The sequence below is a fragment of the Gymnoscopelus microlampas genome (assembly GCF_963454915.1).
Source record: "Gymnoscopelus microlampas genome assembly, chromosome: 8".
In the NCBI taxonomy this organism is placed as follows: domain Eukaryota; kingdom Metazoa; phylum Chordata; class Actinopteri; order Myctophiformes; family Myctophidae; genus Gymnoscopelus; species Gymnoscopelus microlampas.
This window is the reverse complement of record NC_139945.1, coordinates 11,199,004-11,271,092: the sequence shown is the minus strand read 5'-3', so window position 1 is coordinate 11,271,092 and position 72,089 is coordinate 11,199,004. Positions and strand designations below refer to the sequence as shown.

The 72,089-nt window shown below is 42.0% G+C and overlaps 4 protein-coding genes across 6 annotated transcripts in view; 1 reads left to right on the top strand and 3 right to left on the bottom strand.

Moving 5' to 3' along the window:
• Positions 1-2,961, top strand: part of meis3 (myeloid ecotropic viral integration site 3) — a 14,655-nt gene extending 11,694 nt beyond the window's left edge. The window contains exons 9-12 of the mRNA XM_084065277.1: positions 314-390; positions 1,448-1,506; positions 2,107-2,196; positions 2,764-2,961. Coding sequence (XP_083921403.1) covers positions 314-390; positions 1,448-1,506; positions 2,107-2,196; positions 2,764-2,960 — 423 coding nt within the window. The 3' untranslated portion in view covers position 2,961. The remainder of the gene's footprint in view (positions 1-313; positions 391-1,447; positions 1,507-2,106; positions 2,197-2,763) is intronic.
• Positions 2,962-14,482: 11,521 nt separating this feature from the next.
• On the bottom strand, positions 14,483-39,640 carry rinl (Ras and Rab interactor-like). 3 transcript variants are annotated; one of them, XM_084064127.1, is made up of 13 exons: positions 39,605-39,640; positions 38,770-38,828; positions 37,052-37,226; positions 29,436-29,541; positions 28,509-28,581; positions 25,823-25,911; positions 23,681-23,763; positions 22,723-22,957; positions 21,917-22,172; positions 20,054-20,538; positions 18,757-19,074; positions 18,020-18,151; positions 14,483-17,096 (listed from the first exon to the last, which is right to left on the bottom strand). In XM_084064127.1, the coding sequence occupies exons 2-13, from the start codon at positions 38,808-38,810 to the stop codon at positions 16,498-16,500; spliced, it is 2,592 nt and encodes an 863-aa protein (XP_083920253.1). In that variant the 5' UTR covers positions 38,811-38,828; positions 39,605-39,640; the 3' UTR covers positions 14,483-16,497. The 3 variants fall into 3 exon arrangements, with proteins under 3 accessions (XP_083920253.1, XP_083920254.1, XP_083920252.1); XM_084064128.1 differs by lacking the exon at positions 39,605-39,640 and adding an exon at positions 39,007-39,281; XM_084064126.1 differs by lacking the exon at positions 39,605-39,640 and adding an exon at positions 39,007-39,281 and having other exon boundaries at positions 38,770-38,819.
• A 90-nt stretch (positions 39,641-39,730) lies between these two features.
• On the bottom strand, positions 39,731-51,621 carry sirt2 (sirtuin 2 (silent mating type information regulation 2, homolog) 2). Its single transcript, XM_084064129.1, has 16 exons — positions 51,475-51,621; positions 50,484-50,530; positions 49,413-49,467; positions 48,714-48,824; positions 48,530-48,571; positions 48,191-48,297; positions 47,954-48,010; positions 46,262-46,330; positions 45,891-46,020; positions 44,728-44,787; positions 44,027-44,082; positions 43,871-43,947; positions 43,622-43,673; positions 43,442-43,509; positions 42,498-42,564; positions 39,731-41,803 (listed from the first exon to the last, which is right to left on the bottom strand). The coding sequence occupies exons 1-16, from the start codon at positions 51,497-51,499 to the stop codon at positions 41,663-41,665; spliced, it is 1,164 nt and encodes a 387-aa protein (XP_083920255.1). The 5' UTR covers positions 51,500-51,621; the 3' UTR covers positions 39,731-41,662.
• Positions 51,622-54,048: 2,427 nt separating this feature from the next.
• On the bottom strand, positions 54,049-61,084 carry dmac2 (distal membrane arm assembly component 2). The gene is made up of 6 exons (XM_084064288.1): positions 61,054-61,084; positions 59,187-59,368; positions 57,778-57,858; positions 56,444-56,583; positions 55,654-55,816; positions 54,049-54,951 (listed from the first exon to the last, which is right to left on the bottom strand). Exons 1-6 carry the CDS (start codon positions 61,069-61,071, stop codon positions 54,741-54,743), a joined length of 795 nt encoding a protein of 264 aa, XP_083920414.1. The 5' UTR covers positions 61,072-61,084; the 3' UTR covers positions 54,049-54,740.
• Positions 61,085-72,089: the final 11,005 nt, after the last annotated feature.

Here is a 72,089-nt window from a genome sequence, read left to right as displayed (position 1 = left end):
TTGAAATATGAATTCAGATGTAGAGTCATCTGTATTCAACCCTACATGCTCATTGCTTTCACATAAGATATTTCATCCTTTATTGGAGCTGGATGGGGGCCTTTATTAAGTTCACTGTAATCTCAATCTGCTCTTGCTTCTTTTATAAGCTTTTATTCCCATGCACGTTTGAATGAAGGCACCGAAGACATTAAGCGCAATATAATGATAAACTCCATGACATTTTCATTATTTATGAGCGTGCAACGTCCCAAGCCCTGGGTTTGTGTTTGGATGTGTGCGTGACACTGTCCTGTGTGTGCCCGTTGTGCAGCACCCGTATCCGTCCGAGGAGCAGAAGAAACAGCTGGCGCAGGACACGGGACTGACCATCTTACAGGTCAACAACTGGTCAGTATACGCCTCTAATCAATATACCGACACGCAGCGTGTCAATAATCAATTAAGCCTCCTTGTTTAAATGTACAGCTCCACCTTTCATGTTGACATGTCATTTGCCAGGTCAGCTGCATATCGTTGCGGTTGTCTGGTGTTAAAAAGACTAATGTCCAATTATTTTTTATATATTTAGCTTTTTTTACGGCATGGCTCTGTAGGAAGCTGGCTATAAGAGTGTCAGTGTGTCTGTGTGTCCGGAGATAATCTCTGGACCAATCACAGCCATATTTTTGTGCACACTGCCAGTATGCTAACTAAGTACCCCCACTAATTATTTTTCCACATAGACATTTTGTTTTTAAGTTTTAAGTATAATTTTATGATTCAATTTAATAGTACTGAAATTGGGCTGAAACCTTGCCCAAAAGAGTGGCAATATCATTTAATTGACACAAATAAAATACAGATAAAGGGTGCCTCAAACGAATTCAAGCACTAGAACAAAATTCTGTACAGTATGTCTAATGTATTTAACGGTTTTTGATATCCTTTTTTCAAAGTCCCTCTAAGCACTCGTTGCTGAACCACGCGGCATCATAAAAAACTCAGTTGTTCCATGTTCATAAAACACAATAGCAAATCAATGTCCCATAATAAATAATATGTAACATTCCTGTTCCCCCACAACCATGAATGAGGGCACTGAAGCACGCACGCACGCACGCACGCACGCACACACACACACACACACACACACACACACACACACACACACACACACACACACACACACACACACACACACACACACACACACACACACACACACACACACACACACACACACACACACACACACACACACAGTGACATAATCAATGCAGATCAATTAATTATCGCAGTGCGATCAATACCTGTTCTACCCTAACGTTGATTTACTTTGCCCTCTGAAAGGGTTAAGTGGTCGTAAAAAGGAAAAGGTTAATAGTGTCTCTGTGAGTATTTCTCTCCATTAACCACTGTATATTTCTGTCTTTCATATTTCTTTCTCTCACTCTCTCTGATGCAGGTTCATCAATGCCAGGAGGAGAATAGTTCAGCCTATGATTGACCAGTCTAATCGCTCAGGTAAATGTCAATCAGCCAGGAGCCACTTTGAGTGGTAGTTGGGATAAACGCAGTCAGTGGAGCAAACGCAGTCCGCACCAATAATATTTACGATTCTGTCCCTATCGGTACATAACTCGGACGGCGCTGAGTCGACTAGCAGCCCATCGGCTGGTCGACGCGGGCACTCGCGCCTGGAGGCGCTCGGGCGCGTCTCCTCAGCCTCAAGGTCTGCTGAGTCGGCGCGCCTCCGTCATGGCCCATAACTTATAATTATAAATTATAGGGAAAACACATCCTTAAATGGAATTAAGAAATGGTTTTACCTTTAGTCTAGGTAAACTTAATTATTTGCAAAACATGACATCCCTTATTCAAAACAGATGGCGAATGCATTCTTCTCTTTATAGGGCCTACACAGGTAATAAAATTGCCTGTGAGACCTTCATGAATTGAACCTCACAGTCAGCAGTCAGTCAGTCAGTCAGTCAGTCAGTCAGTCAGTCAGTCATTCATTCATTCATTCATTCATTCATTCATTCATTCATTCATTCATTCATTCAGTCAGTCATTCAGCCATCCAGTCAGTCAGAGTGACAGTGTGTGTGTTGTGTGTTTCAGGTCAAGGTGGTCCATACAGTCCAGAGGGGGCAGCTCTAGCAGGCTACAGCCTGGACGGACAGGCCCACCTGCAGGGGCTCAGAGCAGCAGGTACGCCTAGAGATACCACTGTATTCATTATAAATTCTAGTATGCTCATGCTGTACATGAAAGTGTTTTCCCCCAGCCATTGAGTTTTACTATGTGACAGCATACAGTACATCATAACCCCCATTCCCAATCAGTGGCCTTTACAACACGTTATGAATTATTATTATAAACAGCTTTGTCGAATACTCAAATTCCGTTTCGACAGTCAAGGTATTCTAGGGTCAGACATTTCTGAACTGCAGTCCGCCGCTCTTCCTCTATTTATGGCGCTAAGAAAGCAGATGCCTGTAATCTAAGAAAAATCATTTAAAGTCAATAGTTCCTGTCAAAGTATTGATGTCATTCAGAAGTAGCCGTATAACAAGTGAGATCATGTACAGCGAGGTTGTCATTTTATTTCGCGACACCCTGTTGCGGTTCATTTTCCAATAATGACCGCCTCACTTTACATTATCCCTTACTTATCATATTCATCTTTCTATTATTAGATGTTATTAAAATGCATCCCCTCTCTCTCTCTCTGTCTCTCTTTCTCTCTCTCTCTCTCTCTCTCTTTCTGTCCTCCAGGGCTACAGGGCATGTCCTCTCTACCAGGTGACTACCCGGGCGCCCTGCTGTCCCAGCCTGGCTACCCGCCCCACCCGGGACCCTCTCTGCACCCATACCCCCCACACCCCCACCCTGCCATGCTGCTCCACGCCCCACCCCACACACACCCCGCAGAACCCCTCCTGGCACAGGGACTCGACATCCACGCACATTAGCTGCTGGGAGTGTGTGTGTGCGTGTGCGTGTGCGTGTGCGTGTGTGTGTGTGTGTGTGCGTGTGTGTGTGGGTGTGTGTGTGTGTGTGTGTGTGTGTGTGTGTGTGTGTGTGTGAAGGCAAAATATATGTGTGTGTGGGAATACTTATGTATGTGAGGATTTGTATGCGTTGAAGAATGTGTGCGTGCTCGACTGCGTGTGCGACTACGTGCGCGACTACGTGCGCGACTACGTGCGCGTGCGTGTGTGCTTGACTGTGTACATACTGTATGTGTTATGATGCACACGGCACACAGTTTAGAAGAAAAAAAAGACACAGTGCTTTGAAAGTTTACATTCCCTGAAAGACACTGACCTCTATGTAGCTGCTCACATCCTCCACTCGCCGACACACACACACACACACACACACACACACACACAAACATGCACACGCACGCACACGCACACAAACACACGCACCCACACAGTCAGAAACTGTAGGTTTTAAGCCATATCTTTTTCACAGTAGAAGTGCTTCCTCTCTTTCCCAAACCCTCCATTGCATTCTATGGGTGTGAACACTGCAGGACCGATGCTTTAAACTACACGTCACACACAGACAGACAGACAGACAGACACATGGATGGACATTGGTGCTCTCATGACTTGACCTGGAATATATCGTCGCCGTCTGTCGGGCAAAAAGCTTGTATCTTCGTGTTTCAACTTTCTATGTTTCTTTTGGTTGTTGTTGTAAATTAATCCCCTACGTCGTCATACTACAGTGTCACGCAAAAGTAACAAAACATAGTCAACCTACAAGCTCACAACGCCTCGCATCGCAAATTCACAACGCATTGTGAAAGCGACAGTGATGAAAGCGAAAGTGGTGAAAGAGAAAGTGGTTAAGTCTGTCATAGGTTTTATATTGTATATAATTGAAACAATGAAATGTATTAGCAAGAGCTTGTGACTAACTCATAACTACATTGGATCCATTGGAACACAGGTTCCTTTTTTCCATTTCCTGAAATGTAACTGTTTTGGAAATACGAGGTTTCCACCCGACAGCGACGATATACAGTCAAAGACAGAGGGGGAGGTGGGGGGGGGGTGAACAGACAAACAAATATTGTAATATTTATATATAAATATCCAGCTGTGTCTTCCTTGCTGCAACTTGTAAAAAAGACCACACCCACCAATACCAGCTCCGCCCAACGAATGACCTCACACTGCAGCCCAGGGATGCGATTGGACGGGACTTTTGCGGCGACGCCCTCTGACCACGCCCACTCAATGCCTGTGGCTCAAAGCTACTCCCGTCTTCCTGACCTGCACATGTGGCTGTCGAAGAAACACACACACACACACACACACACACACAAAACACAGTATTTAATTTGTTTTGTTTTTTGATTTTTAATCTATTTTTGTATTTATGCGTGCCACTCCAAGCGGATGCAGCTTCACATGCGCTTGTTGAATAGTAGCGTTGTTGTTTTCTCCGCAGCATGAAGCTTCAGACTATGAATGAGCTCCAGTCTGCCTCGCTGTCTCACCACTGACCTCCTTAAGACACCCACGGGTGTCATTTACCTATGGACCTTGAGATCTCATGCACACACATACACACACACACTAGAGCCCGACCAATGGCAGAATCCGAGACATTTTGACCGATGTTGACCGAATAAGTGCAACGTTTTCTAATCGATTTGAAAAACTTCAATTTGATTAAAGTGTCTATTTGAGAACATTTAACTAGAACGTATTTGATTTAAACACTTAAGCCCTATTGAACTTCTTTTCAAAAATAGCCGAAAACTTTTGAACATTTTCACCAAGAATGACACCCCCAAGATATAGGTTATATATCCCCAAGATATAGGTTGTATATCCCCAAGATATAGGTTGTATATCCCCAAGATATAGGGACGGAAAGGTTGAAAGTGGTTACAAATCGGGACTCATCGGCTACATAACTGCCGACATCGATCTCGTCAAAAAAGTCAAATAAGAACCGATATGTCAGACAGACCGATATAACGTTGGTGTCTAGCTCACACACATGCACACACGCACACATGCTCACACGCGCACACACCTCGGAACTTCTTTAAGCATTTGTAGTACATGTTTGTGTGATGGTGGAGTGCACTGTAAAAAGAAAAACGAGTGTTAAATTTAACCCTGTGGGTCTACTGGATTTGTGCACTTTCAGAGTCAGATAAAACACTCCGTTTTTTTCTCAGTGTGTGAGGAGCCGCAGCCAAAGGACTTGTGTAAACATTGTGCTCCTTCAGGTCTACAGTATACTGGGTCAGACTGAATGATGATGGGAAATATAATAATGATGACTATAATGTTATGATTATAGCATTAAAACTTCTCCTTTTGTATAACTGTCGTGTTGTGCCGTCATCTGTTCCACTGCTTTTGTTTGTGCATTGAAGTTGGTGTCTCATAAAAAGAGGTTAAAGTTAGCTGTATACACATCTTGCATTGTCACGACAACATCTGTGCAACATCTTTTTCTTTTGGTTATGTATATTCCCAACTAAAGTGCTAACAGGTTGAAATTTGGGGGAATTTCCCCCAAAATGTTACCTCTTAAGAGCCCTCAAAGCTGAAATCCATAACTTACATGTCCTACACGGGATTCGAACCCTGGTTTAGAGAGACCACATGTCTACCACTAGGCCAAGAGGACATCCCCTGCCGCTTTAAGAAAGTTAAGAACTTTGATCCTTTATACCAGTGGTTCTCAACCTGTGGGCCTGGGCCGTGAGGATATTGCAAGTGGGTCCCAGAATAATTGACAAAACACTTAACATTTTAACGATAACATTAATATAACAATATGTTAAAAACTATTTCATGGTATTTTTTTATTTAAAACCTTGAAAGAAAAAAAAAACACATTTTCTTTGTGATACCGATAAATAGGAAAAGTGTACTATGTTAGTTCCATTGACCCAAGCCGAATTGATTGATCATTAAAATAAACATCCTCTGAAATTGCACGGCTGCCGTGTTAAGTGGTCAGATGGGTGAGCCGTGAATGCTTGTGAGATTTTCACAGTGGGCCCTGATCCAGAAAATGTTGAGAACCACTGCTTTATAACCACTGCTTCTTTCTTCTTAGCAAAATATTCATTCCCATCTGATTTGGCTGGCCTTTCGAAGAGATTGTTCTCAGAACTCCTGCATTATTTTATCTTGTAATTTCCATATAGGCCTAATTATATATATGTAAACAAACACTGAGTCATTAAATGTAAATTAATTTGTCCCTTATCTGTTGCCATACCATTAACAACAAATCTAAAAATAGACACCATGTGTTCTCTCTCTGTTTGGAGAGAGGAGATCAGTGTCAGAGAACTGAAAATCATTCAGAATTTGAATTGGCTAGCAGCCATTCTTCCAGATCTCCTGCATTCTTTCATCCTTCTTCTGTCAGAGTTAATGGGGACGTGAGTCATATTTCTATAGTTACAATAAGTGAAATAGCTCTATATGCTGATAGGAATCATTGTTAGTGTTTGTTCAGCCTCCCCGCCTCTCCAATTCTTTAGTAAACACAAAATACATTTTCAGATTGGGATACTAATTTTATCCAGCCGAGAGATAGAACTCATACAGGCAAAAAAAAAGTCAAATTGGAAGTGATGAAAAACGAAAAAAACGAAAAAAGGAGACACTATTCAAACAAATACAATTCCTACAAGATTACTGCTATCATGAAACGGGGGGGGGGGGGGGGGGGGGGGGGGGATCCTCATAGATCATTATCTTTCCAGTGAGAAATAGGAATATTTTCCACCAGTCCTTTCAAGGACTTCTCTCTCACCTCTCCCCCAGATTCTTCTGTTCCCATCCTATCTCCATCCATCAGTCTGGCTCTGACAGGCTGTCGTGGCCTGACACCCAGCTGCAGACCAAAACACTTCTTCAATTCCATTCTGCTACCTACACAGCGGCCTTTTCACAACTTTTCATTTAAAGTCATTTCCATATAATTATATTTAAAAAGCAACTGATATTGTCATACCCCTTGCATTAAAATGGGTGACAAGTTGGGATGGGGGGGGGTAGGGGGGGGGGCAGTGGTGTAAAGTAACTAACTACATTTAATTAGGTACAATTGTGAGATATTTGTACTTTACTTGAGTATTTCCAATTTCCAATACTTTTACTTCTACTCCACTACATCTCAGGTAGGTAAATATTGTACTTTTCCTCCACTACAATTATTTGAAAACTTTAGTTACTAGTTACTTTTCAGATATAAATTATTATATTATAAAACATACATCAACCACTTTAGCCCTATTTTATACATAGCCTATTTGAAAATAGCCAATCTACAAGCTCACAACGCGTCGCAGCGCGACGCGTTGTGAGCTTGTAGATCTGCTATTTTCAAATATTTAGTACTTTTACTTTTGATACTTTAAGTACATTTTGATGCCAATACTTTTGTACTTTTACTCAAGTAAATTTTGAATTCTGGACTTTTACTTGTATCAGAGTATTTTTTATATTGCAGTATTGGTACTTTTACTTAAGTAAAGAATTCGAGTACTTTTTCCACCACTGGGTGGGGGGTCCCCAGATGATAAGCTTAATGTGCAACATTGTTTTCTCACTCAACAGCAAACAGTAAACAAACCAACATACAGTGATACAGGGTATCTGCACATTTCTAAAAGTGGCAATTTAAGGACTTCTTTCATTGCGTCAAAAGTAATCAACAAACTATACTATAAAAAATTGAAATAAAGTGGCAAACATTTTGAAAATAGCGTTGTGAGGCGTTGTGAGCATGTAGATCAGCTATTTTCAATGTGGTTTATCTGTGGAACCGAGTTAAGAAAAATGGAATGCCTAAACTCCTGCAAAGTGCTTGTCAGGGTGGGGGGTTCCCAGTTCACATAATGATTATTTTGGGAGGTTGTGGCCTGAAAAGGTTGAGAACCAATGGATTAGACCATGCATCAGACGTGTGACACGGATGGGGGATCCCGTCACATCAGGCGTTGGGGCAGATGTTGCTGTTATAGATGTTATAGTGACAACTTGTTACTAGAGTATACGACTTGAGAGCAGTGGTGGAAAGTAACTAAGTACATTCACTTAAGTACTGTACTTAAGTATAATTTTGAGGTATTTGTACTTTACTTGAGTGTATTTCCAATTTCCAATACTTTTACCACTACTCAACTACATCTCAGAGGCAAATGTTGTACTTTTACTTCACTACAATTATTTGAAAACTTTAGTTACTAGTTACTTTGCAGATATAAATTATGATATTATAAAACATACATTTACCCCTTCAGCCCTATTTTATACCTAGGCTATTTGAAAATAGCAGATCTACAAGCTCAGTTGTGAGCTTGTAGATGTGCTATTTTCAAGCATTGCAGTACTTTTACTTTTGGTACTTTAGGTACATTTTGATACCATTACTTTTGTACTTTTCAATTCTGGACTTTTACTACCACTGCTTGAGAGTGAGAATGCGTTGCCCTTACCGTTAACAACCAATACAAAAACAGATGCCATGTGTTCTCTCCCTGCATGTCTTCAGAGCGATGCTAAGAGAGGAGATCAGTGTCAGGGTGAAAATGATTCAGAGCTATATGGTGATGCTGTCCAGAGGTGGTAGCAGCTCAACTCTAGTAGCCCTGGGGGAGGGGGGGGGGGTCAATAATAGGCCAGTTGTTTTCACAAGTCATAAAGAGGTCCCTTTAATGTCAAGTTTCGTCCCTGGCCCTCATGGGAACATCCACTGCAACCCCACCTGTGTCACTGCTACTCTGTGGTGCCTCATTGTATAGACTAGAGCAGTGGTTTTCAACCTTTCTCATGCCAAGGACCCCTACATTGATATACATTTGGTCACGGACCCCCATCTGAAAAAGTTTTGTGCCAGGGACCCCCAGAAGCAAAGATTTGAGTTAAAAATGTATGTAATGCATTGTCAATATATTCAAAGATTTGCGCACATTTTCAAAAATAGCAGATCTAGAAGTTCATAGCGCGACACTCGGTGGCGCGCTACTAACTTGTATATCTGCTATTTTTTAATAGCCAAAACTAAGTGGTTAAAATGATTCTGACGCTATGTTAACTAATTTTGCTGGGGAACCCCTGGTACTCCCCCAAGGACCACTGGTGGTCCCCGGACCACTGGTTGAAAACCACTGGACTAGAGTATAGACAGCTTGCACCAGTATATGTGACAAGTTATTGTTATTTTTGTTATTTGTTAGCATTAAACCACTTAAACCCTATATACTTTGTTGTATAAAATAGCAAAACTAGCTTGTAGATAGGCTGTATTCACCATGATCGTATAGGCATAGGATATCTTTGAGAACTTTTGACTACTTATGATATCAAGTCCAAAGTAGAGATGTTGATGTGGTTAATCTGAGGCCCAAAGTTTATGACTTTAATTCCTTCCACTATTCTTTCCATTAATTCATTCATACCGTATCTCTGATCAGTTTTCAAATGTATAAAAATCTTTTGAAAATAGCAGATCTACAAGCTCACAATGCGTCGCATGAGCTTGTAGATCGTCTATTTTCAAATGGCTAAAATGTATATAGGGTTAAAGTGGGTAGTGTATGTTTTGTAATAATAATCAAAAAATAATTGTAGTGGAGTAAAAATACAATATTTGCCTCTGAGATGTAGTGGAGTAGAAGTAAAAGTATTGAAAATACTCCAGTAAAGTAAAAAATACCTCAACATTGTACTTAAGTACAGTACTCGAGTACATGTACTTAGTTACTTTACACCACTGCAAGGTTTAAAACCATCAGCTCACAAGAATAACCCCTTCCAAACATTCCACCATAACCTTTCTCACCCCCTTGTGTACGAGTCACATCCATAACGTCCACCTCTTCCCCTCATTACGTGTTCACATCTTCACCCTCTGCACCCCAAAAACACAACCTACCCCACCCCGCCACGCTACGCTACGCCCCCACTGGGCCTGAAGCAGCAGGGGTCAGGGGGCAGAGATCATCCAGAGGTCAACAGGAAATGGTTGTTCTCTCTGGAACTCAGGTCCTGACCCGAGCGCCCCACCACTTTTCATTTCTCTCTCTTTTCGTTCCCCCTGAAAATGCACGCGCCCGCACATACACATACACACACACGAACACGCACACGCACACGCACACTCCTTCCCCTTGTCTGTCAGGATGGACCCTTCTCTCACCCTCTCTTCTCCTGCCTTCTTTCTCACACGGAAAGAAAAGTTAAAAATGTTACTCTGAGAGCATAGAAATGCACCCGTAAGAGTCAGGAATTTAGCTGTGTATTGTGTTTTGGAACAGTGGCTTGTGAGGGCGTTCCATGACTCAGAAAAACACACCAAACCCAAAACAAACACAGTATCCAAATGACACAAACTCAAATATATCTTTTAAGATAACTGTACATCATATTGCAGTTGTACAGTACAGTATATGAATCCTGAATACGTTCCCTCTGGCATGCTAAACAAAAATTAAGCATTGACAAACTACATTTTAGAGAAAAGAAAAGCTTGTTTTTCTTAAACCAGCAAATCAACTGAAATGTATGTTTTGTACAGCGTTTTAATGTGCTGAGCAGATTTTGCTTATATTTCAGTTATTTTTAATTCTCACACATGGCAGGCACATTCTGCCCTTTTGCTTGTGTGTACAACTGAGCCTGCAGAGAACAAGAATGCTAAGTGCACTGTCTGCCAGTATAGAATGACGATCCTTTAAAAAAAATCTGTTCAACTCTGTTTCTTACAGTAAATGGACAGTCTTACAGCGTCAACACTCAACACACAAGGCAACAGTCTGGGGTTGAAGCAGAGAAGACTGAGAGGTCATTCATTCATACAGATCAGGTTAGGGGTTGTGTCTGTTGGTTCTACCGTGCTGCCAGGCCATTCTCTCTCTCACCAACACACACTTCATTACACAGTGAGAATGCATTATATACAATGTATAAGATCTGCTACGGCAGCTACGCGTAGGTTCAGAAGAGAATGGGAGCGGGAGGGGGGATGCATTTTGTGTATTGCAGTAATGTGAGTGTGAGTGTGTGTGTGTGTGTGTGTGTGTGTGTGTGTGTGTGTGTGTGTGTGTGTGTGTGTGTGTGTGTGTGTGTGTGTGTGTGTGTGTGTGTGTGTGTGTGTGTGTGTGTGTGTGTGTGTGTGTGTGTGTGTGTGTGTGTGTGCGCGTGCGTGCGTGCGTGCGTGCGTGCGTGCGTGCGTGCGTGCGTGCGTGCGTGCGTGCGTGCGTGCGTGCGCGCCTGTATGTGTGTGTGAGTCGGGGAGCATTTACATGCTCTGCTTCTATGGGCCGACTGCTTGGAATAAACTCCCAATATACCTAAGATAGGCCCCCTCTGTAGATAGCTTTAAAGCACAGCTCAAGACTTACTTCTTCACTCTTGCTTTTAGTTGATCTTTTTCCTATGTCGCTTTGTTGTTGTTTATGTCTTCGCTGTTTGCTTGATTCACTGCCTTTTTGTTTTGGCCATTATTTTAATTATTATTAATTACCTGCCTTTATTTTTATGCCATTGTTTTAAACTGCTTCGATGTTGTTTTTTCTGCTTTGTTGTTGAATTGTGTTGCTTTTTCTGTAAAGCACTTTCGCTTTATTTTATTTTCTGTATTTCACCCTGTAAAGCACTTTGAGCTGCATTTATGTCATGAAAGGTGCTATATATAAATAAAGTTTATTATTATTATTATTATATGTACATTTGAGGAAGAGTGAGACTCATGTTTATATGTTTTAGTTATTGTTATTGTATTGTTACTGTACAGTGTGTGCAGTTAGCTGGGAGGTGATCTATCTAAGAGTCATTGCACTGTCATGATACATACTTTATGAAGATATACAGTATATGTGAGTTACAGTGTGAGTTATTGTAGAGTCATGGTACAATATGCAGAGTTATCTGTGAGTCAGTCAGTGCACTATCATGGTACAGTATAAAGACATCTGTGAGTCAGTGCACTGTCACGGTACAGTATAAAGACATCTGTGAGTCAGTGCACTGTCACGGTACAGAGTAAAGAGATCTGTGAGTCATTGTAGAGTCATGGTACAGTATGAAGAGATATGTGTGGTGTCAGACTTCATTGAACGCAGCGTGCTGCATGGTCGCTACATTGGCTACAGTGTCTCACTGCTCCTGCTGGTTTGAGTTCCAACATTTGAGCTTTGGGGATATTAAAGGCAAAATGAACACACGTGTGCGACGCGAACATGATAATGCCTCTGTGTGTGTGTGTGTGTGTGTGTGTGTGTGTGTGAGTGCATAAATGTATAAATGTATATGTGTGTATGTGTGTATGTATAAATCTCTGTGAACATGACGTGTGTGTGTGAGAGAGAGAGAGAGAGAGAGAGAGAGAGAGAGAGAGAGAGAGAGAGAGAGAGAGAGAGAGAGGAAGGGGGAGGTACTCTGGTGATCATTAATCATTCAATTACACACCTGTCAGAGTTCAGACAAGGAGGAGGGGGGAGGGAGGGAGGGAGGGAGGGGGGAGAGCAGGGGAGAAGGGAGGGGGGGGTGTAAGCGAAAGAGAAAGGAGTGGAGGACTGCAGGAAAGAGGGGAGACATGGAGGAGGGCATACAGAGGGGGAGGAATGGACACAGGGAGGGAGGTGCAATCAAAGCATGCCGAACGAGGGATACAAAACAAAAAAAGGAGGAGAAAGAGGGTTGGGAGAAAGACCAATAACAACCCAACTGACAGGAGAAAGATGCTGGGTTGTGACCGGTGACGAAAGGCCAGGCGAAAGACACACACGCACACGCACACGCGCACACACACACACACACACACACACACACACACACACACACACACACACACACACACACACACACACACACACACACACACACACACACACACACACACACACACACACACACACACACACACACACACAGAGTCCAGGTCAGTCCAGGACAGAACAGACAACATTGTCACATAAAAAAATACTATAAGTTGATCCTGCACAATAAAATCCTGACTCTGTGAGTGTACGAATGGTGAACCCTTGCCTGGCGGGGTCAATGCATACAAATGCATACATTAATATGGAGGATTTTACTGTGTACAGAAACCAAAGAATTTAAAAGGTAAAAATTCAAAAGGGGAAGTTATGCTATACTGACACATCTCCCATCATGTCAGACATCACAGAGCAATCACTCACAGTCTCAGCTGGGCAAAAAACATTCAATCAGTTTTACAAACACAGGATATGGTGTTATCACCCAAAGTGCAGTGGACTCTGCATGGCAGGGACGTCCTCCTCCCTGAGCCAAGCTTGCGCCTGACCGCATACCTGAATGGGACTAGATGTTACAATCCTTGTTTATACCTTGAGAAACATGGGTGGGGATGATAAAGTCATCACAGGGTTGGGTGGAAGGGGCTAAGGGTTTCATTGGGGTCGTCAGGTGGGCGCCCTCCATCTTGGGTGTTTCATTGACTAGGCCCAGCTGGGCAAAAAACATTCAATATGTTAATTATTCCCTAACTGCACTTTATTCATAAATAAAAAATGCATTTTCCATCGTTACATTGCATGGAAACGTGATGCAGTAAATAAACTAGTAAGAGCCTCTCATGTTATCTCTGCATTTTGAAGACTGACATGAAAAATCGCTGCTAAAATAAGGCGTCTAGAAAATTTTCCAAATGGATAGTTTATCCAATGCCATACATTCATGTTTATGTAACCACTTGAACCAAAGCCTATTCTACAAAGCCTATAAGCTCAAAACGTGTAGCTACGGGCCACGCTTTGAGCTTGTAGATCGGCGAAGAGTTTGGTGTAGAGTGAAAAAGGAGCGGACCAAGTACAATGCCAATTCAGGTCTGTTTTTTACTAAGAATAGAGGGTTTAAGTGGTTAGGTCTGATTATAAGAGTGAATCCAATAGCACTCAATTTCACTGTGTACTAACACTATATCAGCATTTCCATATAGTCTCGGCAAGGACAAGATGTTGACCGTCTCTGGAACACTCCCTTCAGACATAACAACATGAGGTTACAATGAGTTAGACGAATACAGTTGTTTATGAGTATAAAACAGATAAATTAATCATAAAATGAATTTCTTCCGCGCATTATGTGAAGGATGCTGTGTTTCTAACTGTATGTATGCATGTGTGTGTGTCTGTGCATGATTTTGTATTTTTATGTAGATGCAGCACGTCCTCTGTTGGAGTGTGTGTGTGTGTGTGTGTGTGTGTGTGTGTGTGTGTGTGTGTGTGTGTGTGTGTGTGTGTGTGTGTGTGTGTGTGTGTGTGTGGTGTGTGCATGGAGTGGTGCAGCCTCTATATGTTTAGCAGCAGTACCCAGCACTGTGCCTCAGGCCATAGCCATCTGTGCACCCCCCCCCCTCTCTCTCTCTCTCTTCTTTCCTCCTCTCCTCTCCTCTCCACTCCCTCCCTCGCATGCCACCACCATGGCCATATATCTAATTTATGGCCGCCCTGAGTGTGCTACGCACACCCAATGTATGCATAATATATCACATGTGTAAAAGAAGTGTGTGATCGTCTGTGGGTCTGCGTAAAAGGCACCAAAAGGTGTGTGTGTGTGTGTGTGTTTGTATCTCAGACTGTATTCCTTCCTCAGTCGTATCCGCTGATCTGCTACTGTAGTGTGTGTGTGTGTGTGTGTGTGTGTGTGTGTGTGTGTGTGTGTGTGTGTGTGTGTGTGTGTGTGCGTGTGGAGGCCCAGCTGTTTCTGGGCTTGACATCCACATCAGGCAGAATGCCAGATGTCTCATTAGGCAAATTTGATTGGCTTGGTCATTTAGAATTCAGCAATGAGATGGTTCCATATGTACAAGATGCATGTATGAGAAGGTGAGAGTGTGTGTGTGTGTGTGTGTGTGTGTGTGTGTGTGTGTGTGTGTGTGTGTGTGTGTGTGTGTGTGTGTGTGTGCGTGTGCGTGTGCGTGTGTGAGAGTGAGAGATTTACATAAGAGGCCGTTATCTATAAGTATTTACATGTGTATGTTGCCTATGTATATGCACTCACATGCTTTCATTATGGCTTTGCATGTGTTTGTATACGCGACTACGCGGCCATGCATTTATGTGCGAATGAAATCTGTGTGGACATTATCTAATTTGTACGATGGAGTGTTCCAAATATAAAGTCTACTTGAGGTGATATAAATAGTTCTTTCCAGCACGTTCGAGAATAACAGAAAGATGTCTCAGTTCTATATCAGCAATAATCTCCTCCCTTACCAAGAGTCCACTTCATAACATTTAATTTAACAGTTTAACATATTCAACCAGTGTTGCTGCAATACAAAGGCTGCACCACCACACACATAACCAGTGTATAATGGGACACAGTAAAAGTACAGTAAACGTATCTTTTCACAAGGTGCAATGCTGCGCCCTAGTGGTCAAAATGGAAAACACATAAATATCACTGCATGTTGGCTGCAAGAAATACAAAATAATATAATGACGATGTTGGAATTTTACCGCTTATCCTAAGTTTAACTTTCTTGGTGGCCTTTAACAGGAATGTTCAACACAACTCATTACCTAAGGAGAGGATTGAGGTGGATTCGCTGCTACACGCAGCTGTAGAAAATCAAAAACATCCTGTAAGTAACACTATAGTATAAACCATTGGTACATCTTCAAAGGAATCCCTGAAAGCAACTGTACAAAAATAAATAAATATAAAATGTAAGTAAAAAAAAAATCTGTTATAAGACAATGTATTATACATTATTATTACTGTATTATATTATACTGTATTATACATACAGTCCAATTTGTTTGTTTTGATCAAATAAACAAATTGGACAATCGACACAAACAAACAAATCCAGTGCTCTGTGATTAATTGAACCATTCAGTGCTCCTCCACCCTGCGTGCCTCAAAAATATATATTTTTAGACCTTTATTGATCCCGCGGGGGAAATACAGTTTCCACTTCACCCAGCTGATGGCTGCTCAGATGGTCCCGATGAGCAACCTCGGGGGAGGTTGCTCATCGGGGGCGGGGGCGAACCGGGGATCTGATTACCAGACAGCTTCTTTACCCACTTAGCCAGTGGTTCTCAACCTGTGGGTCGGGACCCCCAGGGGGGGCCACCACATGATTTTGGAGAGGTCCCCAGATGACAGCGAAGTGACAATTGAAGTACTTTTGTGACCTTTTTCATACCTCAAAAAAAAAAAATGTAAAGAAAAGAAAAAGACCATTACTGCATCAAAAGTATATCAACAAACTATACTATAAAAACTGGTGAAACATTGGCCAAATTGTCAAATAATAATACTAAACCGAGTCAAACAAAATGTAATGCCTCAACTCCTAGGATTCCACGTGCTTGTCAGGGTGGGGCGTGCCCAGTTCAAATATGATTATTTTGGGGGGTCCCCAGTTCAAATATGATTATTTTGGGTGGTCCCCAGTTCAAATATGATTATTTTGGGGGGTCGCGGCCTGAAAAGGTTGAGAACCACTTCACTATGGCCGCCCCAAAGATATGTTGACATGTGTTGTCCACATAACAGATTGGCGGGAACTCCTGCGAACAGGGGCGTGCATGCTCTCCCCTACTGCTCCTTTACCTTCTTCTCCTGGCTCTCTTTCTTCGTCCTCCACTCCCTTCGTCTCATCCTCTCCTGCTGACCGTCCATCACTCCTCTGGGCCCGTATTGTCTTTTGCCGTGGTAGCTGGGTGGCCGGGAGTGACGGAACGTCATCCTGTGCTTTCACCACCTCTTCCCTCACCGACTCCAGAGTTTTACCGTCGTCCTCGCTCAGCTGCAGCGAGTCAGCCGCGCCACCGGAGGGCGCCGTTCGGGTGGGGTCACTTTCTCCATCCTGTTGACGTCCCGGTACTCTCTCAGAGCTCTTGTCGGCCCTCTCCCTGTACACCGACTGCCTGCGGATGGTCCGACGGTTCAAGCTGCGGCGCGACTGGTTGCAGTGCAAGGTGCGCCTGCGGTGCCATTGGTTGAGCGACTTCTGGGCCTCGCAGCTGAGCTGGCGGACGGCAAGCCGCGGTCGGAAGCTGCTTATGTAGTACAGAGAGGCGTAGACCGACGTCAGGTAGTAACCCCCTGTGGAGAAGAGGAACAAAAAACAAACAGAGTTATAAGGCCTTTGCAGACAGGGTGCGATTGGTCAGTTCAGTTTTTACCGCATGTGAAAAGACGCACGAATCGAACTGGGTTCGATTGAAAAAAAAACCGCAGCGCCGCAGCCACTTGCCGCACGGCAAATTCGGGGCCGGTGTGCATGAGGTCATAGAGAACCATGTGTTCTTTTAAAAAATGATATTGTCCGTTTTTTCCGTGCGAAAAATCGCACCCTGTGTGCAAAGGCCTTTACTCAGTGAGGCGGAGAGAAAACTTCAGGGAAAGAGTCGTTAACCTGTCGCTTGCCAAAATAACCAGTGGTGGAAAAAGTACTTGAATGTTTTACTTAAGTAAAAGTATCAATACTGCAATGTAGAAGTGCTCTGTGACAAGTAAAAGTCAGGAATTCAAAATTTGCTTGAGTAAAAGTACAAAAGTATTGGTATCAAAATGTACTTAAAGTACCAAAAGTAAAAGTACTAAATAGTTAAATAGTGATGCGACACACTGTGAGCTTGTAGATCGGCTATTTTCAAATAGCCTAGGTATAAAATAGGTTTAAAGTGGTTGATGTATGTTTTATAATGTGATAATTTATATTTGCAAAGTAACTAGTAACTAAAGTTTTCAAATAATTGTAGTGGAGTGAAAGTACAATATTTGGCTCTGAGATGTAGTGGGATAAAAGTAAAAGTATAGACAATTGGAAATACTCCAGTAAAGTAAAAGTACCTCAACATTGTACTTAAGTACAGTACTTGAGTAAATGTACTTTACACCACTGAAAATGACAGATTTTAAAACTGAAAAACGTGACGCATGGCCTCAGTGTGTGAGTGCTTGAAAGTGTAATCTTGTCTGAATAAGTGTACTAAGAGCAGCCCGTGTTTGGGGGTCTGTCTCACTCTCTCCTTGCAGCTGTGTGGGATCCAGCAGCTCCATCATGTAGTCGGTGTCTAGCTGTAAGGTGACCACGTCACTGCGAAGCAGAGTCCATGTCAAGCAGGGCAGGAAGTCGTCTGCTCCAAACACCGCACCTACAGACGAGGAGAGGAGAGGAGAGGAGAGGAGAGGAGAGGAGAGGGAATGTAATTTGACCTGAACTTGTAAATGTCTTGACCTGAGGTTTACACAGAGGGCCTTGACACAAAACAACTGGGCCAGTGACAGAAGCCAAACCCATAAGAGTCACGGCAAGACAAAGACTACAGAGCAGTAAGGGGGGGGGGGTTGAACATACTCAGTTCCATTGGGGGGATATCCCCCCCACTTTTGGGATGAAGAAAAAAGAAAAAGAAAAAACCTCCGACATCTACACTTCATGGAGTAAATATCTTGTACCGAATTAACCAAATTAACCGAATGAAAGTAACAAAACAAAAAAAAGTAACAAACACGGGGGAAAAAAAGGTTCGCGTCTGCGGATGGTCCGACGGTGCACGCACGCGTGCAGATCTACAAGCCCACAACGCCTCGCAGAGGCGTTGTGGGCTTGTAGATCTGCTATTTTTGGCTAAGGATAGGTGTAGAGGGAAAAAAGAGCAGACCAAGTCAACAAAAAAAAGTATAATTTACTTGAGCACCTGCCCCTCAAAATGTCTGTGCACGCCACTGACAATGAGACAGAAACATTGAAACATACCCGGGCTCGCGTTGCCGCTCATGCTCTCGTAGATGCTCTTGCAGGCCTTGAGCAGTATCTCCGCCTTCTTGCTGGGGGAGTAGGCGTCGTGCATGCGGCTCCACCTCTGCTGCATGCGCTCCAGGGTCAGGGCGTCGGGGACCCCGGCCCCCGCCGACCCTTCCAGCTCCTCCAGCGACCGCGCCTCCAGCACCTGCTGGTTCCTGCGGAGCGAGTCGAGGCTCCCGTCTTGGTCTCGGGAGGCTTGCAGGGAGGAGTACAGGTGGGTGGAGACGGGCTTCAGCGCCACCTTGTGGAGGGCCAGCTCCACCATGGTGTCTGCACAGGAAGGGGAGAAGACAAAGGGAAGGCGACGGCAGTCCATGTATTATTACATCTGGATGTCGCAGACACTGTAAAAAAAAAATGTATATAGGAGGAGACAATGCATGTTGTTGCTGTTTCACTGAAGTGCTAAGATGTTGGAATCCTATACAGAGCAGTGGTGGAAAAAGTACTCCAATGTTTTACTTAAGTAAAAGTATCAATACTGCAATGTAGAAGTACTCTGGGCAAGTGGGCAAGTAACAGTCCGGAATTCAAAATTTACTAGAGTAAAAGTACAAAAGTATTGTTATCAAAATGTACTTAAAGTACCAAAAGTAAAAGTACTAAAATGTTTGAAAATAGCAGATCTACAAGCTCACAACGCATCGCATCGTGACACGTTGTGAGCTTGTAGATCGGTTATTTTCAAACAGCCTGTGTATAAAATAGGACTAAAGTGGTTATTGTATGTTTTATAATGTAACAATTTATATCTGCAAAGTAACTAGTAACAAGTAAGACGCGCGAACGCTGGAAGCGAACGCAGCTTGACTAGCTGCTATATTTCAGCCACACTGTAGTAGTGCACTCTGGCGGCTGCACACAGGTAGTGCAGCTGATATATTTCAGCCACGGAGTTTCGAGTCACATGGGGGCGCGAGCCAATGAGAGCGTGAGTCACATGGGGGCGCGGCTGCACACATACTGCACACAGACAGAGACACAAGCCGAGCCGAGTGTCATAGTAGGCTCCACTTGGGCGGAGGCCTCCTTCCGCGTTCGCAACTAAAGTTTTCAAATAATTGTAGTGGAGTAAAAGTACAATATTTGCCTCTGAGATGTAGTGGAGTAGAAGTAAAAGTACAGACAATTGGAAATACTCCAGTAAAGTAAAAGTACCTAAATGTTTTACTGAAGTACAGTACTTTAGTACTTAGTAAATGTACTTAAGTTACTTTACACCACTGATACAGAGGGAGCTCTCTCTCACCTAAGTCTTCGCCCGGCGTCTCCACCATGGTGTCCAACAGCGTCTGGACCTCCGGGTGGTCCAGCAGGGTCTCCTTCACCGCCGTGAGCGACGACCTCACCTCCTGCAAGAACTCCAGGCCTCTGACCCCACCGGGGTCGAGCCCTCCCCTCAGCGTCGTCTCCACGAATCCCCTCACGGCCTCGGCGAACGCCCCGCCCCTCCGCTCGCCCAGCTCCTGCACCCGGATGCCCAGCCTCTTGTTGTGGCACACCAGCCCGCCGATCGCCTGGCCCACCGCCGAGAGGCGGTTCTTCACCTTGTTGGCCAACCGCTGTGCGGACGGGTGGAGGGAGGCGGGGCTGGACGTCAGAGGGTCCGGCTCGTCCTGACTGTCCTCCATGCTGCTGATGGACAGGGAGTCCAGCTCCATGCTGGAGCGGGGGTCCAGGGAGGACCGAGACCTGGGTGGAGGCAGCCACACGCCGTCCTCGATCCAGGAGACCCTGTAAAGCACAGGGATTTTTTTTACTCCTTTATTTTTCTATTAACCATTTTAAAAGGGATATTTCACTTTCAAAAAAACTTTTGGTCATTTTATCGTCTACTCAGGCTTTTGTGAGCCCCCCAGACCGTTTTTAAGTTGCTTGATTTAGTATTTAGATATTTGATCATCATTTTATCAGACACCCCCCCTTCCTATACAAACCCATTATAACTTCAAACTCTGACTCACCCTGCCCTCCTAATACGTAAGGGGGACGTGTTTTTTCGATTACTTTTTTCATTTATTTTATTAATTTTTTTTATGTATTTGATCTTTTTCATTTTCCCCAAAAAATATAAAAAATAAATGAAAAAGGTTATAAAAAAAACACGGCCCCTCGCGTATTAGGAGGGCAGGGTGAGTCACTAGAACCAAGGACGGGTGTTTTTGACGAATCTAACATGTTAAAAAAGAGTTTGAAGTAATAATGGGTTTGTATAGGAAGGGGGCGTGTCTGATAAAATTAATATCAAAAATCTAAATACTGAATCAAGCAACTTAAAAACAGTCTGGGGGGCTCACAAAAGCCTGAGTAGATGATAAAATGACCAAACGTTTTTTTTAAAGTGAAATATCCCTTTTAAAGGTAGGGTAAGTGATTTTCTTTGGTTAAAACACGTGTTAAATAGCTCTATATTCTGATAGTACTCATTGCTACTGTATAGAGTGTTTGTTCAGTAACAGGAGTCTCCATGTCTCTCCAGCTCTTTAATGAACAGAAAATGTATTTTCAGCTCGGTATGCCAATTTTATCAAATCAGGATAGAGAACTCAGTCAGGATACAAATTAAACAAGTGAAATTTGACGTGATGACACAAAGAAATGAGGAAACAAAAAACTGAACTGGAACACTATAAAAATGAAGCTGATAAATGGGTACTCCTGAAAATGACAGAGGTCCTGCAGCTTGATGTAGCTTTTATTTACTTCCAGAGATAATACTTTTTCTTTTGCATGTATACCAACACAAAAGTGTTGGTATAAAAATGTACTCAAAGTACCAAAAGTTAAAGTACTAAAATGTTTGAAAATTGCAGATCTACAAGGTCACACCGCGACGCGTTGTGAGCTTGTAGATCGGGTATTTTCAAATAGCCTAGGTATAAAATAGGGCTAAAATGGTTAATGTAATAGTTTATCTAGTCACTAAAGTTTTCAAATAATTGTAGTGGAGTAAAAGTACAATATTTGCCTCTGAGATGTAGTGGAGTAGAAGTCAAAGTATAGACAATTGGAAATACTCCAGTAAAGTAAAAAAATACCTCAGAATTGTACTTAAGTACAGTACTTGAGTAAATGCACTTAGTTACTTTACACCAGTCATCTCATCCCCTACCTGTAAGGGGATACGGTGCCGCTTGGAAGCTGGAGCTCTGAGCTCATATCGGAGGACGTCACCCTGGGGGAGTCAGGGGTCGAGGGGAGGCTCCCCATGCTCCCTGACCTCAAAATGGAGCCGGAGCTGGAGGAGACGGAGTCTCGGCTGGGCCGTCTCAGAACCACCCCCTCTATGGTGGTGGTGGTGGTGGGTGATGATGTGGGGGTGACGGTGGGCTGGTGGGAGAAGCCCTCTGACTGGGCTCTGGTTAGTCCTGGAGAGGACCAAACACAATGCTGCTGTGACCACAGAGGTATAATGAATAAAGAAAGGGAGAGCCTCTTGACTCGCAATTAAATAATATATCTTTGCTGTCGGGGTGGGGGGGGGGGGGGGGCTTACCGGGAAGCCCTGATTTCATGGGGATTTTTTGTTTTTGGCGGCGTCCTTCACAATGAATGAAGAATTCAAAAAACGAATTAACAGCAAAACTACGGTGCATCACAAATTATAAACTAAAAAACAACTCTCACTCTCACAGTATAATGCAACTGGATACGAGACACTTAAAAACCCTTCCAGTGTAAACAGTCTTGCGTTGCGTTCAACACCAGCTGAAAAGTTATTCAGCTCGTAGTTATAGTTATCATATAGTTTTGTTTCTGTTGTTAATTTTGGAGCCCTATTTTCTTCAATTCAGCAATTTGGAGCCCTATTTTCTTCAGTTCAGCAAGCATTTTCTCTGTTTTTCATTCACCGAAATGTCAATTAATACACCACACCCGGAGAGTAATCAAAAGGAATACCAAGTAATACTTCCTTACCTGAGCTCTCCGTGCTGCTGTCCAGAATGCCCTGATCCAATGAGAATGCTCGCTGCTGGTTGCGTAGCCCCGAGCCTCCCCATGGCCTGGCGGTGCTGAGCCGGCGCTCCCGCTTGTAGGTGCTCAGCTGTGTGGAGAGCTGAGAGCTGATTGGCTGGCGTGCGAGCCAATCATCTCCGTGCTCATGCAGGTAGAGCGGGTTGATGACACACATGGCCCCGTTGGCTGACGTCAGCTGAAAACACACACGCACACGCACACACACACACACAGCTGAAAATGACTTGTATGTAATGTTTACTGTTATCTGTGGTATTCACAGATAACACACACACACACACACACACACACACACACACACACACACACACACACACACACACACACACACACACACACACACACACACACACACACACACACACACACACACACACACACACACACACACACACACACACACACACACACTCGTAGGCCTGTCACAATTATTACATAATTGCCTAATCGCAATTATTTGAGATAATCACAATTATTTTGCATAATCGGCGTAATTGTTTCCATGTTGAAAAATGTTCATACATTTTAAAACATTTCCAAAAATAGCAGAAATAGCTGATCTACAAGCTTACAACACAACACAAAGTGACGTGTTGTAAGCTTGTAGATCAGCAATTTCCGTTATAAAAATGTATATATTAAGTTATTTGTCATATCTGCCCTGTGCAATTTGTGATTATGAAGTCTAAAAAACAAACAGAAATAAAAATTGTATTTCTATGTTCCAATGTTGAATGCCAACACAATTGAATCGTTAATCACAATTATTTGTGTGACAATTAATCGTCATCTTACATTTGTAATCGCGACACGCACGCACGCACGCACGCACGCACGCACGCACGCACACACGCGCACACACACACACACACACACACACACACACACACACGTATACCTGTATTGAACACATGACAAGGTTTGGCTCCATGTTGGTCATGTGATCGTTCTGTGGGTCAGAGTTCATGCAGAGCCAGGATTCTATGCAAGAGAAGATTCAACTATAACAGTGGTTCTCAAAGTGGCGTCCACCTCAAGGATCCTCAGGGGTCCTTTGAGGTGGCTCCAAGTGGACCCTTACAGTTTTTTTACCCCCTGAGAGTGTAAAAACTTACCAAAGGAATTTGTACACTCTCTAATGGGTGTTATTGTTACGGGTGTCCTTGAAATTTAAATGTTTGAGAACCACCGAACTATACTGACATAATACTTGAATTTCCCAGCTGACACTAGTAGAGCTGAATGTGACAACTTCAAACATTAAACTATTATTTATGAAGACAGAATTGTCCCAAGAATAAAGTTGAGGAGTGACTAGGTCCCTCCCTTATGGAAATAAAACAATGCAAATAATTTTGTTTACAGCATACAGTAAAGTCACACTGCCATATGACAACAGTATTACTATAGGCCAAGAACACAATACACAGTATTCATTAATTGATTGATTGATTGATTTATCCATTCGTAACCCTGAGATTGTACAAATGTAACCAAATGGACCTACGAGTCCAACTAGGAACATAAAATTATTTTTTTGGTGGATTTTGTTTCTGTGTGGTTCAAATTAGGTTGTGTGTTGGGAATGTTCCATCAGTGAAACACTGTGTGCGTGCGTGCGTGCGTGCGTGCGTGCGAGAACACTCAAGAGTGCTACCTTGGTTTGGTTTAGCTTGTGATGTCTTTACTAACATCCCAAATACCCCTGATGACGTTTTTTGTCACCTGTCACAAGGAGGTTCTGATTCTGGATACATCTACACATGAACCAGGCTTTCCAAGATAAGCATTCTAAGTACCAACCGCTACTAAGAATCATAACAAACCTTGGGTACAGATGCAGATTCTCTGTACTCATATTTGGAAGCCTGGGCCATGTATATAAGCTGACCCAGCTGACTTATGGTCTAGCAATCCAGCGATTGCTAGACCACGAGTGGCCTAGCAATCGCTGGCATGACAAAAAGCAAAGCCAAACAACTTGCGAAATATTGCTCTGTTTCAGCTGTTATAGACCAATTATTTGTTTACTAACATTGAGCCTGGACGCACAGGTGATTGTTTCACGCAATCAATTCCCAACCTGTTTCGGGGTGCACTGGTTTCAGCACACCCCAACCCCCTCTTGTGTGTGTGTGTTGGCTAGTGAGACGCGTCCTAACGAGACCTGATATAATGGGTTTCGTTGCGCGCATACTGGCTGCACGCAGCCAGTATGACGTCGTCTGTTAAAGGGTCTATAGGCAGTTTGTCTGTGTGGAGGAGAAGTTGTCAGACATGCGTATCCTTAGGGACCATGAACTATCAACCCCTTTATATTTGTTTCCCTGTAAATTAATTGTAATTTGTGGATTCAAATAAAGAATTAAAATGTGTGTGTGTGTGTGTGTGTGTGTGTGTGTGTGTGTGTGTGTGTGTGTGTGTGTGTGTGTGTGTGTGTGTGTGTGTGTGTGTGTGTGCGTGTGCGTGTGTGTGTGTGTGTGCGTGCGCTTGTGTGCGTTTGTGTGTGTCTGTCTACCACTGTACATGTGTGGGTATTTGTGTATGAGAGTGGATTTGTACATATACTGTATATCGTCTCTGTCGGGTGGACACCATGTCCAAAACTGTTACTTTTCAGGATTCAAATTCAAAAATGGCAAAAGTATCAGATCTACGTTTCGAGCTTGTAGATCTGCTACTTTTGATGCTTTTTGTGTGACGCTGTAGTATGATCAAGTAGTAGGGCATTAAATGTACCAAAAAAACACAAAAAGTTAGAATATGGAGATAAGAGGTTTCTGCCCAACAGCAACGATGTACAGTATCTGTGTGCATGCAGACTTTCACATGAAGCACGGGCCAGTAGGACATTACATTACATTACATTACAGTCATTTAGCAGACGCTTTTATCCAAAGCGACTTACAATAAGTGTATTCAACATAGGTAGGGAACGAAAACTACTAATCACCAGAAGTCTTAAGTGCATTTCCTGCAAAAAACAAGCAACCAAGAGTATACCTAGCGCTAAGGTAAAAGGACAGAGAGGAGAACTCACCAGGTTCCTGCTGAGAGAGACGAGCGTCCGTCTGCCCCGTCACACTGTAGACCCATGATGGGATGGACAGACACACAGACAACACATCCCTGAGAAAAACACACACACACACACACACACACGCACACGCACACGCACACGCACACGCACACGCACACACACACACGCACACGCACACGCAAATGAGACAAAACAGAGCTTCAGGTGATTAAGGATAAGGATAATTCCTTTAACAGGTCCGTTCATGAAAGTCCTTGCGGTCTTGTTTACAATGAGGGCCTGTGAGCAATTAGGGGTTAAGAGTCTTGCTCAGGGACAAATTTCATTTCAGCGACACATTTGCTGGCCTGGCCTGGAATCGCACCTGGGGCAACCAGGGCCTCTGGCTCCCTAGGCGGGCTCACTTACCACTCAGCTATGGCCGCCCCTGGCGGCTTTAGTTAAGTCACAGGACACATTGGGAAAGCAAAGCACTAGTGTGATTTAAGCAACACTAGGGTGGGGTGGCCCGTGTTGACGTCAAGCTCTCTGTGAAACACATACATTAATCGGGGCCAACTGTTTTGCATACATGCCTGTACTACTGCTATTGAAAGTGTCTAAGTGGAAGTACAAGAAGTACAGCCCAAGGAAGTTACATTGATACTGTGCAGATCTGGTTACATTCCCATTAAAACCTGTGTCATGAGGGTTACTTCTGAGGGAAGTACATACAACGCAAGGTCAAGCATTACAACTCAAGGCCAGTGTTTCCCAAACAACGGGTCGGGACCCATCGGGACCCATTTTTATGGGTCACAAGTATCACTTTTTTTTCATTTCCTACATTTTTTCCAATTATTATTTCAAAAGATTTTCAAGAATCTTAAACAATAAATAAATCTAAGAATAAATATACACAAATAAATCCTTAAAAATAGCAGATCTACAAGCTGACAATGCGTCGCTTCGCATTTGCTATTTTCACTATAGAGCCTATGCGTGTGACATCATCGTACCCGGAAGTTATGTGGGAACGCCTACTGAGTGGCAAAGAACTACTTTCTGGCCTTGACAGCCCATACTTCCAAACAGAAAAGTCCTGTCTGATTGTATTAAACTATGTTAAACTAACCAACATGTTTTTGTGAGGGTATTAAAATGTTTTTCCAATAACTTTTTTCATTTATTTTATTTAACATTTTTATAGAATTTTATTTTTTTCATTTTCCAAAAAAAATATTAAAAATAAATGAAAAAAGTAATTGAAAAAACACGGCCCCCTCACAAATAAGGAGGGCAGGATGAGTCACCAGAACCAAGGACGGGTGTTTTTGATGAATCTAACATGGTTAAAATGAAGTTTGAAGTTACAATGGGTTTGTATAGGAAGGGGGCGTGTCTGATAAAATGAATATCAAATATCTAAATAATGAATCAAGCAACTTAAAAACTGTCTGGGGGGTTCACAAAGGCCTGAGTAGATGATAAAATGACCAAAAGTTATTTTGAAAGTGAAATATCCCTTTAACTACCCTAGGAGACATGGGGAGAACATGCAAACTCCACAGAGAGTAGGCCCTTTCACCAACCCCACCAAGGTATGGGCGCTGATGATGCAGAGGAGAAGACACGCCCCCCAGCGCCCACAGCGTCGGCTGGAATCCCGGCGGGAATCGAACCCAGGACCTTCTAGCTGTGAGGTGACAGCGATACCGACTGCGCCACGCCACCATGCCCCAAAGCGCTCGTTTTAATTAACCCAACGTCCTGCTGCCTCCTGCATTACTGTATGTGCAATTTAGAAACAGGTGGTAAGCAGGACCGCTTGGAGTGATTTCCAACGAGCGCTTCCAAACTCCTATGCTGGGGGGGGGGGGGGGGGGGGGGGCGTGTCCCGGTGGAAAAGTGACGCATGTGCATACTCTCTATTAAATATTTAATCCATTATTTAATTAATTCAATATGTTTTGTAAGTTTGTCTGGGGAAACACCAAGTCTATCTTTTGGGTCTCAATCTAAAACGTTTGGGAACCAGTTCAATAGACCATTGGTTCTCAAAGTGGGGTCCGGGGACCCCCAGGGGTACTTGAGGGGGTTCCAGGGGGTCCCCAGCTAAATGATGGACAGGAACCAAATGGACCCTTATGGGTCTGTAACTCTGAGAGTGTACAAATGGAACCAAATGGACCCTAACGGGTCCATTTGGTTCCATTTGTACACTCTCAGAGTTAAATTAACAATGATTTTACAATATGAATTGGGCTCCCAGAGACATACATGCCATTAAATGGGGGTCCGTAGCCTAATGCATGTCAAACTGGGGGTCCTTGAAATTAAAATGGTTGAAATCACTGCTAGAGAGCCGTAAAAATCTTCTCTTATGGGGGGTCCCTGGCATATCTTTTCAAATGGGGGTCCCGCGGTCTAATAAGTGTCTATTTGGGGGTCCTTGGCACGAAAAAGTTTGAGAACACTGCTATAGACACTAGTTCTTACCAGGCTCTTCTCCTTGTGAGATGAAAAAAGCCAGGGAACAAGGTTACTGAGAATCTAAGTTCTCATTAGACCAGCCCTTCCTATTCAATGTTCCACAAATGAAGCTTTTGGTTCTTAGATATTCCATTATTAGAGATTAAAAGGCATGGTTCACACACATGGTTCACGTATATGACCGATCAAAGTGTCTTAATCCAGGTTTACTCACCTGGTCAGAGAGTAGAAGAGAACCAGCTGAGGCAAGTCTGAGAAACCTAGATGAGACTGAGACAGCTGGAAGGCTGTGAGAGAGAGAGAGAGAGAGAGAGAGATAGAGAGAGAGAGAGAGAGAGAGAGAGAGAGAGAGAGAGAGAGAGAGAGAGAGATAGAGAGAGAGAGAGATGAAGAGAGAGAGAGAGAGGAGAGAGAGAGAGAGAGAGAGAAGAGAGGAGAGAGAGAGGAGAGAGAGAGAGAGAGAGAGAGAGAGAGTGGAGATGAGAGAGAGAGAGAGGAGAGAGGAGAGAGAGAGAGAGACGAGAGAGAGAGAGGAGAGAGAGAGAGAGAGATGAGAGAGAGAGAGAGAGAGACAAGTTGTACTTGTAGTTTTTGTCCCCAAGATGTGCATTGAACAGACACATTGCTAAAACCATACTGCCGGTGCTGATTTGGTACCAGGTGTATGCCTGTACGCCAGTGGTGTAAAGTAACTAAGTACATATACTCAAGTACTTATATACTGTACATATACTGTACTTAAGTACATTTTTGAGGTATTTTTACTTTAGTGGAGTATGTCTAATTTTCAGTATTTTTACTTCTACTCCACTACATCTCAGAGTCGATGCGACACATTGTGAGCTTGTAGATCTGCTATTTTCAAAAGATTTTTATGCATTTTATACATTTGAAAAAAAAAAATGTGCATAATGAGTAGCCTACTTTCTACTTTTGGTACTTTAAGTACATTTTGATTCCAATACTTTTGCACTTTTACACAAGTACATTTTGAATTACAGACTTTTACTTGTAACAGAGTATTTCTACTATTGCAGTATTGATACTTTTACTTAAATAAAAAAAATAAAAAACATTTTTTCCACCACACTGCTGTATGCATTAGCACATTTGCATGATGCGTGTTATGTACGGTCCCTACCTGCAGGGGTACGTTGTTGTATGGGGTAGTCAGCGACCTCGTCCCCTGTAGACACACACAACAGACTGGGCTCAGACCTCTCGGCGTCCCTCACAGCCAGGAAACTCTGGAGAGAATCACAGAGACCACACACACAGACAGATGGAAGTTGTTAATAGCATTATGTCCGTGTAAGAGGTGGTAACGCACTGCGCGCTTGTCAAACAGGAACATGTTTGGAGTATTACCACAGACTGGCTGCCAGTAAAACCCACAAGGCTTGGCATTTTCCTTGGCTCCTCCTTGGCCACACCCACACAGCAAATACAGTTTAAATGTTTCAAATTCTAGAAGAATTAGCTGAAAATATATTGGAATTCTGGACATGCCTACAGGGGAGACGATCTATTATGGGAACTGGTATGAGCAAAATTCTATTTCCAAGTCCCAAATGTATATACAAACCTATTTTTCTCACAGTGTGAGTAAGGTGTGTGAGAGACAATGGAGGAAGAGATACAGATATGCAGAATGGAGGAAAACTTCCCCCTCCAGGGGCATAGCGGCAGGCGGCAGCTCAGCCAGTCAGCACACATACCACATACAGTAGACACCCGTCTAACCGTCAATCGTAAGGTTCCAGATGACATATGTCACATCACCTCAGCCACAAATGCTTTGGAAAATTATTATATGAATGTGACCAGTTCTGTGTGTGTGTGTGTGTGTGTGTGTGCGTGCGTGCGCTTGTGCGAGTGTGCATATATGACATACACCACAGACACCTTTTCTAATGAGTATTTTGTGCCCTGTGTTCCAGTGAATGGAAATCTAATTTTAATTTTGTGGTATCAGTTTGCTGAAGGACGTTTCCTGTTTCAGAATGACAATAGCCCATACCCCCCCCCCCCACGCTCCCCTCGTAGAGAAATGGTTTGCTGAGATCAGTGAGGAAGACCTTGACTGGCCTGAACAGAGCCCTGACCCCTAACCCCAGCGTGGCATGAACAAGGCCAGGGGGGTCCTGACAACACCGACCCCAGGGTGCTCATGGCATGCACAGGGCCGCTGGCAGCAGTGTTCCCGCCAGTGTTGATTTTGACAGCAAATTTTGATTATGTTTTAGTCATAGTCTTTTGAATAAAATTCCATTTAGTTTTAGTCATATTTTGGTCATCTGAAATGTTTTGTTTTTGTCTAGTTTTACTAAAATGTATGTTGGCGGTGCCTTGATGACATCGTAATGGCTGATCTTACACTTTGTTTGGTTGCATGCTAAAAATAGCCGATCTACAAGATCACAACGTGTCACAGCGCGAAGCGTTGTGAGCTTGTAGATCGGCTATTTTCAGAGCGCAACACCCGAGCGCAACCAAACATAAAATGACTTGTCTTTTAGTTCTACTGGATCTCTTCTACACTCGTCCAACTAACATTTTAGTCTAGTTTTTATTTGTTGACGAAATTATCAAATATATTCATAGTCTTGATTTTAGTCATCATATATTTCTATTTAGTTTTCGTCAGTGAAAAAAGGTAGTTGACGAACATTTTTTGTTTTAGTTGACAAAATCAACTTTGGTTCCCGCACCTCTTCAACCTCTCTCTGAGGCTGAAGAAGGTGCCCCAGCTCTGGAGGACATCCTGCACTGACTGGTGCCCAAGAAGGGACGCCCCAGTATTCTCAGTGATTTACAGGCCATCAGAGATTGGACCTGCAGCACCTCAAGCTCTGTTTCTTGCACTTTAATGTGCTTGAACTGTTCCTACCTAAACTGCTGTACATAGAAGATACTGTAAAGTTGTTTACATAAAGTACTGTGGCAGCTACTGAAAAAAAACGCTGTTGGTGTAAATATAATACCAAGATCATGTGCACGTACGCTGAAGTTCTTTTATTTGCTTTTTAACCTTTTTTGAAGCCTTGCCCCAAATGCCCAGACGCTCACCCCCATTTTTTCACGGACCAGTGGTTCTTCTATTCTTGTATTTGTTTTACTGACCCTAATAAGTTTAGGGTTAGGGATAGTTTTACTGAGGTTACGTTTAGGAACAAGGCTAGGTATATGAATATTTTACTGAGGTTAAGTTTAGGAATAAGGCTAGGTTTAGGTGAATACTGCCGGGTTTCCCCCGGGGCGACTGTGTTTTGGGGCGAGCGTTTTGGTAGTCACTGGAGGAAGTGCAGAGAGAGAGAAATGTCAAATGGATATGAAACTAGGACAATTAGCTGACCCCAAGTTCATTATCGGGTGAGTACAAGCAAGCGTTAACTTATATTACAACTTTTAATGCTTTTAATGTATTCATCACGACTGCTTTGCTGTGGTGCTTTGTGGTCGAGAGAGAGAGAGAGAGAGAGAGAGAGAGAGAGAGAGAGAGAGAGAGAGAGAGAGAGAGAGAGAGAGAGAGAGAAATAGTAGAAAAAAACCTTGGTGTTAAATTGGCAATTTTTTCCAAAATGTTAAAAAAAGAGGAAATGTTTGGAAATGTTTTTTTTAAGTAAATTAAAATATACATGAGTAGAACATGCTTAAACATTCGACAATTAAGGTCTAATGTTTCAACAATTGCTATAAATTGCTACAAAACCTGTATATCCAGTCATTTTTCACATCATGTATACTTTACATTACTTATTATTATTATAATTATAATGATGTACCGTGCATGTATACATCATGTATACTTTACATATAAGAACATTTTTCAAATATTTAATTTTTACATAACATTTTGGACAAAATAGACAATTTTACATGGAGGTGCCCAGATGTCCCTAGTGCCCACCTATCCTGTATCCAAATAGACTATTAGCCTTCCCCATTCCCTGCCTATGGTTTCTGGTAATATTATTGACCACTTATTTTGTATGTCCGTGGGAAAAATCTAATTTTGAGAAAATGTCCAAAAAAAGCTGGCATGGTGGTGACCCCTGGTTGTGACGGTCCTTCTCTCAATATAAACTGATGGTCACTTGACCATGAATGGCCATGCTCTCTCTCTCTGTCTGTTGGGTAGAGCGAGTTTGCTTTATATTTCAAGAGTTGATATTTCAAGATATGTTTGCCAGCCTGCAGATGGATGGATTATGCCATGCTATATTGATAATTCTCATCACCAAATGCTGTCATATCTCGTGTGAGTAGCAAGTACTGCATATCAGACGTGCTGGTGAGCAACACCGGCTCCCCAAGGAACCATGCCGTCACCTTTCCTGTTCAGCCTCTACATGCTGTTGTAGATGTTCTTCTACATGAACAAACTGAACATGTTAGTGAAGAAGACAGGGGGGGGGGGGGCGGGGGGGATTTCTGAAATTCTTTAGAAAAAGGTTTGACATTGTGGTGCCTGCTATTTTCTTTGTGTTTGTGTTATGTTAAGGTAGCCAAGCTGCCAAAACAATGTGTGGTTCTCATGGATAAAAGCTAGTTTAAATCTCACGACTGAAAATGTCCTATAATGTGCGATTTGTGAAACCGTGTTAAAGGATCCCCCACACACACTAGCGCCGATTCCTAAACAAAGAACACATTATGTACAATTAGGATGCTTTAGTAATATTGTTCCTGCTGTTCTACATACTGCCAACCATGTGAAGAAATCACAGATTCAGGCTTTAACCTTTGCTTTTACATGAAATATCCGAGACGATTAAGATATTATGGAAGATACTTCTGAACATATTGCTAGTTTAACCACTGCAAATGTTCTAATCTTAAAATAACCGAAAACAGCCTTTCTACAAGCTCTCAATGCGTCGCAGACGCATTGAGAGCTTGTAGAATGGCTATTCTCGCTGTGCAACATGTTTCCATAGAAGACATGCTGGCTTCTATGGAATCCAAATGACTGAAATCAGTCTTGGCGACTGAGAACTTTAATCCATGGGTTCTACACAAATTGTATGCTACAACAAATGTCAACTGTCAGAACCTCAATAAAAAAACTTTGAAAAAAAGAAAGAAAAAGGTTTGACTTTCTTAAAACTGCACAATGTAACTTTCTTCTTCTACCCTGGATTTGAACCCGGTTTCCAGCGCAAGTACTGACATTTATTTGTTTACCATTGAGCTAATAGAGCCTGCCTGCTTGCTCAGGGGATAAATTGAATCTTGACCATCAGGTCAGATCCCGTGTCTAGGTGAGACATGACCTTTGACACGATCTAAATGTCTCAATAGAAGAGCAGGGAGACAAAATACAACCACCCCAATTGTATACGTTATATCGTATTAACATACTCTACTATACAGATTTGACTAAATTACATTGTATTCACAAAAGTTACATTTAAGTAAAATAAAATAAAAAATGTTTATTTTTAGTTTTGGGGAAAAAAAGGGATATTTACTCACGGGTCTGTGACCCAAAAACAACGGTCGGCAACAATGTTGGATGCCACTGGGGGATCTCGCTGTCTCTCTCTATTTTGGAAACAGTGAGTAAACTAGAGACCTATAAAACTAGAATAGAATAGGCTGTGTGCTGAGACAGCGTGGTTAAGTGAAATGATACTCATACAATGGTGTTACACTTTTAGCAGCCAACTGCTGCAAAAGGTGAGAAAGTATAGAAATATCTCACCAAATGCATGCATTTGAAATGTACACACACATACACATGCACGCACGCACGCACACACACACACACACACACACACACACACACACACACACACACACACACACACACACACACACACACACACACACACACACACACACACACACACACACACACACACACACACACACACACACACACACACACACACACACACACACACACACACACACACACACACACACACACACAGAAGAGGAAGTGGGTTTTATTCTCGGCACGCTCAGAAATAAATGTGAGAAGCAGGTTCATATAAGGTAAGTCACCAAGCCAAAAGCATCAAACACATGCAGGCAGCATTGCAGCTCGTGTGTAAGAGAGGCACATACCTGTCGATCGCAAAAAATAAACTCAGCAACCTTCACCTGTTCAGCAAGTTCAACACTGCAAAGCCAAACCAGACAGACTGTATAGAATCTATGCAAAGCATCCCCAGGTCAAGGACAACACCACCACCTTTATTAGGTGCTCATGCTGTCTTCCTGTGGTTCTGTACAGAGAAAAAGGCATAGAAGCCAGTCACGTTCTATTACCCCATACTCACGTGTCAGTGGCTTGTATGCCTTTGTCTCAGTAACTATCTACATATATATAGGCCTAGCACTCATTCAATTAAGAGCTGTTTTTTAGACAAGACTTATTTAATACCTCCCCCTTACCATGCATTCTGTTTATTTTCCTTTGCAGTAGTAACAGGAGGCTATCTGTATTGTAACCTTAAATGCTAAACACATCCTTTTATACAGTAGTAACACCACTTCCCCATTAACCTCTGAAAGCAGCGCTACAGTATCTGATGACCAATGAATAAGGAACTGCCTTTAAGATGGCAGTTGAAAGAGGCAGCTTTCTAGTTTAACCACTTAAACACTCTAATCTTAGGAAACCGGACCTGCGTTGCTTACTGTGCTTGGACCACTTTTTGCTCTCTACACCACATTTCTTTGCCAAAAATAGCCAATCTACCTGTAGATCGGACGTACACGCACACGCACACACACACACACACACACACACACACACACACACACACACACACACACACACACACACACACACACACACAGCTAGAGTGTTACATATTTGCTGGTTCATAAGTTGGTTTGTCAGTTTTTGACCTTGGTTCTGTTATGTTTAAGTTCTAGCTTATGTTTGGCATTCATGTTTTATGATTGTCCATTGTTGTGCTTGTTTGTGTGTGTGTGTGACCTTTGATTTATTGATTGAATACTTTATTAGTCAGAAATGTAAACAGAACATGGTACAGTCAGACATTAAAAGGATAACACAAAAAAGGTCCTGGGTACTTGTTTTCTATTTGACCTATTACTGCATTTGATAGTGCTGTATTATGTTTTGTTTTTTCTTTAGTAAAATCTTCATCTGCGTCATTCATGTATCCTGGGTTTGGGTTTGAGTTTTGAGTTCCTGCTTATGGGGGCCTAACACCAGTTCCTGACAATAGGGTTTAAGTTGTTAAAGATGTACACACCCCATCCAAGCAAGACACATTCAGGTTGGCACTGACTGGCATTCAGGTTATAGGAAAGAATCTACCACTAAACGGACTGTGGCATGCGTTTCCTGATGATAATGTCACAGCAATGTACGTATGTGTCATTAAAAACTGTCACACCAAGGAGCATAACATTGAATTATGACCTCAGCAGTGTCATAAATGAGTAAAGGTTCCAGATTCAACAGGCACTTCTTATAAACCAGCACCATTTCACACCACCACTAATCTTACACAGGTCCCTGGCAGGAATTGAACTGGGCATGCAGTAATTATATAATAGACTATTTATAGCACCTTTCTTAAAAGGTAGAGTAACTGATTTTCTTTGGTTAAAATAAGTGTTAAATAGATCTGTATTCTGATAGTAATCATTGCCATAGAGTGTTTCTTCAGTAACATGTCTCTCTAGCTCTTTATTAACAGAAAATGCATTTTTAGGTCAGGATACCAGTTTAATCCAATCAGGATAGAGAATTTAGACAGGACACAGATTAAACAAGTGAAATTGGAAGTGATGACATAAAGAAATTAGCAGACCATGGCAACAGACAAATTGGAACTGGAACACTATAACACTGATAAATGGGTACTCTCTCCTGATTGGAGAGACAGGGAGACTCCTGTTACCGAACAAACGCTCTATAGCAATGGTTACTGTCAGTGCTTTAACCTTTTAACAAAAAAACTTTTGTTTTAACCAAAAGATATCACTTACCGGTCACTCAGATTGTCTAAAATGTATGATATTATAAAATAGCAGATCGACAAGCTCAACGCATCGCATTGTGTCTAGATCTTTTATGGTTAGTTCACTGGGGTATCCCAGGGCTCTATCCTTGGACCGTTCCTTTTTTCCGTTCACACCAAATCTCTTTGCCAAAAACTGCAGATCTACAATCTCACAACGCAATGTGTCGTGAGTTTCAGTTCATGAGTTTCAGTTCATGTGGCTAATGAGCAGAGACCTACTGAATGAGAACAGTCATAAAAGAGACTGAGAAAGACAACCGACCATCTGTCTAACTCAGGGGTGTTCAACAGGGGGTCCGGGAGCCCTAGGGGGTCCTCAGACTAACTACAGGGGGCCCGCCAAATCTTTGTGTGGTGGGGAACATTAGCCAAAAATAGCATATATACGCGTTATTTTCGGAGAGTCGGTGTAGAGGGAAAAAGAGCAGACCAAGTACAGAGCAAACTAAATATTGAAGGTTTAAAGGTTAACTATCGGAAAATACACATCAACATGAATCCAGCTATCTATGAAATCCATGAAAAAAGTTTAATCTGCAACACAATTTTATACAGTATGTAGTGTGGGTCCCTGCTTCATCTCTCTCAGCTAAGGGGTCCTTGGCCTGAAAAGACTCCTGGTCTAACTTACTTACTGACTGACTGACAGGCAGGTAGGTTGGAGTGGACAAAGAGACAGGGAGGTCAACACACCCTGACACATCGACAAAAACGATTCCAGAAACACAGGGAGAGAACTCACCCCAGCAGGCGTTCCTGAGAGTGCAGCGTGGGCTCTCTCTCTGTCCCAGGGTGCCGCGGGGCACCAGGCGTCCTGAGAGCCTCTCAGTCTCTCCAGGACGGGCAGGAGGGACGGCTTTCTTCTGCTGGTCCTCCACGGGATAGCCGTCGTCCCATTGACCGGACTACCGAGAGGCCTGGAACCAGAAACACGCACCATTACTCTAGACTGGTGGCATACAGAGATCCTGCCATATAAACTGCAAAAAACACTACATGCAGCCCTCACACGTACTGTATGTACGTGTGTATGTATGTACAAAGACCAGCTGAGGCTGATAAGACATGAGCTTGGGAGATTCCGAAAGGCAGAAATCTTCTCTCGAGCTGCCATGTGTAATTTCTACCATACAATGATTGTAAGTGTTCTCATACGTTCTCTTTTATTTCATGGCATGGTAATATACAGTGGTGGAAAAAGTACTAAAATTCTATACTTAGGTAAAAGTACCAATACTGCAATATAGAAATACTCTGTTACAAGTAAAAGTCCAGAATTCAAAATCTACCTGAGTAAAAGTACAAAAGTATTGCCATCAAATTTACTTAAAGTAACAAAAGTAAAAGTACTAAAATATTTGAAAATAACAGATCTACATGTTTTGTAATATAATAATGTATATCTGAAAACTAATTAGTAACTCAAGTTTTCAAATAATTGTCAATATTTGCCTCTGAGATGTAGTGGAGTAGAAGTAAAAGTACTGGAAATTGGAAATACTCAAGTAAGTACAAATGCCTCACAATTGTACTTAAGTAAATGTACTTAGTTACTTTCCACCATTGGTGATGCTACACTCGAAGACAGTCTGATATGGATCGTATTGTAAAGCCACAAGCTAAATCTCTGGTTTAGATTCAGGATGAGATGTACCGTAACTGCTCCATCCATGCATGATGCACAAGATCTGTTTAAACTCACACAAATGGAGGAAAAAGAACACTGAGGATTTCACCACGTGAGCAGGTTACGCTTATTGAGAGCACTGAATGCTGGTCATTGCTAAACTGAATATGTCTTGAATGGATGGAGTGTGTTCATTTTTTACTTTACTTTGTTGTTGTATTAAGTCATGTCTGTTCTTGTTAAATGTATCAGCCATCCAAATTAATGTGTACGTGTATGTACAAATATGACAAAATAAAGCAACCAAACAACCAATCAATTAAATAAGCATTTGTTTCTTTCATCACTGTTTTGGACAGTCAACCAGACCTTTTTCTTTTTCTTTGAAGTTAATAGAATCGCAATTGCGTTATTGCCAAAGTATGACGTTAGTACAAATAATCGTCTGCATCTGGTGAAACATAAGTGATGCCTACCCACTGATGATTACAAGGTACTGTACATGGGCATACAGAAGTCAGCATATGTAGAACGTCAAAAACAGGAATTGAAAAAAATCCCAAAAAGGTAGCACATCCCAAATTTCAAATTAATGGAGGACTAAAGTGCTCACATTTCCACTTTTTCATTGCCACACACCAATAAATGAACACATGCGCGTTTCGGCTTAGAGCCTTCATCAGAGCATAATGCTCTGAGCACTCCACTGAGAAAGCGCTCTTTTTCTTATTTAGCATAAGTAGAATGTTTCCATCTATCTTGGTACGGACATTCACCTGGAATCGGGCGATTACTGGCCAAATGGCAAGACTGCATTTAGAGAAGCTACTCACCTGTTTGAACCTCCCTTCTCCCTCTCTTCAAAGCCTCGCATCTTCCCTGGCTGCACAAACTAACAGTCATGTACTGTATATATTATCAGCACGCAGATTTCATGCATTTACATAGTTTCAATAAAGAAACAAACTTGAAATATAGATTTCATGTCCAACATTCAGACCAAAAACAACTAACATACAAACGCTAATAAAACATGTTGATATACTGATGAAATACAGGTTAATACTTACACGTGGTGAGCTACAGTATCTGCTACAGAAGTTGTTCAAACAAGTCTCGCCCTTTCCTAGTCTATTCTGTTCCACATGGTGCAATCGTTCAGAAAACCCATCGTCTCTGCCACGTTGCTTAACAGCTCAGAAGCATGTCTGTTGCCAATACGTTGGAAGGCAACAACAACCATTTCACGTCTATCAGTGCAGCTTGATTTTTTTATTTAAATGTTAGTTTTAATGCCTTCTCGTCATTTCAACGCTCGCCTTCTTCTGTGCAGGCTGTTGTGCTCACGCTGTCATTCGAAGTTTAAATTTTCCTCACAACACTTGAGACATGACCCATTTTTTACACTCCCTCCCCCCTCACATGTGGTTAACCTAACTGAGCAGCCTCAGTCAAGTGAAGCACACACAGTGACAGCTTAGTTATCTCAGAGTCTGAACTCACGTCTTTCAACCTACATTGTCTCCAGCACAAACATAGTACAGATCTTGGGAGTTGAGAACTGAGAAGACGTGTTGAAAATGTTAAAAGGCAGTATGTGTTGTTTTAAGCACTCAGATGTTATCTTGCAGGTGCAAAAGAAACATGTAGACATACTACTGTACATACCTCAAAATGAGAAATTAGAAGCAGGCCCAGATGAGAAATATCAACGTCCAAAGTATCGATTGAAAAAAGTAAATGGTATACTAAAAGAAAACGCCACAAAATGCGATGTCTTTGAGTATCCTTTTAATGCATGCGAGTGCATGACATCAGTCCAACACAGACTTTAGCAGGAACCACAACTGGAAGTGGCACCTATTGGTCAACAATATCTCTATGACAACTATACCCTCATCGTAATTCACCATTTTACTGCAGTTTGCGTCACTCACGCCTGCTGTTGAAATGGTTTCCTGACAACATCACAGTCATGGTAAGATGCTACCTAGAGCATCACTTCCCCCAGGTATACAGGAAGTAGCTCTGTGGACACAGGCTCTTTACAACTCTTTGCAGAAGAGAAGAGTGTTGGCCTTGGGCCACTTTTGCCTTGTGAAAATTATTAGCATCACATTGGGAAAGAGGATGTAATTTGAAATTTAAGATAAGCACTTTGACAGGCCTTGTGAACACAGGCCTCAACCCCTCCTACCTTTTTAATACTTATAATAAAACTTGTTTTTATTGGGCATGGGGACAATCGCCTAACAAATCAGATAAGCAAAGTGTTGTAGCGATCGGCTATCGCACACACACCCCACACAGTGTGCAAACATATTGGGAACAATTAAATTATGTCTGGAGATGCAATAATATCGAGAGTGTCCAGTGCAATTGTCACAAGACTTAAGATATCTTCCTGTAACTGGCCTAAACCCTTCTCTAAATTGACATCTCCCCCTCTAAACTAAGCAAATTTAAAAGTTTAAAGCATTAAGCGATCACACTTTCTTACCTGGGTTGTCTATTTTCAAGGAAAGCAACGCTGGTCCTAATATTTTGTACACTTAGTGTATGTTCCAAAATAATCAAAACTAAGCATTATGTATAATTTATAAAGCATGACACGTATTTATGTTAATACATTTAAGAAAGCTTTCATAGCAAAAGAATCACACGTCATAGGGGTACAAAGTAAACATGAGAAAAGAAATCAAGAGAAAATTTTACATTTGCATTCACAGTAAAATCCTTAGTATCAATTTAACTCTGCAATTGTATTTTCTTTACACTCTCAGAGTTAAATTAACAGATTTTATTGTTTACCTTCAACCATTGTTATAAATATAGTGTATACAGCTGATGTGGCATAACTTAAGCACGCTGATCAGCAAATTATTTGCTTTGTCAGTTCCGGTTATGAATCAGATCAACAGATTCGGGGATGCATTCAGTCTGGCAAAGCGTTAGTTAACAACTTTAACAGCGTGCTAGGTATTGCATTAATGGTTTGCCAAACTAAACGTACTTCCACACTGGAAGTCCCCAGGGGGCTGAAAATCTGTGTTCACTTGTAAAGTGAGACATAATGGTTTGAGAAAATATTCCAGGCTGATTACAATGCAAAGGTGTTTGTGATGTTCAATGCAATCCAGGCATTGTGAGATGTGGTATCGTGTCAGTATACCACTATCATCAACAAGATAAACAACTGAGAAATTCCGTAGGTAAACTGGATCAATGCCACTGCATACAGCAACGAAGTCTGTCCATAACTATAGAATAAAATACACTGCTTTAGGAACAAAGTGTAAGCACGGACAGATGTTAATTTCAGGTAAAAACACAGGTAGAAGAGGGCAATGGGAGTTTAGTAAAGTGCAAATAACTGACATGAACAGAAGTACCTAGAGATAACAGCGGCCCTATGGGTAAATTCAGGAGGATTACGTGTTTACGCTGGCTTATAGGGCCAACATGACTATTTCTCCGTCCGCTACATACAATGTATATGACAAATATACTACTGTATGACACATACAGTATTTTAACATAATATATTCTAGGTGTCCTATACTGCTTAATATTTGTGACGGCTAGGTTCCCCATACTTGCAAAAAGAAAGCATTTTTGCTAATCAGAATTTTTAACACCCCTCCCTCCTGAACAAACCCTTGGGTATGCACACCTCTCTTTGAACTCCAAACTGTCTGACATCGGCGGATATTACAATGACATTGGTTACTCCTCCTTGTCAGTCTGTGGAGCGACCGATGCAGAACCTGGCTTAACTGCGGCTCCTTTGCTCTCCCCGGTCTTCTCCTTGCTATCCTGGCTGTCAATTCTGGCATGTTCCTTCTTCACCAGCTCTTCCAACTCCGCCTGGGAACAAGAGAGGGCGAAGGGGAGGAGAATATGATAGGAGAAAGGGAGAGTTAAGAGTACTGGCAGCATCTTGCAATTCATTCTTGTTGCATATCAACCAGTAAAATTCTATAGGCTGTAATTCCACCTCGTAACAATTCTGCACAGGAAGCTGTCATCTGTTTTAGAATGTCCATTTCCGGGGAGCGCCGATACTTTTTTGTGCCAAGGACCCCCAAAAAGACACTTATTAGCCCGCGGACCCCCATTTGAAAAGATAAGCCAGGGACCCCCATAAGAGAAGATTTTTACGGCTCTCTAGCAGTGATTCTCAACCATTTTAATTTCAAGGACCCCCAGTTTAACATGCATTAGGGCTACAGACCCCCATTTAATGGCATTTCTATCTCTGGGACCCCAATTTATATTGTAAAATTGTTAACGGGTCCATTTGGTTCCATTTGTACACTCTCAGAGTTACAGACCCATAAGGGTCCATTTGGTCACTGTCCATCATTTAGCTGGGGACCCCCTGGAACCCCCTCAAGTACCCCTGGGGGTCCTCGGACCCCACTTTGAGAACCAATGCTCTACAGCATACCTGTGTCTCTATACCCTCCTTCCTGACTGAATCGATCAATTATGTTTATTTATTTAACTGAAAACAAATGGAGGGTGATCTGGGTTATTGTCTCAGCATGGTTTATGTTACCTTCCATCCCAGCAGGTCAGCCAGAGCCAAACAGCCGTCATCACATGTACTGATGTGGGCTACGTCTCTGCAAAGAAAAAACACACAGAGACATTCATCACTCAGTCATTTATCCTCATCATCATCATGCTTCTCATCATCACCACAAATCTTAGAACTGGTCTAAAGCGGTGGTTCTCAAATGGTAGTGTGCCATGAGACGCCAAGTCCAGATGTGCCTTGGGATTCTGTGACAACCACACTTTACTATCGCAACATATACAACTAGATAAAACATTATGAATGGTCTTTTAATTTACTATGCCAGGCAAATTCTAAATATATTTTAACCACTTTAAACATAGTATCCATACTATTGGGCAAGTCATTATAGGAGAACATTTTAAATTAATTCTTATTTTAATCAATTAATTGTACACACACACACACACACACACACACACACACACACACACAAAAGGCAAAAAATAGCAGATGTACAAGCACACAATGCGGCCCAATGCGATAACACATGTTATCCCATTTAAACCTGAGGCCGATTCTAAAAAGTTTTCTAAAAATATTCAGATTTTCTTTCAAAATGTAAAAAAAAGCAAACACATTTTGCTATATATATAGCAACAGCTAATGTTACAAAACGGGGTTCCCGGATTGAAAGGTATAACAACAAATTGATGTTCGATGTCTAAATGGGTTAAAGAGCACTCGTGTTATAGAGGCTACTTTGCACGGATACGACTACAGGTGTGCCTTTGATTGATTGATTGAATATTTTATTAGGCAAAAAATGTAAAACAACACATTTACATTTAAAATACTTTGTCTAACAGGTCCGTTCATAAAAGTCCTTGCGGACTTGTTTCCAATGAGGGCCTCTTGAAATCTTGGTCACAAAAAGTTTGAAAACCACTGCTCTTAAGAAGAGGCCAAGTTGTGCATCTCACCTGTAAGCCTTGTCTGAGTTAAAGTCCATCCCTCCTCCGAAGCCTATCAACCCAAAAAGGGGATCAGCCTGCACATGGGACACAGACAAACAATGCAGGAGTTACATCTGAGAGAGGAGGAACAGAGGAAACATGGAGGAAAGGAGAGAACATCAAGACAAAGAAAGAAGCGAAACTCACCTCTCCTGCCTTCTCCATGTTAATGAGCAGCCTGGGACAGTTTTTAGAAACCCTGCAGTGAGAAAGAGACACCAAAGAGAGGAGGGATGGGAGACGGTAAGAGAGAGCGACAGGACAAGAAAGATGGAGACAGGTTGAGAGAGAGAAAGTTCAAGAGCAAAGGGGAGAGGGGGAGAGAATGTTTCAATATTTCATGAACAGATTAATAAGACATTGAGGGAGACATGAGTGAAATCTAATGTGTGGTACCTGCCAACAAGACCGGCAAATGGTTGCACCTGCAGGGATGTACCCATGACGATAAGAAGGTCACAACGAGGAAAGTCCTGAGAGAGAGACGGATTAAGGTCACTGATGCTGATAAGGAATGAAATCGATATGAGATCACAAACACCATGTTCTCACCATCTTCATTGACGTAAAGAACCGGACAGGCAGGTTTTCGCCAAAGAAGACAATATCTGGATGGTAGAGAAATACATATTCATCATCTGGTAGCCAACCATGTTTGCAAAGAAATGTGTGAATAACTGTCAACTGATCATTCACACCTAGGAGTGGGTGGCAACATTTAAAACCACAAGGGAGTCCTGAATTAAATCACTTTCAAGCCTAATGTTAGGTACACTTCACCCATTTTCAACCTTCATACTATAATTGGTCCTCACTAACGCTCATTATAACATGGCACCATTTCTCTACTTGCTGTGTCTCAGAGGTGGGCTGAGGGCAGTTCAGAAACCTTTCTCCAATGACAGTAGTCATTTCAAACTTTTAGTTTCAGTGTTATTGATGCACGTAGAATGGCTTCTATTTCAGTGTGACAAGTTTCCAGTAAGAGAAAGGCTATAGTTTACAATAGCTTGGAACCCGCCCCCCTCCCCCCAGCCCATCTCTGAGACTCAGTGCGAGTAGACAGAAATTGTGCCATCTTGTGAGGACTAATTACATGAATATATACTGTAGTTAAAAATGGGCAAAGTGCTCCTTTAAAATGGCACCAAAGTGAAATTAAAATGTCACCAAAGTGAAATTAAGCAAATAAGACTAACGTTGGCAAACAAAAATAACGTCTAAAAAGACAAAAAAGACTGATAGAAACTGACCTGGCTTGACCAGACTGTTGCACTTATCACATTTGGGGATGTCATCAGCGAAGATCTTCTCTGCAGGACAGAGGAAGGGCGTTGACTTGACACCACACACTCAATTGACTTATCACAGCCCAATCACACTCACACAACAACCACTGTACAGAAAAATACCTCGTAGCTTATCCACATAAGGAGTGCAACAGTTAAAACCAATAGGCTCTATGCACAGCAGCCATATTGGAAAGACATTGGGCCTCTTCTGACTTCCTTCACAGGTGTTACCAATGATACTAATGAAGGCTCTGTTCCATTCTGTGCTGATATTGTGCATGTTGGCTCACTGGAAACACTCCATTTTGGTTACCAAATGGCCCCTTATGGTGGTTGTGTAACTCTGAGAGATTTGTACACTCTCAGAGTTATGGGGGGTCCTTGAAAATAAGACAACCACTATGCCACACTAAATGGACATTGGTAACACCTGTGAATGAAGTAAGGAAGGGGCCCAATTCATTCCCAATATGGCAGCTGTGCATAGAGCCTATTGATTTAATCAATTATGAAATATAATCGATAAAATAAGCAATTTTCCCCCCAAAAAATAAATACTTATTTTATTTATTTGAACTGTACACATAGGCAATAAGTGTATGTCTGTTGACTACATGTTGTCTGTACCGTTATTGTATTGTTTTGGACACAAGACAAATTTCCCTTGTGACACTAAAGTCTATCTAATCTTCAATAAACTATTCTATCTCTAAGCTATTCCTGAACAGAGTTCAGTTCATACCACAAAAATAGTCAACTTTAATATTTGGCTATAATTACATTTGAATGGGAGGACAGCGAAGAAGGGTAAAATACAGGAGAATCGTGAATGTTTAAACATTAACATTATGTACACCTGATTTAAGCATTCACAGCCTAAATCCAAACTAATTGGACTGAGCTAATTGTGTTACACACCTGTTGAGCATCAAGTTAATCGATGCAGGTTAAATGGGTTATCCCCAAAGGTAGAGACTCTGAGAGTGTCATGACAGCATCTACATCTGCTCTGGCTTGTACCATCTTGCCAGTCTGTACTCCTGTTTGAACTATCAACCTGTGTCCCTGAGTGTCGGAGGAAACCCAGCCACCACCACCACCCCCCCACACGCACACCCACAAACCTTTCATCCAGTCCAGGTCGTACTCCTTTTTGCAAAAGAAGCTGACACAGTGGGAGCTGAAGAACGTGCCATGGGCCTCAATCAGGTCGTCTCCCTCCATCCCAGCCACACGCTCAAGAGTGTCAATATTCTGAAAAATGTATCCAATAAACAAACGTTAAACAAAAATGATGTAAAATAATCGTATTCTATTATTATAAAATAACTATTCTAAAAAAGTGTGTGTGTGTGTGTGTGTGTGTGTGTGTGTGTGTGTGTGTGTGTGTGTGTGTGTGTGTGTGTGTGTGTGTGTGTGTGTGTGTGTGTGTGTGTGTGTGTGTGTGTGTGTGTGCGTGTGTGTGTGCGTGTGTGTGTCAGGGCGTTAGTCTAACCTGGGAGTAACAGCGTCTCAGGAGCCCCTTGTCCTTCAACAGCTTCATGAAGTAATGACACACTGTCGGCTACAGAACACTGGTGATTACTAACAGAAAGTTACCACTATACAGAACCCTATATACAGCTACACTATGACAGGTACTAAAAGACAGACACCATACAGAACCCTAGCCGCAAGCGACTTAGATGCTATCTGCAACAAAGCTCCATTGACAGCCCATTCATGAAACAGAAAAGTCCTCTCAGACTGTATTGAACGACATTGAACTGACCAATATTGCAGCTGTACGGAAAGCTTGGTCCTCTTTGTCTGCGTGAAGACTTTGTTTAAAAATAGATACAGACAAAGAGGATAACCCAAGCTTTCCGTACAGCTGCACTATTGGTGAGTTTATCGTTGTTTAGGAACTTAACCCATTAAGACCTGGAACTGTGTCATTTTTAGATTTGAGCTAAAAAGCATTATTTTACACTTTGGGCTATTCAAAAATAGCAGATATACAAGCTCATAGCGCGGCACCGAGTGCCGCGCTACGAGCTTGTAGATCTGCTATTTTTGAAAATTTGAGAAAATGTGTGCAAATCTTTGAATATATATATATTTTTAAAGCGAACATTTTTTACTCAAATCTTTGCGTCTGGGGGTCCCTGGAACAACATATTTTGATGGGGGTCCACGGCCAAATACATATAATTTTGGGGGTCCTTGACGTGAAAAAGATTGAGCACCACTGATATAGAAACATACGTTTTTCAGAAAACTGTGGGGATTTAGGGAGACATGTAGAATCGGCTTCAGGTCTCAATGAGTTAAAAGCAAAATGCCAATACAAACTTTCAATGGGTTTACAAAAACAGCCGCCACTAGGTGGAGACAGGAGACAGGCCAACACAGTTACCATACAGAACCCTACATACTTACACACCATCACACAGGTAAGAGTAACTGATTACTAACAGACAGTTATCATACAGGACCCCACATACTGTACAGCTACTAACATTATGACAATGTTAATTTTGCAATGAAACCCACTGCTTGGTGGATGACAGATTGTTCATATTTTCTCCACTGCTGGGTAATTCTTTCATGTTTATAGTGACTATCTGCCAGTGGTGGAAAGTAACTAAGTACATTTACTTAAGTACTGTACTGTACTTAAGTGCAATTTTGAGGTATTTGTACTTTACTTGAGTATTTCCAATTTCCAATACTTTTACTTCTACTCCACTACATCTCAGAGGCAAATATTGTACTTTTACTCCACTACAATTATTTGAAAACTTTAGTTACTAGTTACTTTTCCGATATAAATGATGATATAATGAAACATACATTAACCACTTTAGCCCTATTCTATACCTAGGCTATTTGAAAATAGCCGATCTACAAGCTCACAACGCGTCGCGATGCGACGCGTTGTGAGCTTGTAGATCTGCTATTTTCAAATATTCAGTACTTTTACTTTTGGTACTTTAAGTACATTTTGATGCCAATACTTTTGTACTTTTACTCAAGTACATTTTGAATTCTGGACTTTTACTTGTAACAGAGTATTTCATATTGCAGTATTGGTACTTTTACTTAAGTAAATAATTTCAGTACTTTTTCCACCACTGTCCATACTATCCATACTATCTGCTAGTATGGATTAGTGGCCTAACAGACAACGGTAATTGTGTTGTACCTTAAACTGTCCTGGGTACAGTTCCTTGGCCAGGGCGAAGAATGGCTCGGGGTGTTTCTGAATGACACAAGGAGGAAACAATAGATATGTGCTTTAATGTGACAACACCAGTGACAAACAGTACAGCAAAGAGGAATACTTTACACATAACTATTGCTGCAACTCAGTATGTACAGTGCTATGAGGCATTAGCCCATTCTTCACAGTGTACTGATGGATCTAGTGTGTTCAACACACCTTGAAGTAGTCTATCTGGAAGATGGCTTCTGGGTAGGGCAGGTTGTATTTCTGCAGATTGGCATAGAGGCCAGTTTCTGGCGAGCGGAAGTCGGGGATCCCAGCCGCTGAGGAGGTGGTGATGGGGGTACAGTTTAAAACATAATATACGGAAATACGGCACTTTAAAAACCATTCATTTTTACTAGGACTGCAACAGTTAATCAAACAAATCAGAAAAATAATCGACAGAATAATTGCTAAGAAGATGAACGATAGTTTTAAACATATACGTTATTACAGCACGTTCAAATTATTACTTTTTACACTTATAGCTAATGCCAATGTAGAACTACTCACATGTAGATATCCCTGCTCCGACCATGCAGATGATGTTTTTACCTAAATGTGGTGGAGCATCAAGGCAACGGTTAATTATTTGTTTTTAAAGTGTAAGATAATAAAATTAACCACATGAAAGAATGTGTTTTTTTTAAAGGGGTAGATTGAGTGGGTTGTACATAGAGGTTGGAGAGAGACTCACATTTGCCACTCTGTATGTGCCGAGCGACCCCTTCCAGAGTGAGCTCATCCAGAACCTTCTCTGCTGAACCCGTACCCAGGGTTCTGGAGAACAGGTTGCGCAGGAAGTCCACTGAAAGAAGCAAGCAGAATGAGAACAAGTAATCAATGACTGGCAAGGGGATAAAAGCTGCAGCCGCTGCACACCTGAATACAATGGTAAAATCAGATGGGAGATACAGTAGGTCTACTGTACTATAAAGTTAACAACTTTAACCCCGGCGTCACTATTTTGTGATCATTATAGCCAAGACTTTAAATTAGCTTTTAATAGCCTATCTACAAGCTCACAAAGCATCTCATCTCACAAGACATTGTGAGCCTGTAGATAAGCAATTTTATAAAAAATATGTTTCCCCAACCTTTCCTTTGGGGAGGGGGGATCCTACCCCCACATCATGATCATCCGCACCCCTGAAAGTCAGGTCAAATCAATTTGATTTTATATACTATAGTTCCAAATAAATAAATTATCTAAAAGCATTTTTTTTCTAGGCATCCCCAAAAGCAGTAAACCTAGGGAAAACAAGTATTTTGTCATATATGTTTGCAAAATCTTGAAAATAGGGCTTAAGTGGTTAATGCACCAATCGTAGGAAAATATATTTATGTTACAGTAGCCTATATCAAATCAAATATTTGACATGTTTTTTCCACCCACTTTCTGTTTCTCCAGAAGCCTCTCCTTCTTCTTCACTACTATCGTCAGACTGATTCTACAAAGAAAACAAATGCAATCAACATCATACATACAACTACAATCTATCCATGGTTTCCACAGCTCTACACAACAAAGTCATTGTTCTTGTGTGGCTCATAAGACTGAGACAGGCATGCCCGACTGACAACACAGATTAATGAAGCTGGGCAAAATATCACAATATATTGACCAAATATACTTTAAAATATAATACAAAATATTCTATAATTTTGATATAATAATAATAATAATAAACTTTATTTATAAAGCACATTTCGAAACATGGTTATAAAGTGCTTAATCTCTCAAGAACAGATTCCGACCTGCGGTGGAATCTGTCGGAGCGGTTCGTCCTAACCAGTGCGCATTGGCTACAAGTGGGCGTGCCTTCAGATCAGGAAGTGGGCCGCGCTTTACCCAATCAAATGTAGTGGGCGGGATTCACGTGTCCATCCACCATGATCCACCCTCCCCCCCTCGAAACTAGCCGAAACTAATTTAACAATAGCGTCCTCGGAGCGGACAAAACCACGGAAAGATATTCACATTTTAAATTACTCTTTCATCATAGAAACAAGTGGGCTTATAACCAAAACCATCCATGTTCTCTGGGAGAAGTGGTGTTAGTGTTCCGTGTAGAAATATTGTTAGTGGGAATGAAAACATGGTCGCACCAACCGGAAGTGATGCGCTATAGGCAGACATGAAACCGGTGTTTCCCTGCGCTCTAGTCTAACATTATACTCCTGCCAGACTCCACAGAATATCAGAAAAGCAGAGGTCGCTGTTTTTCATTTTCTGTGGGGTCTGGCTACGCGAGACTATAAAGTGCTTTACAGTGCCAATATAAAAGAATACAGTAGCCTACACCAAGAACGAGATATATTGCCCAGACCTAACAATGACAGTTGTTTTGATGACTTAAACGTTACTGTTAATGCTAGCCTGCTTTACATTGGTTAAGCCCACCTTGTCAGAATAACATTACCTCGTTGTTACAGGATATAACTTTAGTTTAAATCTCTTAACTACCTCTGCTTCAGGGGTCAGATCCTCCTCTTCTTCTCTTTTAGGGGTCTCTGTTTGATTGATTGATTGATTGATTGATTGATTGATGTACTTTATTTAGTAAGACATGAGAACAACAGTACATGGAAGTACAAATTCACAATACAAGGTCTACTAAACTGGAAGACTCATAAAAGCACTGAGCTGTGAACAGAACATTAAAAACATTCTGAATTTCACTCCCTCAACAACAACCGTGCAAAGCAATCCATCCACCAAGCTAATGCTTTAATTGGTTTGCTAATAGCCTTGGATCAAGACTATCATTCATAGATGTATTTTATGGAGTCTGACTTTTACGTTCGTATCTATGATGGTCTTGGGCTTCACCCCCCAATTGTCACTGAACATCCGCGCGGAAAGCCCGTACTTCCGCACAGATGTACAAAACAAATCATATACAGTGCTGACCCTGTAGCCCCAGATGTTAACACGACATTAGGAACCCTTGTTCACTGAATTGGCGCGTATTTTTCAATAGACATGTGTTTTTAATCCAGTCTGTGTCGGATTCTCTCGGAAGTTCCCTCTATTCCAAAATGGGCAGTGGTGACGGGGCGCATCCGGTGAAAACTGGTATTACAGTCAGTGTAAAAAGGAAGTAAACGAGGGGGGATGGGGCGTTCAGACACAGACGGGTTTTAAAACACATATCTATTAAAAAATATGGACTAATACATTGCACAAAGACTCCGAATGCCGAGTTAACATTTGGGGCAACCGGGTGAGCACCTTATATTTTGCATTCATACATGTTCGGAGTAATACGGGATTTACTGGTGAAAGTCCAGGACGCACTGGGGGGTGCTAGCCAAGACTATCGTAGATTTGCAAATATCAAAATCGATAAAATACTTCTATGATAGTCTTGAGCAGCCAAGGCTAGTTTGCTAGGCTAGTAACGCCCTAGCTGCTAGATATGTATTATGCTGTTAATAACACACATCCTTCATACCTGGTGCTTGGGGTGCTTCAGACATCTATCCGTCTACTCAAATTAATGTTCAGATGAAAATGTATAATTATTCACTGTGTCATTTAGCTGCACGGCATCAATGTTTACAACTCAGCTGACGCGATCAGATTGTTGTGGTCCGTCGCCTTTTGCTGTCCGACTCTGTCTGTGTTGTGAGCAGTCAGTTCCTCCCTGCCTTCCAGCCAAGTCTACGTCAGTGCCAATGGTTCCCAAAAATGTTCCCTCCCCCCAAATGATTTGGGCGGAGGTAGAATGGAATGGAAAATGAAATAATAGGGATGTCCTGTCCTGATATATTAAGTGCTTTATGCATATATGTGCATTGTATTTTAATTCAGTGGTTCTCAAACTTTTTCATGTCAAGGACCCCCAAATTGACACTTATTAGCCCTGCAGACCCCCATTTGAAAAGATATGCCAAGGCCCCCCATAAGGGAAGATTTTTACAGCTCCAGCAGTGATTCTCAACCATTTCAATTTCAAGGACCCCCAGTTTGACATGCATTAGGCTGCGGACCCCCATTTAATGACATTTATATCTCTGGGACCCCAATTTATATTGTAAAATTAATGTTAATTTAACTCTGAGAGTGTACAAATGTAACCAAATGGACAGGGTCCATTTGGTTCCATTTGTACTCTCTCAGTTACAGACCCATAAGGGTCCATTTGGTTCCTAACTATCTATCATTTAGCTGGGGACCCCCTGGAACTCCCTCAAGGACCCCACTTTGAGAACCAATGTTTTAATTGATCTAATAAAACCAATCAATCAGACCCAGTTTCTGGCATGTGTTAGTTCCCGGGGCTTTACGTATGTATTGCTATATTTTCTGATTGATTGAACTTGAACATTTTAAATACAATACACAGATATGCATATATAGTACTACTAATACTTGTATTCTATTTGCGCCTGGCGGTGTGGTGGCATTTTGGTAGGGGAACGATAACACTGCGCCATAGACCGGATATACTAATGACTGAACGGATACAGTTTTGGATTAGGTGGGCTCTAGACTGGATCTGATCTGCCACTAGAATGATGCCCTGGTGAGTGGTGATGCGACTCGCATCATGCGAGGTTAGGTTAGCTGGAAGGCAGGACTCAGGAGGCAGCACATTCCAAAACCAACCTACATTAGACATTATTGGATGACAAATGATAAATGCATTTATGGATTCTCTGATATTTGACTCAGGATCCATTTTTTTCCCAGATGTTTCTACTCACAGTATAAACTATACTAACTAAAAATATTTAACTTCATGTGGGATTTTATTCCATTCTTTCCCACGGGTAAAGCAATGTAGGACAACTTCTCCTTAACCTGCTTCGTAAGTTGGGCAGTTTCAGATTGTGTTTGTTACGGTTACACACAAGCCCTGGAAGTGTCTAATAAAAATAAAATCACCCAGAAAGATAATTTGGACAAATACCACAATTTAACAAACTAGCCTATTTCGTGCCATTTATCTTCAATGTTCCATCAGTTAACAACTGCTAAACCTGTATGTGAGAATTTGGATAGTTTTACACATGTAATGGTTGCAACCATGCTGACACTTAAGTAATGGTCTGGAGTTAGTTGCACATGCCAAATCTAAAGCAATGTAAAGGTCTGGAGTTGCACATGCCAAATCTAAAGCAATGTAAAGGTCTGGAGTTGCACATGCCAAATCTAAAGCAATGTAAAGGTCTGGAGTTGCACATGCCAAATCTAAAGCAATGTAAAGGTCTGGAGTTGCACATGCCAAATCTAAAGCAATGTCTAAAGCAAATAGGCTCAATGCACAGCAGCCATTTTGGAGAAAAATTGGGCCTCTTCTGACTTCCTTCACATGTGCTACCAATGATACTAATGAAGGCTCTGTTTCATTCTGGTCAAACAGAGTCAGGGTGCTGATATTGTGCATGTTGACTCACTAGCAATACTAGTGGGTCTCAAAGTGTGGTCCAGGGACCCTCATGGTTCCTTGAGAGGGTGTAACTCTGAGAGTGTACAAATGGAACCAAATGGACCCTCCCGGGTCCATTTGGTTCCATTTGTACACTCTCAGAGTTATGGGGGTCCTTGAAATTAGAAAGTTTGAGAACCACTGTGCTACACTACAGAGCCTTCATTAGTGTCATTGGTAGCACCTGTGAAGGAAGTAAGGAAGGGGCCCAATTTCTGTCCAATATGGCTGCTGTGCATAGAGCCTATTGCCCCTGGTGGTTGAAATCTGAAGCGTTCCTGAATGGCTGGGGAGGAAAAGAGGGACAGACCGACAGACAAAGCCTCCTGTAGGCCGGTCCCCTGGGTCTGGCAAATAGCTGTGGGTCCTCATTCAACATCCAATCTCTGGCTGGCACCGCCACCTACAGTACTTAACTAGCCTAGCCTGGATTATAGGCTTTACTACTGTCTAATAAGCATTACCATAATTGCTTCAAAACCATAACATACTGTACAGCATAACCATATGGTTTCCCCATGTCTGCTATGTACAAGATGTACAAGATTTCACAGACTTCCATGCAATAGTCATTCCTTTCTTAAAACACCAGAATACTTTACAATAAAATCTTTATTTGATAATTTACATGACCAACATATTTACAAATGAAGACTCATTGCAACAGCTGCTGAAGAGCACAGTACAGACAGAGACTATAGAGCCAAAACATTGTACTGTCCCAAACATAGTCAGAATTAATATCTCTCAAGCCTGTATTTGTGATACTGTACATGTGTGCGAGTAACGACGATAATAGTTTTTTCACTCTGTATCCTTCTATCTAAAGCAATATTACACTGAGCTTTTCTTTTTGCCTTTAAATTGTTAGTTCAGTTTTACATTTGTATTTCCCAAGGTACTGGTCAAATAGTTGAAAACCTTTTTTTAAACAGTTACAGAGAAATGGAAGCTTCTTAGCATGTCGCAGCAATGCTAATGAAAACGAATGGTATCAGCTAGCCAGTATCTGTTTTTTGATCAGCTAGCCAGATACTGTTCAGACAAAAGTGTTTGACTAGTAACTTGGTAAGTGTGATATATCACATCACCCAAATATAACACTTTGGTTGAAGGACAACCTCTCTCTCTCTCTGACCCAGAGCCAGGGAGCTTTTTAGACTTTCGAGAACCACTGTTCTAAACCGATGTTCTAAATCCTAAGAGTTTTCTGAAAAACGTATGTAAATGACACAGATGCTTTCCCGCTTTTAATGGGTTAAAACCCATCCGCTCCCCTCTACTACTCACTGCTGTCCCTGTCTTTCTCCCTCTATCCTATACCTCTGCTCCTGCTCCTCCTCCTGGCCCACCCTCTCTCCTCTCTCTGGCCTCAGGCTGAGGTCGTACCCCGTAGCGGTGATCAGACAGTGGGGCAACATCTCCTCCAGCAAGATGATGACCAGGCCTGGACTGCTGAGCCCGGGGAGCGACGATATGTCCAGACGCCGCAGCCGTCTGGAACACCCACACACACACACACACACACACACACACACACACACACACACACACACACACACACACACACACACACACACACACACACACACACACACACACACACACACACACACACACACACACACACACACACACACACACACACACACACACACACAGAAGAGCAACAGTGGTGATGGTGCTTATACACAAGTGAAAACACACACACACAAAGAATCATCTTTAAATATAATTGTCACATCACAGTTTACAGGTGTAAAAAGTGGGTGAAATTTGTTTTTGTGCAAACCCCATTGTTTTTTGTTACTTTCAGAAAGAAGAGAAAAGATGGGAGCAAGATAAATAAATAATAAAATATCTACATGTACACATCAAATCTACCTTTATTTATGTAGCACATTTAAAAAGAACAACTGTTCACCAAACAGTGTAGACCAGCATGGACAGTATGTACATGAGGTTAGACATCAGGTGTGAAGTGGCGACACATCACACTCACACGCACACACAGAAAAATGGTACTTCCAAAAGTAAAAACTATCAATATATACCAGTGTAATTAAAGGTTGGGGAAACTTTTTACAGAAGGGGAACAATGATGTTTTGCCATTTAGCCTGTGCAGTGTGTGTGTGTGTGTGTGTGTGTGTGTGTGTGTGTGTGTGTGTGTGTGTGTGTGTGTGTGTGGGGTTAATTACTTGAGATGGCTCAGAGCTGACAGCCCGCGGACGGTGATGCGCGGACAATGAGAAATGTCCAGTTCCTCCAGGCTGTCCTGGAACTCATGCAGCCTGGTCAGCGACCAGTCGTCCACTTCTGGACACCCCCGCAGTGACAGAGTACGCAAAGACGGCTGTCCCACTGAGGGAAGATGAGACGTTATGGTTAGCTTCTCCATGTTCAACACAAGATCCACTGACACACTGAACATTATATAGTTTAACCACTTGATCCCTATTATCCTTGTACTGGGCATGTCATAATAATAATAGGCAAAAATTCAATTAAAATAATGAGACATGAAAATAACAGATCTACAAGCTCACAATGCTTCACAACGTGACACATTGTGAGCTTATAGATCGGCTACTTGCGGCAGAGATTTGGCATAGAGGGACCCCGGTCACCAAAGTACAGGTTTTAAGTGGTGAATCCATGTATAGAAGAAAGAGAAAGACAGAAAGACTGAGCAGGAGGCTCAGAGACAGAGATAATTAACCACAGAGATATCTTGTTACACTACTCTGTTTACACAATAAAGTGATGTTTGATTGTCCCGATCGCAGTAGGCCTATATATACTTAACTGTACACTACATACAGTACATGCGTCCTTTTTTTATTTGACACTTCTTTTGACGATGTAAACCTACGCTTTTCCCATGCCAATAAAGCCACTTTGAATTGTGAATTATCATTATTGATAAGAGACAATGGGGAGGGAGGGGAGCTAGAGAAGAGATATAGAAAGAGAGTATGAGTCCAGTACCCAGGTTGTCCATCCCCCTGTAGTTAATAAGCGTGTCGCTCATGTCTACTTCCTCCATGAGTGTTTCTGTGTTCTTTAGAAAGTCCCAGTTGAGTCTGCCCCATCTGCCTGGACGGAACCACTCCGACTGGTCGACATACCTGAGGACACAACAGAGTGTAACACAGCAGTATGTGACAGTAAACTGCAAAAATATACAATAACGGATCCTTTTCACCTCCAGATGTCCTAGAGCATTGGTTCTCAAAGTGGGGTCCGGGGACCCCCAGGGGTACTTGAGGGGGTTCCAGGGGGTCCCCAGCTAGATGATGGACAGGAACCAAATGGACCCTTATGGGTCTGTAACTCTGAGAGTGTACAAATGGAACCAAATGGACCCTAACGGGTCCATTTGGTTCCATTTGTACACTCTCAGAGTTAAATTAACATTGATTTTACAATTTGAATTGGGGTCCCAAAGGTATAAATGCCATTAAATGGGGGTCCGTAGCCTAATGCATGTCAAACTGGGGGTCCTTGAAATTAAAATGGTTGAGAATCACTGCTAGAGAGCCGTAAAAACCTTCTCTTATTGGGGTGCCTGGCTTATCTTTTCAAATGGGGGTCCGCGGGGTAATAAGTGTCAATTAGGGGGTCCTTGACATGAAAAAGTTTGAGAACCACTGTCCAAGAGAGCCTGCCTGTCATCAGAGTTCCTCTTGTTCTTGAGTGGGGCCGCGTATTAGGGGTGCAATCGAACTAATCGGTTGTCAAAAATAATCTAGTTTAATAAAATAATTTGCACGACACCATTGTATGAAATTTTGCACGTTGAGTCGTAGATAAAAAATAAATGTAAACGTATCCAAAAATCATCCTTGTCAATTATTCGACGAATCAAAAACGTCATTGTTAGAATAACCGCTAAGAGGGTGATCGATAGTTGTAGCGCATATCGCACAATGAGGCTTTAACCACTTTAAGACCGGGGACGCATCTGCGTCTCACTTTAAGATTTCTTTTGGCTATGGGGTGCCGCGCTATGAGCTTGTAGATCTGCTATTTTTGAAAAATCTTGAAAAAATATTTTCCAGATTTTTTTCAAAAAACTGTTGAGATTTAGATTTTTTTAAAGAATCGCCTCAGGTCTTAATGGGTTAAACCCCATATGGTTGACCTCAAGGCTCTATACTAGTGTATTTTCTATTATTGCGGGGAAAGATTTCGTCGAAAGTAGCCGATCGACAAGCTTGCAACGCGTCGTGAGCTTGTCGATCTGCTATTTTCTGCAAAGGTTTTCCCCATGATACAGATGCTGGGGTTTAAGTGGTTAACAGACAAATGGAGGAACTCACCTGAATCCTCCCTTCATGCACAGGATGTAGTAGGCTGTCGCTATTTTGTCCCCATAATGTCTCTGAGTGTAGCCATAGTAACTGTGAAGGGAAAGGGACAATACACCAGATCGGTTGAGGTAGTGGTCAAATAAATGGTCAACAACTATATCAAATGCATGACTACAGAGCATACATATGAACATCACACAACAATATTTATTCTAGACTAGGTTATCCATTACTTTTACACTATGCCAATGTTTTGGGATTACTGGAGAAAACGATGTAACCTATTTTTCCATGAGAGGGTCTAAAGCATTTTCATACTGTATGTGATAAAGTCAGAACCTAAGGCTGTTGTCAACTGTTTCTTAGTAGTACATTGTCTAAAAGCAATACCTTATTATAGCCATTAATAATCTAATGTCAACTCAATAATACAGAATACAAGTAAATGGTGCATTTATATAGCGCTTTTAACCAAAGCGCTTTACATTTGACTGTGCCATTCACCCATTCACACACACATTCATACACCGATGGCGGAGGAAACCATGCAAGGCACCAACCTGCTCATCGGGAGCAATTAGGGGTTCAGCGTCTTGCTCAAGGACACTTCGACACTAAGTCTGGGGGAGCGCCCCAGCCCGGGATCGAACTGGGAACCTTGCGGTTTCCAGTTCACACTACCCGGTCACTCTACCTCTGAGATGTAGTGGAGTAGAAGTAAAAGTATTGGAAATTGGAAATACTCAAGTAAAGTACACCACTGCCGCCCCAAGTATATCAGTACAGTGACAGGCACCCTTGTCTGGTCGTCATTATTGCATCCCTAATTAATTGGACATGTCATTATAGACGAACAAAAAAGAAAACAAATGGCAAATCTACAAGCTCACAACACACCGTGATGTGAAGCATTGTGAGCTTATAGATCCGTTATTTTCAAGAAAATCTAAATGTGGAAAATGTGGAATATTTTTTTAAACATAAATATTGTATGAGGGTCCCTGGCACAAAATATTTTCAGATGGGGGTCTGCGGCCAAATACATATACATTTTGGGGTCCTTGGCATGACAATGTTTGAGAACCACCGTTCTAAAGCAGTGGTTCCCAAGCATTTTAGCTCAAGACCCAAAAGAGAAATTAGATGTTTGCCCAGGACGGAAACTAGTGAAAATAGCAGATAGATCTACAAGCTCACAACGCGCCGTGAATCTACTTCTTAAACATTTAAAAAAAAAAATGCATTTATAGAAATTATATATTTTTTTTTCATTTTAATTATGAAACACTTTGGAATTGTTTTTAATTGATGAAAAGTTGTGATTTGTTACTCGTGACCCATAAAACCCATGGGATATTTACTCGTGACCCATAAAGATTGGGACACACTGTCCTGAAGCATCCATGTCTGGGCCTTACGCATTCTTCTTCTTCAGTGAACTGTGCTTCCGCTGAGACGACCAGTTGAGGAGCATGTCGATGTCGTAGAACTGATGAGAGAGGTACAGCAGCAGTCTGGAGTACAGTGGGGCTGGAGCCACTGGGCTGGAGCTACATGATCGCCTGGCAACCAAGAGGAGAGATGCCTGCCTGCAGCATCGCTGTAGTGGCCATGGAGAACAGAGAGAGAGTACTTTACTTGAGTATTTCCAATTTCCAATACTTTGACTTCTACTCCACTACATCTCAGAGGCAAATATTGTACTTTTACTGCACTACAATTATTTGAAAACTTTAGTTACTAGTTACTTTTCAGATATACATTATGATATAATGAAACATACATTAAACACTTTAACCCTCGCGATGCGACGCGTTGTGAGCTTGTAGATCTGCTATTTTCAAATATTTAGTACTTTTACTTTTGGTACTTTAAGTACATTTTGATGCCAATACTTTTGTACTTTTGCTCAAGTAAATTTTGAATTCTGGACTTTTACTTGTAACAGAGTATTTTTATATTGCAGTATTGGTACTTTTACTTTTCCCTCCTACTTTTTCCACCACTGGAAAAATGATGTAGAAAGTAATGATTAAAAGCTGTTGAGAGTCTTCTGGTTCTGAATGAAGTCATGTGTGTACTACTAAGTATCATGACATTGCACCAGAGACTGATGCACTCTCTCCACTCTGTCACAACTTCACAAGACAGTTTATCATGTTGGTGAAAAGACAAACTATGTCTTATTATAGGCGACAATAATGGAGGAATTGCATGTTTGATATTGTTTGATAAATAATATCAAACACGCAATTCCAAATGCAGCCATAAATAAATAAATGCCTTTATAAGTGATAATGATAACTGTTTTGATTGATTGATTGATTGAATGAATGACAGAAATGCAAACAACAATACAGTCATACAGCTTGGTCTAAAAGGATAACCCCCAACAAGTCCAGCGGTAGCCGTGGATCTAGCCCTGAAACATGACTGTCATTCCATGACAGTCATGGTGCCAGTTGCCCCTGGGTTTTCGCGGATTTCTTTTTGTTTAGATTGCCAACTCTCACATGTACATAAACGTTCAGATTTCAAATATAAAGTGCTTACCACAGAGCCACGGATGTTACCTCGCGATGCGGACCACATTAAGCACCCTTATCTCCCGTATTGTTCAATAAAAAGCATTTTAATCCGATCGCCGGCCATTTTCTCCAAATTTTCTCCGATACTTTCAACCATGCGACACCTAATGGTTGGGAGGTGTATTGCACTCTGATACATTAAAAAAAAAAAAAACCTGAAAAAAGGAAATGGCCGGCGACGGGCTTAAAATGCTTTTTATTGAACAATACGGGAGATACGGGTACTTAATGTGGTCCGCATCGCGAGGTAACATCCGTGGCTCTGTGGTAAGCACTTTATATTTGAAATCTGAACGTTTATGTACATGTGAGAGTTGGCAATCTAAACAAAAAGAAATCCGCGAAAACCCAGGGGCAACTGGCACCATGACGCTTGTGTATACAAGCGTCATGTGAACCATGGCTACCGTGGATCAAGACTATCATATGTATCGAGTCTGACTTTTACTTGATCATAGATATGCAAATGTCAAAATCGATAAAAAAAAATACATCTATGATAATCTTGATCCAAGACTAGTCCTGTGGACTTGTTTCCATTGAGGTCCCATGTATTCAATTCATCAACATAGCATAATAACTGTACTGGATGGGGCACTTTCTACCGTTTTGTTCTGCTATACTGTCAATAATTCACATGAACATAACTGAACATTATAGCGTTATATTCTAGTTGAAATAACAAGGGTACACTTACCGACAAGGGGAGCGCCATGATAATAACTGGCACAGGATGGCAATGCACAAGGAACAAACATTGCGCTTTCGCGTTTGACTTGTGGTTGTTCACCACTTCCACCACTGGGGGGCAGTCAAAGCTTTTATAGATTAAAATAGATCCGATCTGACTTCAGTATTCACCATAGAGTTAAAAATAAGGTATTCACTGGTGGTGACGTCATCGTGAGCCAAGCAGAGGAAATGACAGGTAAAATCTGTCTGAGCCACGTTGCTTCATCCTGCTAATAATATTTGAATGATTGATTGAATACTTTATTAACAGTTTGCAAAAAGTACAGTGGTACGATTAAACAATGGTGCTAATTGGATAACACGAAAAGCTCTGAGGGCTTGTTTCCATTGTGGTCTTATGTATTCAATTAATCAGGACATTAGACATAACACACAAGGAATCATCAATTATTAGAACAGGCTGTTTAAACAAGCACAAACTTACTAAAGTAATGGCCACAATGTTAAAGGTAAGTGATTATTTTGTTAAAATAAATGTGTAATAATAGCTAGCTCTATATTCTGATAGTACTCATCATTGCTATAGAGTGTTTGTTCAGTAACAGGAGTCTCCATGTGTCTCCTGCTCTTTAATAAACAGAAAATGTATTTTCAGGTGAGGATACCAATTTGATCCAATCAGGATAGAGAACTGAGACAGAATATAGTTAGTTCTGTGTCTACCTGGTATCCTATAGTTTCAATGTACAGAATATACATTTCTTTTCATAGTAGCTAATTGTTTACACTGATGTATGCTAGTTTCTTGGTTTCTTAGGTTGATGAGTTATTGTGGATCCCTTACTAATAGGAATCTGTCAACTCAGGATGGAAAGAAGAGGCCCAGTTGGTGCATACTGCATCTCCAGACGAATCTCTTGTTAGTTCAATTTCCTCCCAGGCCTTCTTGGGGAGTACAGAACAAACAAAGGTTAGAGCGCACCTGCTATCTGACAGATATACAATGAAAAACCAACATCCCCCTGATATGATTCCCATTACCACCAGCTCTCACACATGTACACACATTCCCCAAGGTCCCAGCACACTCACACTCACACTAATGGCGACAGGCGGTCAGTGGTGGAAAGTAGCTAAGTGCATTTACTCAAGTAACTGTACATACAACAATTTTGAGGTACTTTTACTTTACTTGAGTATTGCCATGTTTTGATACTTAAACTTAATACCATATTTTCCTTTGGCACTGTAAGTATATAGGCTATTCAGGCCAATACTTTTGTACTTTTACTCAAGTACATTTTTGAATACAGACCTTTTACTTGTAACAGAGTATTTTATATTGTGGTATTGCTACTTTTACTTAAAGCGGCACTATGTAACTTTTTTTAATGAATAAAATGTCATTTTGTCCAATCTGTATGGTAGAGTATGTTAATACAATATAACTTATACAATTGGGGTGGTTGTATTTTGTCTCCCTGCTATTCTATTGAGACATTTAGATTGTGTCAAAGGTCATGTCTCACCTAGACACAGGATCTGACATGAATTTTGACCTGATGGTCAAGATTAAATTTAGCTCCTGAGCAAGCAGGCAGGCTCTATTAGCTCAATGGTAAAAAAAAATATCAGCACTTGCACAGGAAACCGGGTTCAAATGCGGGGTAGAAGCGGGGTCACATACTGCAGCTTTAAGTAAAAAAATCAGAGTACTTCTTCCACCACTGCATTTCCCCAAGGTCAAAAACCCAGCACACTCCCAGTGAGTGTGATGGTGGTGACAGGCGCAGAGGTGCTTCACACCTGCTCCTAGGTACCAGTGCCGGCCCTGAGCAATTTGGTGCATTTGGGCAGGATTTTAGCTGGTGCAAAAATGATGGAAAATTGTTTCGGTTACAGAGAGGTAACCTTACGTCTCATCTTCCCTCAGTGGGACAGCCGCTTTTGCGTACTCTGTCACTGCGGGGATGTCCAGAAGAAGTGGAAGACCGCATGTTGCTGACCAGGTTGCATGAGTTCCAGGACCCCCAGACAGGAAATCTCTCCTCGCATCACCATGGGCCTGCTCCAAGCACTGGTATGAACATCTAGCGGCGGACAAGGTGAATAACTCCTGTGAACACCATAAGGTAGAACACCCAGTACAAACAATGAAGTATTAGTATTGTAGTTTTATTTCAATTGTAGCATTCTCGAGAATCACTCATCCAATTGACTTCACACTTGACACTGCGCTCCCTTGGTCCTCAGCAATATACCCTCCAAGTGTGAAGTGATCAAAGGTTTTCAAGCAGGGCCGGATTTATAGGAGTTGAGGTCCCTGGGTTAGAGAAATTTTTGAGCCCCCCCCTGAGCGAAATTCTTTTGCAGGCTTTTTTCTTTTTTTTCTGGTTTTTGTTACTTTAATTTGGTTAATTCGGTAGGGTTACTTTACAATTTGATCATAAAAAAAAAGATACGGTAAGTCCGGCCCAGACAGACAGACAGACAGATAGAGATTCCATGAATTTATAGTGTTCTGAAAAAAAAAAATACAATAATAATAATGTTTATTCTTGTTGAATACTATTTTCATAACATTTCCACCAGTCTGATACAGCTCTCTGCAAATTATACCACGGGAACCTAAAGATTTATAATATATTATCTCAATAAAATTGTTAACTCTGACAAATTATAAGGCACTATTGGTAAACAGAGGCTTGATGGCTTTACTACCACATTCCTGTTGGTTAGATGGAGGGACGGATAAAATGATTGAAAAATACTGCAGCGTATGACAAACTGAGTTAAGTTCATTAGAGTCATGACTGGATCAATATATGGAACCAAAGCAATCACGTTACGGAATAGCTGGGTGAATTAATATATGGAGCAGCGGGTTCATGGGTGAATAACGGAAAGAATGAATGAATTGAGACGGGAATGAATAAATGAATGGATGAATGCTTCATTGGATCAGAAGTTCAGTGACAGGAACAGATGGGCAAATGGAAGAGGAAATAGAGAGAGGGTGTTGTGTTGATTCTCTGTCTATCTACATAGTATGTCTACACATATGCGCAGGAGAACATGAGTGCGCACGTGTGTGTGTGTGTGTGTGTGTGTGTGTGTGTGTGTGTGTGTGTGTGTGTGTGTGTGTGTGTGTGTGTGTGTGTGTGTGTGTGTGTGTGTGTGTGTGTGTGTGTGTGTGTGTGTGTGTGTGTGTGTGTGTGTGTGTGTGTGACATGCTGCCTGATTCTGACATACATAGAGAAGCATTTCAGCTGGAAAACACAATTATATACTGTCCATATCCCTATAGCTTTACTTAATCTATCTCTGCCGGGATTGGACGACAGCGTATTTACTGATATCAATCTGATGAATATTAATGTTTTTTAGATCAAAAGGTTTTCCTTTTTACTGTGAAAGCCACCCTGCTATATTATTGATGAATTTTCCTTAGTAGCCATTGTATTTTGATGTATTCAGTTACGTATGTTTGTGTGTACACATCAATTTTTCATGGTGCCTTTAATGGACTGTCTGAGAGCAGGACATGTAGGCCACAGTTACAGCTTGAAGCTGTTGTACATTAGAGCCCAGTGGTTATGCTAAAACAGTGAGCTCCTCTAGGGAATAGATAGCTACAGTTGGATATGTCGTGTCTCAAATGATAAAACACTGAAAACTGCAATTACTTAAAAAAAATAATGAAATTTGTATGCAGTAGCAGTGTGGTAATTTAAACATCTACAAAAGTATTTATCCCAGGAACGTTGAAATGTGTAATGTTGCATCAGATAATAACAGCCTAATATATCAACAGGCAGTGCCTTGGAAGGTTGAGAACAAAGTCGTTTGCAGTCGAATACAAATGTCTGATCTTTGCCCAGTGCAGCAGAATGGATCGAATGACATCTTTGAAGGTTTCTCTGTGCTGGGATCCATGTTGAAAAAGCTTCCCATAGCTGTGACAGTGATCCCATTCCTCTAAGGGGGTCCATTGAGGCTTTGGGGCTTCGGGGCTGGTGAGAGAGGGGTGGAAGAAGTGTTCCACAAGTGTTCACGTTGGAGTTCCAATGGTACCCAATGGTATTCCTGTGCATTGAATACAAATTCATTATAACTTTGCAAACTTGCTTTACTGAATGGGGGAGCTTAAGAAATGTGCTGACAGTGTCAACATACTCTATACTGTACCTCTCTCCCCCCCTCCCCCTCCCTCCTTCCTCTTCCCTCTCCTTATCCCTCGCTCCCTTTATTTTTGTCTCCGCCAGGCCGAAGGCGTGGCTGAGACTATGTTTTGCCGTCAGTGTATGTATCCGTCCGTCCACCCGTGAAACCAGAGCAGAACCTCTGCCCCAGAATGTTCACATTGGCTGTTATAGCGCCACCAGGAGGCCAATTTTTGCAAAACGGATGTTTTGATATTACTCCTACAGATTTTGTCCAAACATTTTTGAGTGTTTTATTTTTGTTTTAAAAAAACATGACAAACATAGAAGACAACGTACTATACAATACAGTACATACATCGTACACCTACATACACTTATACATTTAAAAATAGGGAGACAAAAGAAAAGAAAACGACTAATTACAATACAAAAATAAAAAAGTAACTAATCAAGACAGATCTGTCAGATTTTTCATATTCCATCCTGATTGGCTAAGATTGGCTTCCAAAGTTGGCAGGAGTGGCCTGTTTTGAACAAAAGGCCTCAAATCATGCAGCGTCCAAATGAGAAAGTTCACAGTGGCCTGTTATAGCGCCACCAGGAGGCCGATTTTTGCAAAAAATTTTTTTTGCTATGACTCCTATAGATTTTTGCATAATAGGGATCGTTGTCAAACAGGGGACGTTGCTTTAATGGGGGACGTTGCCTAACGGCGAACGTTGCCTACGCCGATCATTGCCTAATGGCGATTTGCTCTGACATCAACCATTTTGCGTTGATGTCGCCGATTTGCGCAGACATCAGTGATCTCCATATTTCGGTGCTTGTCCATATGTGGGCATAAATTGCGCACACAGACAGACAAGCCCATGCACAGACAACATGAACTTTAGTAGATAGAATGAAAAATGTCAGGACTGCAGTGAATCACTCCTAAGGCCTTTTATGGCCTTGTTAAGGGTGACTTACATACTGTAGGCATTAACAGGTGAAGTCCTTGGCTTGGTATTAGCTGCTCTGAGTTTTGTGCCCGTCCACTCCCTACTGGGAGCTGCACTAAGTGATGGTACTGCAGGAAAGCCATTAGATGCTGATTTCATGCGATTTTCCTCTCTTTCAGCGGTAGTGAAGGCAGACCCCCCCCTCACACACACACACACACACACACACACACACACACACACACACGCGCGTGCGCACACACACACACACACACACACACACACACACACACACACACACACACACACACACACACACACACACACACACACACACACACACACACACACACACACACACACGCACACACACACACACACGCACGCACACACACACGCAATCACGCATGCATACACGCACACACATGCATGCACACACGCACGCACGCATGTGTGCACACACAAACACACTCACGGTATACGAGCTAATGCAGCAGTGCCGAGTCTGTTAGCAGCTGTCAGGGCTGTTTTGTTTTAGCCAATTCCCATGAGGCCGACAGAGTCTGTAAATCACTGCAGTCTATGGCAGGGCGGCCATTACGGGGTGGTCATGTGAGGCCAGTCGCTTAATGCTCACGTTGAATGACAGTCACTGGGAGGGCAGCTGTAGGGCATGGAAGGGCAATAAAATGAAGGAAACAGGCATGTGAATTAACTCTTAGCTGTGTGTATGTATAGCCGTGTTGGGTTTGACGGGAAGAATGTTATGAAAACCCTTGTCAACATCCTGTTTACACACCACTAATTTAAAAGAAGAGCAACAACGATAATATTAACCCATTAAGACCTGGAACGCATCTGTGTATTTTTTTTAATTTGAGCTAAAAAAACATTATTTTACACTTTGGCTATTCAAAAATAGCAGATATACAAGCTCATAGCGCGGCACCGAGTGCCGCACTACGAGCTTGTAGATCTGCTATTTTTGAAAAATTGTGAAAATGTGTGCAAATCTTTGAATATATATATTGTTTTAAAGCGAACATTTTTAACTCAAATCTTTGCCTCTGAGGGTCACTGGAACAACATATTTTGAGATAGGGGTCGGCGGCCAAATACATATCAGGTTGGGGGTCCTTGACATGAAAAAGTTTGAGCACCACTGATATAGAAACATATCGTTTTTCAGAATACTGTTGGGATTTAGAAGACATTATTTTGTAGAATCGGCTTCAGATCTTAATGGGTTGATATAATAATAAATAATATTACAGAGTTTTCTTTTTTTGGCTAGCTACTAATAACTCAGTTGTTTCCCAGGGCAAGAGTTAGAAACAGAAACGTCACATACTGTAGGTAAGAATATTAAGGACAGCTGTGTTACTGTTTACATCCTGAAACTGTATAGTAAGTCATATTTTGACCCATTTAATGCTGTACAGATTTGTGTGTGACACAGAGACTCACATTGAATGTTACCTAGTGGATAAGGGAAAGCCAGTGGATTTAGTGCAACGTTAGCCTGCAGAATGTATTGTTAATGATGATGGACATGGATAGAAATGGAATGAAATCTTTGCACTAAATATAGCACATACACACACACGCGCACACACACACACGCACGCACGCACGCACGCACGCACGCACACACACACACACACACACACACACACACACACACACACACACACACACACACACACACACACACACACACACACACACACACACACACGTTATCACCTGTAATTACGTCTACATGTCACGACTGGAATGTTAAGGTGATGTGTGGCTTTATCTCAATGTTCTCTTGCTGTTCATTCAAGCACTGTTGTATATGATGTCATTTCTGTGCGTTTGTGTGTGTGCGCGTGTTTGCGTGCACCTGCACGCAAACACCTGCACGTGCACATGTTCATATGTGTGTGCATGCTTACTGTAATCATCATGGTTCTTATCTCTCTTTTCCACACGTGTGGTAATTTCCTTTAGCAGAATTAATTGCCATGGTGATGAACATACACTAACGACCGAACGACAGCACAGTGACCCTGCCCACTGTGATACTCACTATGCAATTATCCCATTATCTTGTGTATAGCTGTCAGTCAAAATGGCATGCTGGCCCAAAATAGCAGCGCTTACCGTGGGGCGCCTGAGTATTATTTCAGCAAATAATTGTGTTCGCAGAGAAAAGCTGCTGACTTTACACATGTGTACAAATATCACATGCACACGCGCAAACGCACGCACGCGTCGCACGCACGCACGCGTCGCACGCACGCACGCGAGCACGCATGCACATAAAATCCAGAAACAACGTTACATGCACACTGCCCTGTCCATTTAGATGAAAAATATTTTTCTCTCCTGCTCTCTGTCTCTGTCTCTCTCTTGCTTTGTCTCTCTGTGTGTGTGTCTCTCTCTCTCTCTCTCTCCCTCTCTCACAAGCCTCACAAAATGGAACACGCTGTTATCTAGAGATTAGAATTCTCCTGTGAATGTGGTCTTGTGGGAGAAGCCCCAGTGAAGTCATATCTACACATCGCCGTACAGCTGTGCAATTCCATGCACAACGTTTTTCAGTTGAATATCAGTTATTTTTAGCGAATGACACAGCTGCAAAGAATAAGTTGGGCACAACCACTTAAAACCTATGTACTTGACCGGGGGTCCCGGAGGGCTGTATATAGGTACGTCTTTGCCAGAAATAGCCTTGTAGATCTGCTATTTTTACTCAATATTCGCCCCAGAATAGGGACGCTGTGGTTCATGTGGTTAAGTGTGGGCCATTAGTAACAAGAACGAGGTCAGAGTCGATGCTCCTCCGAGACTGCATGCACGTTGGAGATACAGTAAAAGTTGCTTCTTCCCCATAAACGTGCACACGCAAATCAAGCAGCTCGCGCATGGCCCGTTCTGGAGTTGCTGCACATTATGAACTAAACTTAAAGTGCTGATAATGGTGCATTTATTTATTACCGCATAGACCAGTTAATATGCAGAGAGAGAATCTCTCTTTGTCTCTTTCTCTCTCTCAAGATAGCGGTCGCATAGTGTATGAGTGTGTGCGATATACGGCTATACTGTATTCCCATTGGGTTGTATGTAGAGAGTGTCTAAAGCGTTAGCTACATAGCAGCCAATGAATAATGCAGCGGAAATAAAATTTTTTTTTGGTACAGCATCTCCGTGCAATATGATACGTTATATAGGTTGTCGAATGTTGCTGTATTGCATGGGCTGCTGCTTGTTACCGCCCTATACAGTTGTGTGCGCGCGTGTGTGTGTGTGTGTGTGTGTGTGACTTTTGGATGACTCCTATCACGCATTGGCAAGGATGACAGCCATTGTTAACACCTCCACTATAGGTGACCAAGAATGCTTCGATGAGCTCTCAGGTCTACTGCAGAGAGACCAGCCATGCACTTGTCTTTTTTTAAAAGATTCTTGATGCCATCTTTTACGCTTTTAGAAAAGCGGCATATATCTGCATACGAACACATGATCCTCCTCACTTAATCACATCCACAATGAGGCTATAAATAGGCTCAGACAAAAAAAATGGCTAATGTATTATGCATTTTGGTCTTTTGATATCCTGTCGACATCCTCTTTTCCAATTAGACCTTCTCTCCCTCTCCCCACTTTTGCTGATATTTTCTATAATCCTCCTTTTGTCCTTTGTTCCTCTCCTCAATCCAAGGCTAACCCCGCCCCCCCACCACCACCCTCAATCCCACCATGCTCTGTAGCCAACGTTATCTCCCCCCATGCAACACACCTGCCGTAAGTCAAGTTCTTATGTCCTTTCATCTCTCAATGTCTCTTTGACCAAGCTTTTTTTAATGTATAAATTCAGCTCATGCATTATCACCGCCGCTCACGTTCTCCTCCTCCTCCACCCTCTCTCCTCTGCAGCAGCTGTGTCAGCAGAATGCTAAGTTTGACTTGTAGCATGAAATGAGCACACGTGTGTAACCGGGTCCGCGCACGCACGCACACACACACTCATGCATCTGCACACAAGCAAGTAAATTGCACACACGTGCATTACTGTAAGAGAAAGGGGAAGGAAAGAAAAAGAGGAGGAAGGAGAGAGAGAGAGAGAGTAAAAACAAGTGGAGAAAAGATTTCAACAGCTCCAACAAGCAGAGATCATGAATAGCTAATGACGGGTTTATTTTCTGCCTGCTTCCCATGCCCCCCCCCCATCTTGGGCTCATCAATCAAAGAGCTGCCTCGTCTCTCCGCTATAAAGACACATTAAGCTGATAATAGACTCTCTATGCTGCATGTCAACCAAGAAATATGAAATGCCTCTATGCTCCTCAGCTCGCCTCACAAACCAGTGAAACCACCCAACTCCACTCAGGATTACTTCAGCACTGTATGCGAAGGCTCCATCTATATCAGTGGTTCTCAACCAGTGGTCCGGGGACCACCAGTGGTCCTTGAGGGGGTTCCAGGGGGTCCCCAGCCTGTAACTCTGAGAGTAACTCTGAGAGTAACTCTGAGAGTGTACAAATGGAACCAAATGGACCCTAATGGGTCCATTTGGTTCCATTTGTACACTCTCAGAGTTAAATGAACACTAATGATGATGATACAGTGTAGACTGGGACCCCCAAGAAATGAAAATGGTTCCTGGCATATCTTTTCAAATGGGGGTCCCTGGGCTAATATGTGTCAATTTGGGGGTTCTTGACATGAAAAAGGTTGAAAACCACTGATCTATGTGACTAAGCTTTGCTCCCCTGTGTGGTCGTGTCCCATGCTGAAAATAGCAGATCTACAAGCTCACAACACATTGCATCTGTGTCGCCCTGTGAGCTTGTACTTTGGCAATAAAATAAAACAAAAGTGTTAAATAGCTGCTACAGTATAGAGTGTTTATTCAGTGTCTCTCCATCTCTCCTGCTCTTTTGTAAACAGAAAATCAGGCCAATTTTTTATCCAATCAGGAGAGAGAACTCATGTAGGTGTGACGGTGGCCAGGCTGTCACATGTAACTTTGCCACTTCTTTTCAGAATGCTGACCTTTTCCAATAAGTAATTTATCATCCACATTTAAGCTCACAACAATAAAATATAGAGTGCACAATAAAGTGCGGGGTGCGTAATTATTGTGAGGATAATAATGGTGATTCTACTGCAAGACTACGCCACCCTTTTATTTAAGAGGTAGGGTCCTCTATAACAATGTCTTAGGCTATTCACAGGTTCAGTTTTGCCCAGGTAAGAACAACACTTTGCAACATCCCACAAGAGAATTGGACGGACACAGGTTTGTATAAAAAGGTAACGGATTTTATTAAGCTAAAACATTGGCATCTATAAGCCTTAAAACTGAAAAACATAAACACAATATAACACTACACTAAAACCCTCAACCTCCTAATGCGCCCACTAACTAACTAAAATACAGGAATACAGACAATCACAAAATACTTAAAACAAACAGGGCTTGTGCAACCTATAGCAAATAAATAATGAATTTAGCGTTAAAGTGCCAACTATTACTGAAGCAGTAAAGTGCCAAGTGCCAATTCAAATGCTATATCATATACTCATCACGGTTCAATGCAAAAGGTGGGAATGTCCTTGTATGGGGTTTAACTGGAGCGGGGGTTTAGGCCAAGAATCACTGTCTCTTCTTGTCTTCGTGCGTATTGCCTGCAATCATAGAAACTAGAACCAGTTCATCTGTTCAGGTATATTTCACATATGGGGTTTAGGACCGTGGGTTTGTAAAGGTAACGTTGCATAGAAGAACACTTACTCGCAAGCCAGACAGGTGTCTGGCTATGAGTGTATGAAGCGCGCAACGTTATCGCCAACTGGACCTCTCCTCCGTTCCTGGGTTCGTCTGTCTGTCCTCCCCGTCTCTGCTGCTACTGCGCCGTCTGCTCACCGTCCGCTGCTGGTGG

What these genes read in the sequence shown, in the direction of transcription:
- sirt2 (XM_084064129.1), bottom strand. Translation starts at nt 51,499, where the DNA reads ATGTCTGAAGCACCCCAAGCACCAG. An exon ending in GCACATACAGAGTGGCAAAT is followed by an intron (nt 48,572 to 48,713) that starts GTGAGTCTCTCT and finishes CACCACATTTAG; the next exon opens with GTAAAAACATCATCTGCATG. An exon ending in CGACCTGGACTGGATGAAAG is followed by an intron (nt 44,788 to 45,890) that starts GTTTGTGGGTGT and finishes TCTGTCCTGCAG; the next exon opens with AGAAGATCTTCGCTGATGAC.
- dmac2 (XM_084064288.1), bottom strand. An exon ending in TCACTGAAGAAGAAGAATGC is followed by an intron (nt 57,859 to 59,186) that starts GTAAGGCCCAGA and finishes TTCCCTTCACAG; the next exon opens with TTACTATGGCTACACTCAGA. An exon ending in TGCATGAAGGGAGGATTCAG is followed by an intron (nt 56,584 to 57,777) that starts GTGAGTTCCTCC and finishes TTGTGTCCTCAG; the next exon opens with GTATGTCGACCAGTCGGAGT.
- rinl (XM_084064127.1), bottom strand. Translation starts at nt 38,810, where the DNA reads ATGCGAGGCTTTGAAGAGAGGGAGAAGGGAGGTTCAAACAG. An exon ending in TCTCAGGAACGCCTGCTGGG is followed by an intron (nt 29,542 to 37,051) that starts GTGAGTTCTCTC and finishes GATTCTCTCCAG; the next exon opens with AGTTTCCTGGCTGTGAGGGA. An exon ending in GGCACCGTATCCCCTTACAG is followed by an intron (nt 20,539 to 21,916) that starts GTAGGGGATGAG and finishes TGTGCTTTACAG; the next exon opens with GGTCTCCTGGATCGAGGACG.